At 42.2% G+C, this 72089-nt stretch overlaps 1 protein-coding gene across 1 annotated transcript; it reads right to left on the bottom strand.

Annotated features, from left to right (window-relative positions):
- Window positions 1-20679: 20679 nt before the first annotated feature.
- On the bottom strand, window positions 20680-70316 carry PPP1R14C (protein phosphatase 1 regulatory inhibitor subunit 14C). The gene is made up of 4 exons (XM_086461096.1): window positions 70032-70316; window positions 31847-31930; window positions 30458-30490; window positions 20680-20754 (listed from the first exon to the last, which is right to left on the bottom strand). Exons 1-4 carry the CDS (start codon window positions 70314-70316, stop codon window positions 20680-20682), a joined length of 477 nt encoding a protein of 158 aa, XP_086317222.1.
- Window positions 70317-72089: the final 1773 nt, after the last annotated feature.

Genomic DNA, 72089 nt, shown 5'->3' with positions numbered 1-72089 from the left:
ATGTATTTGCCATTGACTCTCCCAGCTCAGGCAGGCAGCTTAACTGTCCTTTTATCCCAGTGTCTTGCATGAACTGCCAATATCAGAGTCCCAGTGAAAACTGGCTAACATGAGTGGATGCAAGAAAAAAAAACATCTGGCCTTGCAAGATTTGTTACTTCTTCACAACCTTGACCAAGACAGTGATTCACATAGTGATCATTGCACTAGGACTAGCCTACAGCTGAATGCCAAAAGAGAAACTGCACAACACAACCACTGAATCACAAATAGGCCCTGACCAACCTGACTTGAGGTTAACTCTGCTTTTGGCAAGTGGTTAGAATAGATGACCTCCAAGTATTCCTTCCAATACAGCTATTCAACTCTATTCTTCCAGTAACTCCTTATTACATTCATGACCATTTCTAGCTGTCCCACATGAGACGTATGTCCATCACAAAAACTTAAAGATTCTCACTCTTTTCTAAACTTACCCTGAACTATAACCTCACCCCAAGGTCAGTTTTCACCTGTATCGACCTTACCACAGTTAACAGGCATCCTGACAGTCTTTGAGATGAGATAAGTAGGAAATGTCGAGCTCTCTACCACAGGGGTTATTGGAAGGCTCATGTTTTTCCTTTGCACAGTGCAAAATTGGCCTCTTTTGACAGAGGAACAAGTTCTTCTCCACATCAAAGGAAAATTGTCAGGACATACTGGGGGAAGAAACCCCTCCTTTATTAGTCCTCCCCATTCTCACTCTCAAATGAGGGAATGACAAAAAGCCTGCGTGCAGTCATCATCCAGCCCTCAAGCAAAAGCCTTGGAAACCAGCCTAGTGAAGGTCAGAGCAGAAAGCACTGTCTTACCAAAACTAGTATTTGCTGTAAAAGTACCATATTTGCTGCCTACATAACACTAGAATGAGGGCCATGCAGCTTGATTTGTCATGAAATGAGTGCTCAACACAGAGGTGCTTTTAAAAGAAGCAGGAAATTTAGAGCTAGTTAAGACATTTCCAAATAGCAATTTACAATATAACTATAAAAGTACTTAGTATAATTCTTTAACCAGTTTGTCAGTTTGCAAGAGAAACTCGTACACTCCACTGAGATGACAAGTGGTAACAGGCCTAGAGTCTGCCCCTTGAACAGCTCTCTAGGAGATAAGATCAGACCAACAGCCACTTGGCTCAGGAAGCCCTCTCCAAACAGTCACCATAAGCAAGTATCTAGGGAAAAATAGGAATAAGAAAACCTTGCATGAATTTTCTCCCTAAGACTGTCCCACCTTTTCCCTAGTTCCAGCTCAGACTTGTCCTGAATCAGGTATGTATGAAGGTTTATCTTTTTGAGCAACCAACAACTCATTCTTTCTACTGATCATTCAGTCTCAAACTTTTGGCACCCCCAACATCCTGTGGTAAAGACTTGGCTCTCCAGGTCAGCCACTTGCTGTTTAGAGAACCCTATGTTTTTGTTTGTTCAGAATCTAAGTTGAATATCTTCATTTGATACCTCTCAGTTCTCTTATTATGCATCATCCTTGTTACTCTTTTTTGAAACTTTTCCAGGTCTACCACAAACTGTCTGAGATGAGAGGATCAGAACTGTACAGAAAATTCAAGGAGGAGGTATATAAAAGTATACAGTGGCACAACATTCAGTTTCGGTCCTCACCATGTTATTAACACCTAACATTTGATATGTTGGTGTTTTTTCAACCATCACAGAGGACTGACCACTACCAGTGTTTTCAGGTATTTGATATAACCCCAGATCAACCTCCTGAATGATACTGTCCTGCTCCCTGAGCTCTTACCTGGGCTATTATTTTCTATGTGGAGTTATAATTGTTCGGTTCTTGTGTGCATCCCTCAACACTCACCTGTATTAATTTAATGTGTATTTTTTCTGCTCTGTCACCCAGTCTTACAAGGTTCTTCTACACATCTTCACAGCTGGTCCTGCTCCTTACTAATTTGAACAATTTAATACCATCAGCAGATTTTGGCAGCTCACAGTTCACCCCCTTTTCCAGGTCACACATAAATCTGCAGAACTGCACAGACCCCCAGGAGCTTCTCTGGTGATTTTTCTCTGCTGCAAGAACCACACATTTACTCCTGCCCTGGTTCCTGACTTTAAACCCACATAAGGGTTTTCTCTCCCATGGGATGGCCAAGAGTAATATTCTGGGAGGCAGCAAGTGAACATCCCCCACTATGCTAAACTTCAGGTCTTCAGCTTGTTCGGTTGGGCTCTGTGTCTCACACATTAAAAAAAAAAAAAATCACATATCTGAATTCCTGTAACTACATCAGTAACATTTCTGCCTTGCAGACGAGAAATAACACTGATACGCTGCCTGTTTGCCTACATCCATTCCTCACATACCAAGTGCCTGCTAAATTAAAAGGAGGTCTACAAATATACCAGTGCAGTTTTAGCAAGATGTTGTTCTTCTGGTTTGAGGGCAAATTAGAGCTTGGTGTGAAAGGCTGCTGCAGAGATCTTTCCTGCTTAAACCTGACTGCCTGACACTAACACTACACAAGTGATTGAAACTTGAGAAAAAAGAGAGACATCACTTCTGCCAGTTGTTTCCATTTACTATACAGTCTTTATATTGTGACCATATCTTTTTTCCTCAGGACTCTTCCCTTTACTGCACAGAATAGTTGGGTTTCACTTCGCAGTTATTCAATACTTTGGTTTTCCTTTTATTTTTCTGCATGAGGCATAATTTAATCCCTGCTTTGGAGAATTAGTCACTTCCTCCAGTGTTTTTCAAGGCTGTCATCCCTATCAGATCTCTGAGCATGTCAGAAACATTCAGATGTCAAATAGGGAAAAGTATGTGCAGACCCTGCCAGCGTTTAGACATGCAGCTGACTGCTGCTACTTGAAAGAGAAGCACAACTGAAAGCCAAATCTGGTTTGCTGCTTTTATCATCTGTGGCACCAGGGAAGACAGGACATTTTGCCCAAGCCTTTCCCACCTGCCTCCTGTCAGCAGAAGAAAAGTAAGAGAAAAACTTGGGTTGTCATTATGGGCTTAGAAGTAAAGGCTGCTTTGGTGGACAGTCCTCTACTCATGATCTAAAACCTGACCTCTTTTGCCTTTCAAAGCTAAAATACAGAGAGAGTAAAGCTTCTCAAATAAAGAGTCACTGGACCCTTTTCCAGCATAGTCACAGCAACATTCTCCACCACAGCATCACAGCACCTGGGAGATGCTGGTTGGGAGGCAGTCCATCCCCCACTCTCAGCAGCACTATCAAGCAAAACCCTATCAGGTCAGTTACAGCTTTGTCTAGCTCAGCCCCAAAAACCTCCAAATCCCCTCTGCATACCTTTCCCTATGCAGCATCACTCTCCTTTTTCCTCAGGTCCAACCCAAACACCCCATGGTCCAGTCTGTGGGCATTGCCCCTTGATATACTGCCTGGCACTCCTGGGGGGGGGGGGGGGATTTGGGTCCTTCATCTTTGCAACTATTTTTCAAGTACTTCAGCACCTCAGCCTTTTCTATGTCAACCATCACTAGGCTGCCTCCTCCATCTGTGAGCAGATCCATATTTACCCTGAATTTCTTTTAGCAGCTAGCATACCTGCAGGATTCCTCCTTCTAACCCTTAAAGTCTGCCTCAAGTCTTTTCTCCAGCTGGGCTTTTGTCTTCTTGGTTTTGTCCTTAGTAGTATAAAACCATCACTTTTGTGCCTGTCTGTCCCCACTTCCACCTCCTGCATGCTCCCAGTCTCATCCCAGTTGTCTCAAAACACTGGTTTACAGAAGACATTCAGCCTGAGGCAGACAGCTGGTATGGAAAATTACAGCCCAGTAATAGCTTCTTAGATTTATAAGTAACTGAAACAAGGATCTTATAATGAGCAGGGTCAGGAAGTGTTAATAATTAGTAACTCTAGCCTTCCTACCTAGAATTATTTACCGCTACCTATTACAACCAGCACTTACTATTCTCTGGCCAGAGCCATATAATCCTTTTAAACAACACTGAGGTGTATTTGTGTTACCCAAATAAATATAGCATTGATCAACCCTACTAAATGAGTGCAAGCTTGCTCTGTTTAATGTTATTGTTTTATCTTCTACTATTCCTGCAGCCCTAGTAATTTTTACTTTACTTCCATTATTTTAATCTTCTTTTCCCCCAGCCATACCTCATTCTATGCTCTCTAGCCCTTGCTGGGTTTTCTATTTGGATTTTTATTATACCTAATATCACTTGCCTGTACTCCATTCCACTTTTTCTCATTTGACCTCAAGCTGTTCCCTGCCTCTCAGGCTTCTGCTCCTTTTATTTCCCCTCCTCTGCCTCACACACATGCTGCCCCCCTGCATCTCTCTCACACAATCAGTTCCTATCTTCATCTTTCTCAGACACAGCTCTTCTGGCTTGACACAAGTTCTCATCAATACCCATTTTATTCCAGTGCAATTCAGTGTCACACATTATCTTCCCTTCTGCTGTGGGGAGAGACCAGTCTCAAGCACAGCATTTCCCTTGGGCACATTGACCCCCTCACCCTCTGTGCAAACCTCACCCCTTGTCCCCACAGCCAGCAGCTGTCCTGGTCAGCCCATGTTTAGCAGTCCAGCCCCATGTGCAGACATGTCCTCAGTCCACCCAGAGCCACCAGCCTTTTGGGGCTCTGGGAGAGCCCCTTGGCTTTGGTGGACAGACAAAAGATGCTCTAAGTAGAGCTGCTCCTGCATCCAGGCCTGAGCTGGGTTTGGAGTCTTTTTCTTCTTCTCAGCAAGGCCCCAAGATTACTGTTTTACCTGCTACAAGTCATCAGCCTTTCCTGGAGGACTGAGGACAGTAAGTCATACCCACTCTTCCTACCCAGACACTGTAAAGCAGCACAAACATCTGCCCCTTGCTGTTTCTGTGTGCTACCAGCAACAGTGGGAGGGACACTGTGCTGAGCTCCTGCAGAAGCAGCCAGGGAGAACAATAAATCCAGCAAACTGATGCAAAGCCCCCAACCCTGTACCTTCAACATGATCTTGGGCAAGTTGTTTAGTTGCTTCACAATCCCTAACACGAATAGTGCTTTCCTGAACCTACTTAGTCTCCCACTGGCCTGTGAAATACCCTGAAAATATATAGAGCATCATAAATATTGATAAGATAAACAAGACTTTGTAATAAGGAATCAAGAAAGCTGCCAGGGAATGTTTTCTATTTTCTTCGCCTCAGGGAAAGCGCGATCGCTATCCATTCGCTTTGGCAACATCCACCCACGCAGAAGGGAAAATAGAGGGAAGCTGGCAGAGCAAGAGCTCCAGCTCAGGTCTACAAGGACATACCACAGCGAGATTTGCCCACAGCAGATGCATCTTTAGAAAGGAAAGTGCCTGGTTCCCAGGGTGGCTGACCGAAAAGATAAATCCAGGAGCTGCCGAGCAGCTGAGTCTACAGGCTCGCTGTTCCAACAGCACCGTCCATTGAACTGATCAGTCAGCTCCACACAGAAATCCAGATGGTCTATCACTGGGCAGACCACTCGGTATGAGGCAAAAAGCCTTTGTGCACTTGTCTTCTGAAATGTTGCCTAATTTGTTTTTAACTGTTTAAAAATTAAGTGCATTCTCAACCCTTTAGATACTAAGAGAATGAAACAAACAAACAAGAGGAAGTACTAAATATTTAAAAAGGTCTTACGAGGCACCATCTAACAGCAGGTTCAGTTGTTGCTGTGTTGCACATTAATAATTTAAGCCCCCCCCCCCGGAACAAAAAATGAAGTCTAGAACAGTGCATGGGTATAACCTTCATATGGTTATATGTGCAGGTACACGGGAGACTACAGCAAGGGACTTCAGAGACTGCGGTGAGATGGCTCAACACTTAAGCACTTCCCCACTCACTCCTCCCTCCTCTCCCTCACACTTCCTGCCCCTGTGACTCCAAAAATGACCTGCCTCCTTCACCTTTCAGCTTTCTGCCTTCCCTTTTTGCTCCACACACCTGGGAAGGCTGCCTGTCACTCTGGGAACACAGCGGCAGACAGGCAGTCGTGCCACCTCCAGGTAAGTGATGCTTTAACACGGTGCCACAGGCTGACTAGCATTGCATGTGTGGGCACCTCCCTGTGCATTGAAGGGGTGAGAGACAGAGTTACTGCAGAGGACACTGACCTTGCCCACTCCTGCAGAAGACTGCCTTTCTTTTAGAGGAATTCCCATGAATGTTTCAGCTTTTATTGCTAGTAACTGTCTTGTTTGCTTGTTCAGCAGCTCTCCTTCCACAGGCATCCTCACAGTTGCCAATACGTACTGCCAGAGCCCTTGTGGGGGACCCACACTTCCCAGACAGCTCCACCAGCCATGCAGAGGCTTCATCAAGCCCCACAGCAGCAGAATGCCTCCTTGTGAGCTTCTGCTGGGGACTGGGGCAGGTGCACAGAAAAGAGCTTTGTACATATAATTATTTGACCTGTCAGCTTGCCTGTACATGCTCAGCTGTGTTTGCACATACAAGCTGACTAGAAAAGCATCAAGCCATCAGTTAAAAAAAACAAACAAAAAACAAACCAAACAAAACCCACAGAAGTGATTCTGTGTACCCACAACTAAGGTCACAGAGGCAGGTGGAAGGTGCTGAGACTCTACAAATACAACTCAGTATTTGAACCACACAACAAAAGCTTTGTCAAAATCAAGTTTTTGGCTACAAGATTTCTTTTTTTAACGTATAGGAACATAAGACTATAATGTCATTAGAAGACTGGAGGGAGAGGAGCAAACAAAAAGCCAGCAAATTAATACAGATTTAAGTGGAAACACCAACTTTACCTCAAGTAACCTGGCATGAGGAGGCACTGCTGGGTAACAACGCTACAAACAACACAGACAGAACTTTAAAAATAGTAACATGGGAATTATTAGCACACCAACTTACTATTCCCCTTCAGCTCCATAACCCAAGAGCACTCTGCTTCTGTTGAGCACAATGCAAGGCACATACCTCGGGCACTAGCCTTGTAAGTACAGCACTTCTCACATTGTTAAAAATAACTTTTGTCTCTATACACTGCACTTTGGGGTTGGTTTTGTTTTCTGCTTTAAAATATCAATACAGTTTTGAGGCAAGATGAGAAAATTTACTTCACCAAAGTGAAGCTACATTGTGTGAGTTACACATCCTGTTTACTGTGTTTGACCCAAAACAGTCAAGTGGCTTGTGTCACCATGATGCTTTCCTGCCTCAGCTGCGTTTATCCTGACAATACCCCTGTGACAAAACCAGCCCTGGACCATCACTGCAAAGGGCGGCTGATGCACAGAAGCCACTTTCTCAAGGCAACACAGGAGGCTGCTAGCAGAACAGCAAGTTTAAATCCCAGTTTGCAGAGCTGAGAAGATTCCTTATCAACTGCATTTTTGTTTCATTGCAGCCAAGTTCATTGGTATTTCAACTGCCTCCATTCCAGACAGGTGAAATCCCCAGAACACCATCCAGGTACATCACAGAAGTAATAGCTTAGGAGATCCCTGTAATTGCTTAGAGGGTGATGCTGTGCAGCCTCGTGGCTGCAAGTGCCAGCCCTCAGCTCAACTTGAGACCTGCGCACCTTCCTCGCACTGTTGAGTGGCACATACATGCTACAGCTGAACAGAGCCCTGGGGAGGATGAGGAGGAGGAGGTCTGGAGGCAGGTCAAGCTGCCCTCTGTTGTGGGCCAAAGAAGGGCTTCCAAAGGAGGGGGGGGTCAGTGTGTGGGCAAGGGAGGGCAAGGACAGCCACCAGAGCCTGGGGCCACAGGGACAGGCAGAGTGTAGTGCCCCAAGGGGGCAAGCACAGCAGAAGCAACATGGGGCTTGTTCTGTTCCAGGTCAGGAATATTTTATTCAGCCTTTCTACTGAGCCAGGTCAAGCCCTGGCCCAGCATAGGCTGTCCATATCTGAAAGGAAGTGTGTCAAGGCAGCATTACATAGCCAGAGCAGCCAGTTTAAAAAGAGAGCAACACATGAAACTAAAAACAGATTAAGGACCCAAGAAACCCCACACGTTCTACTTCCCTCCCAGAGCAGCTGTAGTGTTTTAACAGTGCATTTGAATCATCCAGCTCTTTTCAGGCTGCCCACTGGGCTGGAAAACTTGCAGTCAGGCACTCAGGTTTCTTTTCTCTCCCAGCTGGGTCAGAAAGAGCCCCCCAAGGTTTTCTGCCATCTCTCAGCTAGGCAAAACCAGTGGTACTACAAAACGAAGAGTTAATACCTTCATACACAAAACCCCCTAACAACACTCAGGGTCCAAAGTTTCTTATTTCATTCAAGTCCATTAAAGCCAGCTCACACAGCAACTCACCTATTGCACTTGTCAGCAAACACAGTTTGAAGCTGACCTTCACTCAGGCCATGGCATCCTGAGATCTGGTGACAGCTCAGGCTTCCTCCAAGCCTCACCCCAAGCTCAGAAATGCACCATTTGGCTTGAGGATTTCAAGCTCTGTTTGCTGACAGTGAACATTGCATACCCAAGCCCTTCTCTTTATTCTTAGCTAGTTACCAGTGACTGCCTTTGGCTTAGTTCATTGATTTATTCCCTTCCTTAGCCTGCTGCAGATGACCTTGCTCTGTTCCACATGCTGGGAAGGCCACACTCTGCAGCAAAGAATCTCATATGCCCTGAACTGAGGCATGCAAACACACCGAAATGCCTCCCCCCGCTTCCAATAGCGGAAAGTGCTGCATACATGTTAGGGACAAAGGAGGAAGCAGTGGTCAGTGTCAAACAAACATTTTACATAATGTTGCCTGCTGCATTTTTAAAAAGAGTTGTTAGGGTAATAGAAGGTGGTTTGGGAGGGGGTTTTTTAATGTAACCCATGATTTTTATAGGACAAAAAGAACTTGCTACTAAATCAGATGTTAACATTATCCTGTCAAGAAAAGGCAGTTTACATAATCATAAAGCCTAGCTTTTTCTTACTTTTTATTTACTGCTATAGCAGCAAGCAGTCACAGGCACTGCCTAAATAGGTGTACACTAGTCATTCGTCTTGCCAATATCCAGAAGATTTTCAAGAATGGCCAGTGAGCAGGAAGCCTCAAATTCACAGTGCTCCAGATAAGAAATATTGAGAAAAGAGTCATTTTTTAAATAAAGGTCTTTTTAAAGTGCCCCATGCTGGAACACCAGTAAATCACAGCCCTTCAAATCAGTAGTTAATTATGAATGTCTCAGCCATTTGCCTTAACAAGCCTGCACCAGAATAAGCAGTGTGTGTTATAAGAGAACATCCTCAGTAGGGGTTAGCTTTAAGGTATACTATGTAGACTATAGCAAATTTAGATTTGCCTATAGAGTATTCCTCTGTGTCATTAAAAAAATTGTTGTACCTCTAATGTTTGAGAAACAAAGATTATTTTTGCATTAATAATAATAATACCTTAATCTTATTTAAACCTTTGAAATATATCCAAAGTAAAACAGTCCCTCAGCAGGATTCCCACTTGTTACATCTACCATAGCTCCCCCTCAAGTGGTCTTACACTACACAGTTCACAATTACTTTAATTTTTTTCAAAGGTATTTTAAAAATACTACATTATTTATTACTCCTGCCAGTGAGCAACTGAGAGGTGACAGAGAAGAGAAAGAGATAGAGAAACTGAAGCAAGGCTCCCCAGCATTCATTTAGGTGCTTGCCTTAAACAGTAAAACTCAATCCTCAGAAATTAAAGAGGTCAGGGTGCTGCTTCTGCTCTGATGTGTTCAGCCTAGACAGGGCCTTTGCTGCCAGGAGGCAGGTCCAGCTGGGAGGGAAAGATGTTACAAAGCTACTAAATCAGCCAAGAGATTCCCTGCAGATCTGCTTCATTTTTCCAAGTCACTGCCAGCTTCCTGTAGTCTACTCGGGGGTGCTTTTGACATGTCATCTGCTAAAAGGACCTACTCCACTCTTTTAGGAAACTAGAAGTAAGTGAACAAGGAAGGAAAAATACTCATATACCATTAGATATGAGCAGCATCTTGTTCAGGAAACTGCTGTCGCGAGACGTTCTGTTGTCAAAGCTGTGAAGGGCACTGGGTCTTGAGATGACTTTTTCTTTCTTTCTTCAGAGAGGATCACTACAATCTGCTTTGACAATGTGACTTAATATTAGATGCAGGAGTTCACATTTGTTTTCCTACAGGCAACAGACTGCCTAGTATACAAAGCTTTCGGTACATCGACTGTTAAGAGCTCCGTGAAGAGGAGAGGAAGTGCTGCTCCTTGCTTTTTGACACTTCTGTTGACTAAGCACAGGTGATGTGCCCATCTGAGACGTGTACAAGGAGGGAGCACCACCCATGCCTGGGCTTTCAGCTGTGGGACTTGCTGCCACCATTTTAAGCAGCCTCTGCATGAGCATGTGAGGATCTGTATGTTCTACCTGTCCCAACAGGAACAAGTAGACAGGTTGTGCTCCCTGGAGCCCTTCTCTTTCCCTAAGCAGCGATGGATAGCACACTGTCACAATCCAAGTAGGAATAGTGCAAGAAGTCGGCATTAACAGCCAGTTTCTGTCACGGCAGCAGGTTAATGCAAAATGCTATCTTATACCCTCTTGCGGAAAACATTTCTAAGATCTGCAAAGCAGAAGACATTTAGACAACAAAACAGCAGACAATAAGAGATACTTAAGTTGGAACAGGATGGATGGTACAGAAACCTCAGGCTGCAACAAGCTGAGTGGGCACCAGAACAACAGACGAAGCAGAGAACTCAATGCTGTTAAAAATACTTTGTGGCATTTACTTCGACTATAAGAGTTCAATATACACTTTGAATATAAGAGTGCTAGAAGTAACACTCATTTGCTATCTATAAGTAAATAACTTCAAGTCTTCTGTGCACTCCTGTGGAAGTAAATCACAAGCACTTACCTCCGCTCAGCTGCGAGTTGCCCAACACATGATGAACAGGTGGGATCACCTGCCCTTCCACACAGCCCTGTTGTTTCTCCAGGAACCCTTCTGATTCCCTGTGTTACCCTAAGGGGTGCAAGGGGGTGTGGAAGGTGTATCAAACTGCAGAATAAGATACTGTTTGTTTTCAATAACACCCAGCAGCACTCACACACTTCTATAAGATAATCCATGTCCAAAGCTCCACACAGAAAGAAACTACTGGTTATCTGCCTTTCCCCTCAGCAGCATAGCAGTGCCAGCCTGTGTGGGTAATGGAACAACACACCTGATCTGTCATTTACAGGAAAAGGACCCAATGCATTCTATGATTCTATGAAAATGTCGTTTCAGTTTGCTGCCTATAACCTACAAACACGTGGCATAGAAAGCTGTGTATCCATCTCCCAAATGCCAATACACAGCTCTGAAACCTTCTGCCAAGTTTTGATCATCAACTGCCATTCGAGTTGTTTGCTCTCAGGGAGTGACCCTTTTAACAACGAGAACAACTCCAAGACTTCCATTATTTGCAGACAGTCCAGCATTTGACAGCCTTTTCCTGTCCTGAAAGGGCAAAATTTGGAAGTATAATTGGTTGGGGTGTTAGCTTGGCTTCACTGCAACACACTTTCAATCTAAGCAATTTTAAACACCAGCTTGCTTCTCTGTCCTCAACTATTTAAAAAAAAAAAAAAGAAGCTGATTGTCTCTAGCACCCACTCAAGAACCATTTTTCCCCCATGTACTGCAGCAAAACACAGAAGCTATATATGAAAGCCCCTTATCACTAACCCAACTTAAAGGAAGGTTGCTTTCTAGTTAGTGAAATAAGCAGCCTGCATTTTACTGGATAGAGGGTAAACTACAATAGCTCTAAACTCAACTGATGCCAGCATATTTAATTTTATCTGGCTTGTCTACCTCATGGAATTCTGTGCACAAGCATACCTGGTGTCCTACCAGCACAGGGGGAGCTCCACAGGCTACATGGGATGCACCAAGAAGGGCACCATAGCAGAACAGGAGCATGGTCAGCTTCAGCATCTACAAGCACTATTTTCCTGATTGCCCCTGCCTTTAATGGGTTTTTATCACAAGCCCAGCATCCTTCCTAGGATTTCTGTTCCTGAAATTGCTGGAGATGGGAAAGGAAGTTTCAGACCTCTATCAGAGTGAAAAACTTAGAAGTGGCCCCCAAGAAAGCATTTCAAGAAACAATCAAACAACCCAATATGCATTTTAAAAGATTCATGACTCACAAGTGCTTACATTACTTACCTCATGATTTTTGAGCATTTGAGCCTAAGCAAGGTTCAGACAGCGAGGAAACTTTGAAGGAAGCAGAAGATCAGCATATTCCTGTACCATACCTGCTGTTTGATCTGGGTTCCCAGCCCTGATGTGTATTTGGCAGCTGCTCCTCAATTTCTAGTTAACAAGTCAGTGATTGGCTACAAAAGCTCTGAATGGTCCCAGTCTTAGCCTTTTTTTTTTTTTTTGAAAAAGAAGGCAACCTCATACATGAGCCTGATCTGAAATATTTGAACAAACTGAATTTTAACCACTTTCTTTCAGGTGCTTCCTGCCTAGAAAAATAAACCCACTCTCCTAGAGAAGATTCTGCTCTTACGAAAAGGAGATGATGTGAAACTCAGGACTGGGGCTGGGCATCATAGCCTAACTTTCTTCAGCAAAGAAAACACAGGAATACTGTAGGTTAATCGGATTTATTTGATGTCTCTTGAATCCCTGCCTAGTTATCTTCGCTGGTGCTGCAGAGGTGACAGTTTTGACATACTTAAATTTCTGTTGCAAAAGGGATAACAGCACTAGAGAACAATTCTGAGGGAGGGGGAACAGTTGTTAGAGCAGACACAAACTGCAACCATAAATAAAAACTGTAAGAAATACAAGTACTAAATTAATTAGGATGCAGCTAACAAGATCAGAACTGAAAAAGTCATACTAATTTCAAGAATCACTCAGATTTTCAGACTGGAAAGGTAACCAGAAAGAGAAAACTTAAACAATTATCACTTCACTCAACCCTGGCATTAAAATATCTCATTTTTTTTGAAGAGTTGACACATTTTTAAACACATTGTCCTTGCGCCAAGGACAGAAAACCCAGCCTCAGAGTGATTAAGTGCCAAGCTGAATGTACAGCTTCATAGACAAAGAAATAATCAATACAATATGTTATGTGGCAGCTCTTGACCAAGGCACATCAGAGGACAAAAGAAAGGGCAAGCACTTGAGGTAGACTATTAAAATTCCAAGCATTTACCATTATAAAACATGTACTACCATAGCACATTGTTGATATGGAAACAGAAATACCTTTGAGACAAATATAAAGAAGGGAATCTTGCAAACAAGTTATAGCTTACATAGCCTTTTTCCAATACGTGATCATTTTGTGCTTGTTCTGAGTCTAAACCAGCATCAGAAAAATTCCCCAAAGAAATATGTTAAGGCATTTCTGATGACTGTGAAAGCTATATTAAAAGGACAGCTGGAGTTTAGGAGGCATGAATTACATGGGTCCAGATAAAAGAGCATTAAACATCTTCATTTTCTCTCAAAAACAGATGTTGTCAGTTGGTAATACTATATGTACCTATTTGAAAGACTTGCTTTTTAGGCATATATACCAGAGGAACAGAGTTATTTTTATGTTTGTGTTGGCAACAAACTCCTGTCCCTCCTCAACAAACAACATGCTTTTTTCTCCAATTTCAAGGATGAAAAGCTGCAGTATTCCTTAGTAGCAGTGACAGCAGAGAATACACGCATCACAGCCACTGCAAAGTGGTAAGGGGGATGGATGACATCCTACCAATGCTCTGCCTCACACAGTGGCTTAGCAGCAGCCTAAACATTGGATTCAAGATCGAGCAAGTTATCTGGCACATGATTAAACAAATATGCTTATATCTGCATTACTCCTGAAGAACCAGTACTCACCTGTCTGCGGGGCCACTGCATGGACCCAGTACAAAGCCCAGTGGAGCCTGATGGAAGGAAGTTAACCTCTGACAAGCACTGAGCTCAGGAGACAGATGGTTTTTTTTCCCCAAAGGACACAAAGAAGGTCTCCATTTGGTGAGTTTGTGTGTCTGCCATCAGTTATTCCTTGTTTTAGTTGCACTATACCCTTAGGTTTCTAAACAAGAGCATTTCTGTGGCCCTGAAAACACTACTGGAGTGTCTTCCAGACATTTGGGAAAAACACCTAAACCCCACATTTTTCTTCTCTTTTTTTCCTCCCAGAATGTAAAAGAAATGGTTTGATTAGCTCCAGGAGCTTTTTTTTTCCTGTCCTTATAGCATGTAGCTAAGTTGCATTCACACACTGATAAAGACTTACTTGGGAAAGTGAAGTAAAGAAATAAGCCAAAAAGTAAGCTCCAGCAGTACAAAGCCCTACTCTGAAGACACTAAAGTCTGCAGCAACCTTTCTAGTCTTTTAGATTAATTTGGTATTGGCAGCAGAGCCTCTGTAACAGAAATAGCACCAGATGACACATTCCCATTTGCATTGAGTAGTAAAAGGTCCTTAAGAGAAATAATCAAGCTGTTAAACTTGAAGGAATAGGGAAAATTAATGCAGACTGTAGACGAATGCACCATGACAGTACCGGAGGCAATGGATGCTAGAACTGATTTAGTAACTACTGCTTTGGTAGGCTTGAAATTAAGACTGAAGAGACACAACTGAAAACAAAGTTAATTGAGAATTACTAGTTGCAAGAACTAGGTACAAAACTGCCCAAGGGCCCTTTTTACCACACGTTGAGTTCAACTCCATTTTTGCCATGGTGTGGTTGTCAAACAATACATGTGATCCTTTACATTTCCACAGGCATTAGGCAGTGCACTGTCCTCCTCTGCCCAGTGTTGTCCAGGTACACTGGAAGCAACACACAAGCCACATCCCAAAGTCCCCTCTGTTGTGGTAACTCTTAGGACACACCTGAAGCCTACCTATCTAGCCTACCACAGTGGTAGTTCACTAAATCAGTTCTAGTTGTCTAGTTCTAATTTGTCAAGCACCGTCATGGCTCACTGTCTGCAGTCTTGACACGGCTCTGACTCTTTACTGGTTGCTGGACAAGTCTGAGGCATATGTCGAAGCCTCAGGTCAAGCAAAATGAAGGGAAACACCGACTCAGGATAAACAACTCCTGTCATAAACCCGCATGCTCCAATTCTTTGTATATCTGATAGTACTCCCAGCTCCAAGTCCCACAAGCCCCAGTATGACTATAGGCTACTTGAGGGGACACAGACCCATCCACAAAGCCAGGGCAAGAGTCAAGGCTCTGCTGACAGTGATGTAGGATCCTTCTTTAGGAGGCAGGAAAGCTTCTTGTGCTCTTGCCCTGCTCTGCCCCCTAGAAGGGGTGGTCAGGCAAGTCTTTGTCCTTGAAGTGGATCAGCTCCTACTTTCCTTGGTAGTTAGTTATGTGCTTCAAGTCCAACCCAGTATTATACAGTTAGACTGAAACCTCTGCTAAGGGCTATTCCAGGATATCTTTGATTTCAAACTTAGAAGAAAAAAGTTCAACTAAAATACCAATGCAGTGAGAGAAGGCATTTGAGTTTACTACTAAACAAAACCTGTTACTGCACCTCCAAAGGAAGTTTCAGTCTTAGATTTTTTTTTAATGTAAGTTTTCAAATAGCTCAGTTTCTTTAAAATTAAAGAGTTAATGTAAATTTTTGTTGGAAAACAGAATTCTAAATTCTGTAAGCTAATAGCTCAGAATTTGGTCTTACCAAAAAAATCCACAGCAAATAAAATCCCGTCAGCACTAGATAAGGTTATTATAAGTAACAACTTCAAAACACTTCAGAAACACTCTGTATTTACACTGATGGCAGAATCCTACAGCAGCAGGAATAAGTTTTGCAGCACTAGGTACTCTCTAGGCACTTTTTCCTCTTCAATTTCTCTCTAGCTTTCAATAGCAACTTTATGTTCACCTGTAGTATTTGCTTACTGCCAAAAAAGTAACATATAATTAAAAAGTAGTACAGTTGTATATATTATATGTAGCTGGTACTGGTAATCTGATTTGACTGCTATATAAGCATGTAGTGACATGGCCACAATACATAAATACATTAAACAGTTTTACTCATTTCCTCTGCTTTATAAAATTGTAAAAAAAAACTGAAGCAGATGTCTAGAGTTTTAAGACTTTTGATTACCTTGGCTGAAATTAATAACTCATTAGATGAGAACCTATCTAGAAAACCACACAATTTCAATTTGGGGATGGTAACCGTGATCTCACCTATTCCCTCAGTAGTGGGCTCAAAGGGTTCCTTACTCTCATCATCAAGACGCTCTATCTTCTTCCACACTTCAAGTTTCCTTCCTTTACCTTCCAGGCACTCCTCCTCCTTATGCTTTTCTCCAATACATTAAACCTGTACATCTCCCATGAAGCAAAGCAAGACTCTTCTTAGTTTTCTTAATAACTAAACATGTAACAAGTAATTTTCAGCATTCTTTTTCCCCTAGACTTCCATGCACCTGACTTCTTTTCTGACTCCCTCCCTAAATCTCAACATCCTTTAAAAACCCATTGCATGTAGATATTCAGTACCTGTTTAACATCCATGCATGATGCTGGCAATGACAAGCCTTATGTAGCAAGAAGCAATTAATCCTTTTGTTACAGCACTTCACCAAGAGTTTTAAGTTCAACTGTTTGTTCAGGAGACCTGCATCTTTTTCTAGTTTCTAAGCACCAGGTTCTCTGTTGATGTGGCCCACACGATTTTTTTTAACCCTGGAGATACATGTTTACATTAAGGCTGTCTTAAATCAACAAAACCATCACAAATAGATTGCCAAGTGATTCTGCTTCCACATAGGCTATTATACCTACAAGAGTAAAGTGCTAAAGACTCTTAACAAGACTCAGTGTCAAGGAGTTTGAAGCGCACAAAATCAGCAGATACTTTGCTCCTGCTTTTCTTGGTCATGTTCTCAAACAGGGAAAGTTTCCCTCCCACATTTTCCCCCAGATGTTCCCTGCACAAATGGCAACTTTAGGAGTAAAACCCACCATAGGAACAACGTAGGGAAGGGGCAAAACCACAGCTGGCAGAAGAATGGCTCACCTCTTTTCTCCTGTGCCACAAGAATATACTATCCTGTCACTGCAGCCTCACCAGGCACACTAAATATGATTACAAGCACTTTCTTCCTCTTTCTAAGCCAACTGGAAGAGCAACCATGGGAGACATCACACTGTCAGCTCCTGCTGAACAACATGCAAAGGCTAATTATGCCATGAAGCAGACCCCAGAAACACACACTCTTGCAGGCAATCTTTGTACACTGGAGAGGCACTTCAATACCAAAACAAAGATCTCAACTTCACTACGTATTTATAAGAACAAACTTCAGTTCCTTTTATTAGCCACTTAAAAAGACCAGAGGAAGTTCTCTTTGCAGTCAGACTTGGCTCTTCCCATGAAAGCCATCCAGCCAAAGCAGCGAAGAGCCTGGGCAGTAAGATTTAATTTTGAGTTGTTTCAGTAACAGTGAGCTATTGATATGCCGCTTGAATACTGCCTAGAGCCAAGAACACCCACACAGTATAAAGACATAAAGCACAATGAAGTCTTAATGAATGGGTTGATTCTCCCTTCACTTACACTAAAGCCAGCAGTATTTCCATTAAGTAAAAAGTAGCAAGAATGAGACCCTGTAAGTCTCCGGTAAAATCAGGCCAGCTGCAATCTATTTAGAGTTCAGTTTTGCTCACTGACACTTGAAGATAGCAAAACATGTAGAGCTGGAGGAGAGGAAGCCCATCCCCAAAATGACTGTCCCATCCCCATAAAACAAGAAAATAGTAAGGACTGTCCCAGTCTTCATTGGTTTTAAGTGTATCACCAAACCAATTAGTTTTAGCAGCAGTAGACTGCTATTTTCCACAGCTGCTTCAGAGCAAGACGAATAGGACAAGAGACACAAGTGTGTGATGCACACAGTTGGGCAGGCATTTTTCAGCCAAGCAGCACAAGGGAAAAAATATTTGTGGAGTTGCATTTTGCTGCAGGCGGTGAGAACTGGTGCAGTTGCCATTACTTAACATTTCTGATTTTGCTCACCATTATTATAAAGGATGAAAAAGCTATCTTTGAAATCGTAAGTGAAGTCACAAAATGCATCTGTGGATGTGGAAATTAGTGTTCAGACTTGTATTTGTTCCTAATATCACCTGCAAAATGTAAGCAGCTGTAACCACCTCAGAAGTCAAAAAGGTATATTGCATGCTCTCAGTTGTTTCAGCCCATGCATTAAATGCACATGTATAAACTTGAATCAAGGAATAGTACCCCATGAGCAGACAGCATTTTGGACACCATCTCAGACCTAAATATTGCTAACAAGTCTCACATCAAAAGGTTGGGGTTTGGTGGTCTGTTTCTGCCTGCCTGCCTGCCCCCGCCCCCCCTCCCCCCACCCTTTTGGGCATAATACACTTGGTGTTCCCAAAAGACTCTCAATGGTTTACAAACCAACACGCTTTCCAGAATAAGACCTGTGAAAGCACCTGCTCAGTCAAACATCAGAAGTTTGCTAGTAACTAAGACTTCTTCATTAACACCACTAATTTCTGTCTCCAGAGTTGAATGAAAAGTTTAACAAAAGACCCCTTACCTCAGGAGTTCAGTAAGCTTTTCCTTCAACACTCTCCTTCAAAGGATGATGCGAATAAAAACTGTCATTTAGATCTAGCTACATTAGATCCTCTGCATGGAGCACAGACCAAGGAGAGACAACCTCCTTGTGGTAACACAGGTCATTCACATGGGACTCTTTCAGAACCAAAGACATTCCACTGATAATGCTGACAATGATAGTGGGAGATGCCAACACAAAACAGATTATATCACAAGCTCCACCCGATTTCCTTGAAGGACAGATTTCACTTCACAATTTTAAAACATTTCTCTGGATGACTCCTTAGGAAACCAGAGCTGAATTGCTACTTCAGGAAGGTACAAGACTTAAATTTGAGATGCTGCAGGCAAACCAACAAAGTCTTTTCTTAGGGCTGCTGGAATTTCTTGATAATTCAGAGAGGTGCAGAAGGGAAGAAAGTTAAAGAGTGTCTCCTGCTGAAAGACCTCCTTCTGCCACACCTTCAGTAGACAACTGAGAGTCCCCCAGTGAAAGCCCTCCTCTACTCACCTCTGGTAGAAGGAAAAAAAAAGGAAGCAGCAGCATTTATCTGAAAGAATTTCCAGGCTTTTTTTTTTCCTTCCTCTTTTTAAAATCCTCCAGGGCACAAGGAAGGCAGGCCTCATCTACAGAAGACTTTTAGAAGTGAAGCTGTGCACCAGGTTACAGGAGTTTGACTGATACTGGGCACATAAAAGCCAATTAGGGTGTATACAGCTGGGTTCCCATGTACTTACCACCTCACAGGCTTCTCTTTGAGCAAGTCCATTCACCCACCTACTCAGCAACAGTAGTCTTGTAAAGTGTACATGTAACAAGTCACAAGTTGTTCCATTTATTTGAGTAAATATCTGGTAAATAAAATCATTGATAAACATTACAAAATTAAATACATTAAAAAAGCTTGCCAGTATACATAAAATTCACAAACATGTACTTCTTTTGAAAAATAAAATATGTTCAGAGCACCCTTGATATAAAATGCCTGACTAGTGTCACCTACCAGCATATGGTAGCTTATTGAACATTTCAGTTAGGACATTTTCCAGGAGGGAGCAGGGATCTCTCTTCCATTCTTGCTTTTACAAGTAAGAGAGCCCAAGTTAATAAGTCCCCCCACTTCCCAGGGCAGAGCCATAAACAAAGACTACAATGTTTTTTGCCCATATTAACAGGAAGGAATCTGCATTCAGTTAAGACCACATCACTAAATGCAAGACAATGCTTGTAATTCATTTTGGTAGCACTGCCTTTCCTCCACTGTGAAGCTTGTAAATGTTGATGGACATTTTCTAGATGTCACTCCAGGCCGTTATTCAGAATAGATTAGCACAGTTCCAAGACACCATGAGGTGGAGAAGAAATGATCTGGCAAAGCAAGGTCAACCAAATAACTTTTAAGTCTACAAATTAAGCCCTTAATTTCCAATTCTTATATGCTGCAATCTAAACAAGGAGATATGATGAAATTCTTCACTGGGCTCCTTTAAAGATATTTAGAAAAACGGCAGCACTCATTTTAGTAATCTAAATTGGTACCTTCTGGTAGCAAATTTGCAATAACCACCATTTAAATAATTTACTGTAACAAACTTTTCCTTCCATCCATGTGAAACAGTATTCACAACCCACTTTATAATTTATGTACAGACAAGCACAAGAAACTTGACATCCATGAGTTAAAATGTACAACCAACTTAAAAAGCGTTATCCAACTAGTTGCAAGGAGAAGTCTCCTAGCTCTGTAAATTTACAAGATCTTCTGTTTCACCATGGAGGCTTACTGCCCCTCATCACTAACTCTTGGATTCTTCACTTGCTTCAGTAATCCTCAAGTGAAAGTTGAGCAGCATCCAAATTGTTGATATTCTTGATAAAAAAATGACACTTAAAAAAGAACCCTTAAAACACACAAAAGAAATTCCTTGAGTCAAAACTGAATGAAATCAAAAAAGTTGTGGAGAAAGACAACTATTTCAATAAAGGTCTTGTATTCAAAGTCCCATTTCCCTTGCCATGTCTTTTACAGATTGCTACTACTTCAAATTATTTATATACTCTTCTTTTGTGGGGGACTGAGTTTCCTCATTCCTCTTATCCGAGTTAGCAGCTCTTTGATAAATTCCTAGGGAAAAAAGATTAGAAAATATAAGTAATTTTTATGATCCCATAATACCACGATTTTGAGTTTTAAAAAAACCAAAGCAAATTATACATTTTTATTTAAGCTTTTACTGCTAAGCTGGAATTTCTCTGGCCTGATCTCCAGGAACCTTATATGCATACTCTTATCACACAGCAGAGGTGTGAACAACTAGCTTCTCCTCTGCATGAGTGTTCAGGCTCAGTTGCTAGCCGTCTTTCAGGCTTTTACTACACAGGGCCTTCTACCAACTGTTGAATCAAGCAAAATTTATGGCTAGATACAATGCAAATAGTCAAAGCAGACTTTCACAGTTGAAGCCTGCACAGAAATCTGCACTCCTGCCAAAAGAGGTGTTTCTCTCACCACTCTCCATGCCAGCACTAGCATTTTGGTTGGCTGAATACTCTGCTGGAACAGAAAGCTGATCTGGCTAAAAACTCAGCTGTTTTTCCTCTTGCCCTGCTACCTTCCAGGCTGGCTCAGCTCTCTGACCAGGCTCACCACTCAACCCCACACCAACACTTGTGACAGTCTGAGGCAAGGCAGGAACAAGGAGCCAGAGCTAGTACCACCAGCTTATGCTGGGTAAAACTGGTTGCGAAGCTCAGTGAATGACACTATTCTGACTAAAGTTATACATATGTAAAATATACATATTTTTACATTTTTTATATATATATGTATGTATGTATTTTTTCATGGACTAGGTCTTTATTCACAGTGGTATTTCCCCCAGTTTCAGCAGATTTCCTCTTTTTAAATTGTGGGAGAACAGGAGCTTAGAGTTGCACTATTATCTGAAATCCTTTTGATATACAGTTTATTATAGTAACTGCAGATGCATTAAAAGCTAAATCAACCCCTTACTGTCACATTGGGAGAATAATGTTTACTTACAGTACTATGCATACACCTATAAAAATATTCTTATTAAATCATTTAGCTGTAAACGTGGGATGCAATTATGGATCTAGTCAGTCAGGTTGATGTGAAAGGACAAAAAAGCATGACTTTAGCCGAATGCTTAAGGCTAAAAATTCCAGTGGACAAGGTCACCAGCTAAATGACAACACAGTACCTTTCAAAAAAAGTTACACTGAAACGCATGTTATCCAGGTGCTACACTGTGCATAAGGACAGTCTCTGTAAATGCGTATTTTAACTTGAGAAAGATGTCAGGTTTTTCTAGTGCAACCACAATCCTGGCAGGTGTCACCCCAACAGAGCGATCTCCTTTCCTGACAGTTTATGCACATCTATACTGCACTGTACATACTGCTGCACCATGGTTATTGTTGCACCGACACTAGCTGTGGCTTCAACTAACAGTAGCAAAGGCAGAGCAGAACACACATCAGCGTGGGCTACAAACGCTGACCAAGAACCTTTTATATTCTGGCCTTCACTCCTGAACAAATAGATCAAGGCCAGTACAGGAATGCATCAATGCATATCAATATTGTGCTTGCCATCTGGCTAGACAGACAGCCTAAAGAGATGATGAGAAAAAAACGGTTTGTTAAGACTCCAAATCCTTCCCCTTCATTCTTTAGAACTTGTTTTCCACACAAGCACAAGCCACTGCAACACTATCCACCCTAAGCTTGTCAGGGTACAGTACTTATCCATTCAGAGGTCAGAAAAAGGAGGAAGACATTTACTCTAAAAATTCACAGCTTTCAGTGCACTATGCATTGGTTCCAAGTTATCCTTCATCATTGTGCAGGCCTGCTAGATAATGCAAAACTAATGTGGCATGGTGCTGTCTGAAACATACGAATACACTTTAGGGTTTTTCACTATCAAACTTAAATGAAGCCCTGCAGTGAAATCATTATAGAAATAAACTCTCTAAAGTGATCTTAAAAGATTTTTACTTGAAATTAATGTAATTAGTATTGCCTTTCAACAGTTCTTCCCATAAAAAGCTATACTCCTGTTCCAAAACATCAGATTAAGACAGCTTTGGGAAGACACAGGCTGAAGTTCAGTTCTTCCCTTAGGAAGACTTCATTAGTTGTCTGTTAAAGCCACAAATACTCTACACCACCTTCACTCACCATCAAGGCAGCAACTGGAAACTGTCCAACTGCTTCACAGAAGTTGAAAGTAAGAGCATTACAGGAAGGGGCATCTGCAGAGTGGACAGGGAAATCTACGGTACACTGTAGCCATTTGGGATACCCCCACTTGAGAGGCACGTCTGCCATTTCTCTGTCCATTTTCTCCTACAACTCAGAAGTATTTGGAGCAAGTTCCCCATGGATATGGAACGCAGCCAGGGGTCAGTTGCTTTCCAATATGACATTACAACAAGTGAGGGAACTTCTTCCCCTTAAACTCTGAAGCAGTACCACAAGCACCTTCTTCTACAAGATATTTGCTTGAAGTTTTCAAGCAAGTTTCACCCCACCTAGAAACTTAGCAATGCCAAAATAAACCCAACTCTATGGGCAACCCGCTAAGCAGATCAGAGATAATCAAGGCTATCTAGGAAGAAGAAAGGGTGCTGTATTCACTTGAAGTACATATAATAATCAAAAATGCTTTACACCTCAGGAACTATTTTTCTTGAAACAAGGGTCTGCAGTACCAAACAGTAAAACTCAAAAAGAGCATTTTGTATGTGGCAGACATTTTACATAATGCAGTAGGGCTGTTGTGCACATCCCATGGGTGTGCAAACCACAGCATTGGTTCAGTCCGTTTCTGACTGAAGTATTCTGCATCTGCATGGAGCCAGCTGTCATTTAACACAGTTGTGCTCTGGTCCCTGTGCCTTTCTTGTTTTACAGCTCTCCATCAAGGAAAGGCAGCATTCTAGAAAGATGCACATTTTTCCTCTTGGAGGCAGGAAAGGAGACTTCACAGCATCTCAATAAGCCTTCAGTTTATAACTAACTCAGCTTTGCAACAGTAATACCCATTTGTTTTCTTTAAACATCACCTAAAAATTGCTGGTTTAGTCTTTGTGGACATTTGAATTGAGGCTTAATAGAAGGCTCAATATCCACATCTATCTCAACCTCATGCACAAATATCGTTTTACACAAAGCATTTTATTGAAATCCCTTCTAGGAAATAAGCTGAAGTTCAGCATCATGCATTTGAAAGCTGATCATGCACCAATCTATGTTAAAAGTAGGCCTGCAACACAGGTTGGATTATCTACTTTTATAAGTATATACAATACTTTAATTCAGAGTCAGAAAACACTTAACAACAATTAGCTAAAGATTCAAGAACTTATGAATAAATCCTTGGATAGCTACAGCCAGAAATACACAGGCCACATCTACTTTTAATAGAAGAAAAAAATCTCATACCAGCACCTTGGGCCTTGGTAAACAGGGAAAAGAAAAGAAAAGCAAGAATAAGAATGTACACAAACTCAGTTTAAAAATCTTTTTACAGATTTTATGCAAGGAGACCACCTTTAAATACAGTTTTATTACAAGCATTGAGTGTCCTGTTAATTTATAATACAAAAATCATTGTTTCTAGAAGATGTCTTTCTAATTCTAAAGGCAAATTTAAGTGAGACAGACTAAAACTATAGATCATTTGAACTCATCTATATTCAGCCTTAGGCATTTGTCTTCTCCCTTTTCTAATGCTTTCCCTTGAACCAAAGGCATTCAGTTCAGCAAAAGCATTCATCTACTGCAGAATAAAAAAAAAATAAAGACAAACAAAGGTGAAATGATAATTCAGGAAAGGGGAGGAAATCACTTCACCTATCTGCTTTGGAGGTGTGATTCATTGTTTTAATGAGGTCATTTGACAGACAATGAATTCCACACTTATTCAAGTCTTCCAATTAATTCTGGAGACTAATTAGACTCTGTCCTTCCAGATTTCTCTTCCACAAACAGTACACATGTAGTAGGACTAGTTCTTATACAAAAATTTAGGGTTTCTAGACCTCCTGCTTCAGTAGAGCATGAAACGAATCCTAAAACAGCTTTCTTCCACAGCTTTACTTCCCTGCAGGCAAGTAAAAGAAAAAAATTTTAAAAAATAATCAAGATTTCCTCGACTGTTTGCCCAAAGCTATTTCCTGGAGAGCGCCCAATTGGTTGGATGTAAAAAGTGAGTTCAGGCTAGCGAGCAATCCCTACAGCTACTTGGGGAAGAAATTAAACAAGAGCTTAAAAACACCGTCTGAAGGGGGGATGGGGAGAGAAAGAAAACGAGGGAACCTTACTGTCAAACACCTTCCTTTCCACACAGGCTCAAACCTGAAGCCAACCGTACAGGAAGAAGGGAACTGATGAGGCATATGTGTTTGGGAGAACAGGGACTGAAGATGCCTTCTATTTAAGCAAGAAGTGGTGCAGCGTCTCTGTAGCCTCACTGAGCAATCCCATCCGTACAGCCTCTCCAGTGAGGCCGTAGCACCATCAGTGCCCAGAGGAGGACAATACACAGCAATTTAAGTTCTCGGTGAGCTCTGTACAAAGCACTGACTACACACCACAGAGCTTAGCTATGGTGAAGACATGCAGTCCAGCTATTCTCCAATTCAGCAGCATGTAAACAAGCACAGCTTATTCTTGACAAATCACTGTTTGCGCCTCTATTCTTATAATATTATTATGGGTATTTATAAGTTGTATTCATGAGTACTTGCAGAAATGAAAACATGCAAGCTTAATTCCCTCCAACGCTGTAGTACAATATAGGGCAGATCTCAGCAGGCATATAAGCAGTTTTAGTTCATTGGGTTCAGAGTGGTCAAATGGATGAATAAGAAATCATGTTTTTCTAGAAATGCCTCTGTCTGCATTGCTTTTAAATATGCATGTTCCTTAACTTTTCTCTCTACAATTTGTCCTATTTTATTTCATGTAATATGGACACAATACAGTTACTGTGGTTTAATAATTTACCACCCTCAGCTGAGCTGCAACAAATGTCTATGGGCTCCTAGGCTTGCCCAGTTGTAAGTCAGTACACTGCACTGAGGCTCTAGGACACATCTTTAGCTACTATTGCTTTGAATGGGTATCCTACATATTGCTGCCTTGCGATTATATTAAAAAACCAAATAACACGAACTTGAAATAATTCATAACATAGTAGGACATTTCAGAGGGGTTGAGCTTTCTATTCATGTCTGCATACTAAATACATACATTACCTGAAGACATATCCAAAATAGTTTTTAGTTTTAAAACACACAGTGCCTGGACAACTAAAAAGCTGCATCACAAGCCTGTCACATTTACTCCAAGAAGGAATTAAACTTGAGGAAACCTAGTTAAGCAAATGCATCTCTACCTTTCTCAAAATTAAGTGTTAAAAGCTGCTGAAATAGTCCAGCCACTGAAATAACTGAGTAGTCAGCAACTTAAACCTCTGTCCAAATTCTCCAGAGAACATGTACAACAATTTAACATAGTTTGTTTGGAACCATATTGAAAATTGTTATTAAAAGTTCCCAGCAAAACAACTTTCTTTTACAATGCATCTCCTTTTCTCCCATTTTGCACTGAGTGAAGAGTTATACTGACAAGATGGTCTGCATAGATTTAATCCTGCCTGAATGTGAGAGCTCCAGCCCATTCACCTGAAGCTTTGTATATTTCTATGAGAAAAGAAGCAAAGCAGCCCCAAATCTAATTTGTTCAGTTCTCTTTCAAACATTAGTTATCTCCAAACTTTGTGTAGCAAAATCACATCTTTCAAAGTCACAGAATCACAGAATGTTAGGGGTAGGAAGTCAGTACATTAAAACTGCCCACTCATTGGATTTCTCTCCCACAGTAATTTCAGAGTCTCATTGTCATTTCTGCCCTCATCACTTTGGCAGTCCCACCAGAAGCAGCTCTAATTCACATCAGCCACAAGTATTTCTGATTTTCTCCAAAGCCCAGTCTAAAGTGGTGGTCTTGCTGCTATCAATAGCAGATACAATAACACAGATTTAAGCCAGCCTCCTTCAAAGTAGGTCTTGACAAAACCTCATTGATTTCATGCCCATAACAGACTTCCTATTCTAAATAAGAGTGTATCAAGTAGCAAAACCCTGTCATCACAATTATAGATTATATTTAAATTTCTTTGTTACATTCACTGGTAACATGAGACTCAAAATTCCCTGTGACCTACGTTAAGGTTCTCCATCACATAGACAGAACCAAGACAGCAACTTAAACGTCTGAGTGGGACATTCCACGGGCAACACATGGCACTGAGTGAAGCACTGGCTGCTTTGGCACATGAATGATGCAGGAGGAGGATGCTGCTCCCTGCTCCTTTTCAACCACAAAAGTTCAGATCCAAGATTTGGTTATGGAACAGATTTTGCCAATAACATACCCTTCAAGTTTGTGCAGTCCTAAAAATGAATTGCTGCTCTCTCACATGAAGCCTTGTCTTATGTCAAGACTACATGACATGTACTGCTTTTGAACTAGGTATGATAGTCACAGAAGAGAGAAGAGGGAGCATAGAAAGTGTAAATTGTCTGAAGAATACTTCCAGCACTGTTTAATTCTGCACAAGGGGGAAGACCATCATCATGTGTCAAAGCACTGTCCATGTTCGAGATCCCAAAGACTATGCCTCAAGTCGGGTAGCTACTCAACTTCTCTTCAAGTGTAACTGAACTACATGGAGCGAGTAGATTCTGTCTTAAGTAAAAGAATGTAAAGTACAAATGCAAGTCACATATTGCAGTGATTAACACCAATAAAAACATATATTTTATAGCTTGCTAGTTACCAAATGTATCTCTTCACCACTGGTTTTTTTTGATGTTCGTAGAAACAGCCAAGTTGGCAAATTTTGCCTAGAAATTATTCTTAGTTTCTAGCACATTTTACAAAACTAACTTTTAACAACTGAATGACACATCAGTCACATAGCATATGAATCTTGATTAGCAAATCAGCATTTTAAGGATCATTAACATAAACTTAACTAGCACTCAAAAATCATACTGACTATGACACTTTCCAAATTAACCTTCAGTTGGCTTGAGTAAACTATATGACTCTTTACAACAAGGTTCCCACATGAACCCCATATTTCCATAGAAATTCCAACTGCTGTCTTAGAAACGCTTTTAAAATTTTAGAGCACAAATCAACAGCTTAGCTGTTTCTCTTAGAAGAAAGGTTTCATAGCAGTTCCTCATAAGTTACTGTTAGCTACTATCTTTGGCCAATTTATTAAAGAGGCTGAGAATTCCTTCCATCTTTCAAGTGACCTGGCTAACTCTGCTTCTTCTCATGAAAAGGCAATCCAGATTACATGCCAAAATCCCTCAGTCCTTCCTTAACCTTTAGTCTAAGTGGAAGACATTAAGCAAAACTGACTTAAAAAATACATTTGGGTTTTTGTTTTGGTTTGGGAGTTTTTGGTTGTTGGTTTTGTTTTGTTTTTAAGAGCTTCAAGTTATTAAGCTTTCTTCCTGTACTATTTTTCCTTATGTTCTGAGTAGTGGAGACACCATACTACATAAATTTTTCCCCAGTTAAGGATTACTGTCTTTTTCAAGTGTGACTCTTGATGCTAAAATCCCTAGTGCAATTGACTGACTATATTTGATTGGTCAGGCAAAATTCCATCAGCTCACATCCATTCTCCACAAATCTTCTAGAAATCCTTTCACAAACCAGTTACCTCAATAGTTTTGAATGGTCTGCAAATATTAAAGGATTGCAGATTTTCTAGATGAGGTGTGGATCCTCATATAGCAATTTTAAACCAGCTTAAAGGCTCTTAGTCCACATATGACAGGTTAAAAAAATAACTATTTTTAATTGACCTAAGTTAGCAGTCATGCAGTGTTACTGGGCTTATGCTACAGACGAAAAGCTGCCATTGCGAAAACAGTCCTGGGAAATTACTCCCATTTTGGCAACTACCCTCACAGAAAAGCGGATTAAGTACTCCTCTCAAATTGGCTATCTCAAAAGATTTTAAGAAAGATGGATATTCTCCTAAGGAGCTGCCTCCATCCCATCAGCAGAGAACTGAAAAGACAAGTCACAAGTTCAGCATTAAAACCTCACCTTGATCCAAGTGCCTTGAAGGCAGTCAAGCACATGTGTCCAGGATGTTGTTTCCCGCAATGCCATACCAACTTAATTTACCAGCACAGCAAAAATATTTCCTGCATTTGTATGACCAAGGTTTCTGGTGGAAAAATCACTAACGTCTGTCATGTACCCTTATCAGACCTCTGAAATTTCTCCTTGCATTAAGTGTCAAGCTTCAGAGCTAAAAAAAACAACTCATATTACATGTTCAATGAAGGAGGAAGAAGTGTAATTATTTGATTTTCTGCTAACATGGTAACATGGAGATAAGAGGTGGCTGCTAAGCTCTTGGCAACCTGTTCTTCCCACCCACTCATGATCCCCACTTTCTCTTGCTAGCCTGTGACAAGAACCATGTCAGGCTCCACAGGCCATATCAGTCTTCACATCTGTCTTAAGAACTAAGGTTCAACAGCACTTGCTGACAGAAAGCTTACAGGGGTCATCTGTAGCATCACATTACTACAGTGAGACATTTGAAGACCCAATTTTCTTGCCTGACATCTCCATAATGGGAGATGTGCATTATTTGCTATAAAGAAACCAAGGTACAACACAGACCAAGTTATACAAGCGTTACCATGCAAGTCTTTCTGGGTGAATTCCCTGCACTGTCAAAAAGTCAGTACTAGCAATTCCAGAGAGTTTTCTCAATCTACCACAAGAATCAATAAAAACAGAAACACCCTGAAAAAAGCATCTGATGGACAGGGAAGTGTCTATTTAACCACACCAGTGGTTCTTCCTGACAGCCTTAGTTACCATCCCCAGTAGTTTGAGAGGCTACAGTTGCAGATGTTACAGAAAAACAAAACTATACACAGCCTTGTCTCAAAAACCCAAACACCTGGCTTATAGTCACACACAGTTGAAGGGTCCCTGACTAGGGGAATCCTACAAGCCACCCGCTTTATTAAATACTGTACAGCAGCCACTGGTGGGAAAGCACTGACTATAAATTGAACTAAGGCGACCCACAACCTAGACTTTTTTTGTAACAAGTCTACGTTTTTGTTACAATATTTATTCTTCCTAGGAAGCACACATTACTATATGAGAAGTAGGCTATACTGACACTGGAGACATTAATGGATATTCAAGTTGAAAACTGAGTACTCAACTAAATTTTGTTAGTTCAGGTTATCCCACTATTATATTCAAGTCCATCCACAGAAACAATTAGCTGAGCTGCATATCTTCCTAACTGTTCTCAGAATAAACTATTCTGCTGTCAGAGATAATCAAACGGCTTCACATTAAAGAGCACACAGTCCATCTCTCTCAAGTAGAACTTTCATGCAAATATAGTAGGGTTTTAACCATCTGATGAGATTTGTGTTTAGTTCTCTTGTAACACGACAGATTTAAGCATCAGTAAGGTAAATAAGGACATTACAGAAGACAATATTGATACTTTAGCTGGAATGATCAGCAGTTCCTCCACAAGGCCCAATCCTGTTTCTACTGTAGTCAAGTGACAGGCACAAACATCCCCAGGATATAAAGCCCCAAGCCCATAAGCTCCTCATTAATACCTCTATATCTACTTTATAAGTAGAAAAAAAATTACTTTAGCTTGAACATAGCTACACTTTCCACATGTGAATAGTATTTAAGAAAAGTCTTTTTACCTCTGTTGGTTTGTAGCAATCTACAAGAGTTTCCTAGAAGCAAAATATGAAAGTGTCAGTGCCAATACAGAATAACAGTGAACACAAATATGTCTACAGTGCGAAACCTGGCAAGGGAGTGGGGAATGAATAGGAGCAAGAATCAGGAATCACTAGATGAAGACACTACTGAAAATTAAGTGTTATAGCAAGCCACCTTTGCTCCCTAGGTGGATCAGAATGATTTGCAACAGCAGAGAAATTATGGCTTCTTCCTCCAGGCTGGAAGTTACAACATCCCTCTCTCCAAGAAAAACTGAGGAGTATCCAAGAACATTTCTCCCACCAACATACATGTGAAAGGTAGCTTTCTGTGAGGGCCACAGTCTTTGTAATGCAGAAATACAGACGTGAGCTAGGTGGGCATTCCTAGCAGGGCAGCTGCAGCAGCTAGTTCAGGCAGAAGCAGCAAAGCTATTTGTGAATGCTGAGTAAACAGCCTGGGGCCATACCCTATATCTCTGTGGCTGGGCAGTGGGCACTGAGAAAAGGGTGCCAACAGGCACTGCAAATCAGATGTGGTGCATCTAAGCACCACATTAGTCACCTCCCAGAAGTGAGCTGAGGGCAAATTATTGCTTGGGACAGGTTTCCTTCCTTTAGTGCATCTGAAAAGAGCATAAAGAGATACCCTCATATTCGTTTTATATCTTGATTTAGATATATGTGTCAAGACAGTGATGTTTCTTTTCTTCTCCCCCTCGTTCTTCCATTCATTAACTTTTACCTCAAGCAGGATTCAGAGAATTAGAGCACCGGTTTGAATTGCATTATTTCAGCTGACAGCTTCTGAATGTCCCTACTAATTCCTGTTGCTGACCAGCCTATCCTTTCCCTCAAGCTTTTAGGCAAGTTACTCCACCATACCTCCATGAGTTCCAGTTTCTACCTAGTATAGACAGAGAAACTATTTCCAGTATCCTAAGGACAAGGGAGGATTTCTGGTCTGTATATGCACACACGTATATTTCTGCTGCTTCAGTGAATCACAGAAACTGTCTGGTCATCATAACTGACTCTCAGCTACTTACTTTTTCTATGCAACTGTTCTTTATTTTTCTGTTTTCTGTTCTTTATTTTATATACTTGTAAAAATTAGGAGTCTGATCTGTCTCAGCATATCTCCCTGTACTACTGGATTCTTTGAACTTTTATTTACTCCTGTTATCACCTACCTTCCAGAAATTTTTCTTCCTAAAGGATTTTGATTACCTTTGTAGATTATGCTAAACTCAGACTCAGGAACCTCTCAGTTCTAATTCTACTCTTACAGTGGATTCAAACACAAGATACAGACCCGGATGCATTAATTCAGCCACATTCCAATTTAAAATGAGAAAATAGTATTACCTGTAATTTGAGAGCTCTCTCCTCTTCATTGGCTGCATCAAGAAGGTCATCAATGTCAATTTCTACATCTGGCATCTCTTCTTCCTGAAAAGCAAAAAATCCCACGTAGTCCATAGATACATCCTTTAACTAACCTCAAAAGCAGCCCCATCTGCCTGGAGCCACACGAGACGGAAAATAGTAAGGGATGGTGGTTTGATTCCTTGCTCCCAGGCCTTCTGCTGGCCAAGCCCCAGCCACAAAGGCAACAGCTCTTAAGCAACCCTTCCCTTACAGCCAGTTGTGTTACTAACCTATGCCCAGCAGAACAAGTCATGCTATTCTCACATAACTGGGCAAGAGAATGATGAAAATGTCAGGGAAGAGGAAGTAGATAAAAGCTGCAGCAAGCCACAAAATTGCTTTAAAAACATTCTCAATTTGACTGCTTATTTTGTTACACTGTGGAAGATCTTCCCTGCTTAAAGTTGGTTTACATACATACATGCCATATCAGAAGAGCTTGGATTTCCAGTACCTGCAGTGAAGCACGAAGTCTAACACACAGTGTATCTTAGAGAAACTTTAAGCTTCCTCCAGCCATACACTTCTCCTTTTGCATCCCCAGCACATCAGACATGTTGTTCCCCAAGTCAGAGCAGCAGTCCACACATTTTGAAGGACCCCTGAGCTCTGGGATGCTAATGAGAATATCACTGTTTATTGCATTTACAATTATGCAAAAGAAATATTTTGCTGGCCATTTTGGGCATTTTCTTATCACAAAAGACATTTCAAAGTGGTAAAGCAGCACCTCCCTGCACATACAAAACACACTCTGGTCTCAACCTCTCCCCCACATCAAGTCCCACCCTCACAGTGGCCTCAGTGCCACATACACACAGCTCCTCTGTTGCTCCCGCTCCATCCAGACCAATGCATGGGCACTGTGAGCCTGTTCTCTCCCAAAAGTACACTGTCATTGATTGTCTCACTGGTGCTGCATCACCTTGGCACCTTCTGAATAAAAGCAGGGACCTGAAAGCCTCCAAAAGGGAGGGTGGATTTGAGAGTCAGGATGAAGCAGTAAGATCACTATCCCCAGCAGCAACTGTCATCTTGTACCCCCCGCCCCCTAACACTTAAGAACTTTTAAAGAAGCATTTTGACAAAAATGCAGTGGTTGCAGGGATTTGAAAAAGTTTCAACAATTGTGAAATAATTTAACAGCTCCAATAGCAACTGCCACATGTAACAGCAAATTACTCTTCTACTGGATAAAAGTCCAAACATCAGCAAGTATGGTAAATTAATTTTTGTTAGATTAACTTGAGCTAAGTACCAAACTGCCAAACAACTACCTGTATCAGAATCTCCAGCTAAAAGGCCAACTGACTGACATTTATTTGGGTATGAGGAGGAAGGACAGAAGTAGGATGATTAAGTTCCCCATTCCCCACCTCTGAAGAAAAGCATGCAGGAACACGATAACACAGCTGTTAGACCCAATAAATAAAAATACACAAAGCACATCCTTTGCCCAATTAGCAGGTTCACTCTTTTTCAGCATGCATTTTAGTCAGAAAGGAAGGGTGGGCATTTGCCAAGATGAATCAAAAATACTAGTCACTAACACAATCTGGCAATAAAGGAGTTCCTAACCTAATACTATAGAGTCATCAGCAATTTAAATAATGAGAGGAAGAAGAGAGAAAAAAAGTCTTCCACAGACAATATTCAGTAAAAGCCAGCAGAATTGGAAAGGATAAAGATTAAGCCGTAACAGCGGTACACTTACTTAGTAGCTTACTATCCCAACTCTACACTAATTCGCATATCACACTAAGAACAGAAATTCCCCAAATAGACAGTAAACCTCCTGAACATTTTATCTAAGCAGCTCATTATAAATACTGTTAAGACAGGGTGCCTGGAGTTACCGCTAATACTGTAAACTTACCAAAATACACATACATGGACCTGCACAAATGCCAAGCGTGCACCTGTCTGCACTCAGAAGTGCTGTTCAGCACACTGAATATTTGGCAGTTACACATTTTGAACTCTTGCCTGTCAGAGTGGTATTCTGGCAAACTGAAATGATGTTGAAAAGTGACAGTGAGGGGGAATTCCCTAGAAGGTATACAATGCTTTTTGTGATCATGCTTCACTGAAGCTGAGCATTCCTGAAAAGTTAGTTTTACTCAGATTGGTACCAGTCACATGGGAGAAATCCTTGCATCTATCCCGCTTCACACTCTTCTTTTTCAAATCAACTTTCTCCTACATCTTCAAGGCTCACACTGCCATCAGTCCAGAGGGCAGCTGCACCACTGTAATGCACTGAAGCTTTGGCATAAGAGGTAACACAGCTCATCTACATCAAGGAAAGCCATAACAAAAAATAAACTAGGAATACCTCAGAAACAAGGGACTACGGTTGTGTCTGACATACTGGCATTCAATTAAGTTACATTTTCTGTAAAAGATCATGTTTATTTTCATCACTTCACAGCACATTTGAACTCTGATACACAACACAAATGGAGGGAGGAAGCCCAAAAAGGTAACTCTTGCTCTTATTTTGGCTGAATGAACAGACATAATCAAAGCATTTTTTCCACATCTGAACCACTGTGCCTGCATGATCTCAAGAGTTTTATGTTAGGCATGAAAAACATGTGCTTAGGTCAGGAGCCTAACTACTCCACAACAGCTGTAATGACAGAGGCAAGGAAGAAATAGTCATGTCTTCTGTTTGACTGATTTTATTGGTGAGATAAGTGTGGTTGATCCTACTACAATTAAGCAGCTAGTTCAAGATTAGGCTGGCACAAGCCTGAAAGGGCTGCATGTAGCTGAAGGGTGGTATTTCAAGGGTCTTGTTAGTGCCATGAGGCTGTGTAAGAAAACCAAAGCACTGACACGTTCTGCTCCAGTAAGAGGGAGACAAGGTGTTGCCAATAGCAGATGGAGGAAAAAAAGAAACCACAAGAAGCATGCTGACAGGGAACAGCTCCCAGAAGAGCTAAAATACAAGAGGTGTGGGGGTTGCAGGTGCAACTACCCATCAGTTGAAACAGTTGAGGGAGTGGAGGATGGACACTCTGCTTTTTAAGCACCCTCTCCAGTCCACATAAACAATGTAGGCAGGACATGAGCCAATTTCTTGCCTAAGTATTCAAAAGTCCACAAATATCAGCCAAGTCAGCTTCCATGCTATTTAATGCAACTTAAATTCAACCTTGTATTGGAAGACAGCCCCCTGGTTATTTAGGTTGCATGAATTCTTTGCAGGCTACTGGCAAAAGACCTTGGGGCACAGACATGCATTAAATAGTAGATAGATGTAGGGCTTTAGGACACTATAACCTCTCTATCTATCTAGCCTCTGGCAGAGGTTATCACAGCTCCAACAGTGAATGGAACAGAAAGAGGTGAGTATCCCTTAGCAAGACCAGGGAAAAGGTCTGACAGCCTCTGAAACCAACTCCCACAGCAGCTTAAGCCAAAGGGCTGGATTTTGCAGAGACAGATGTAGAACACTTGCACACTCTAGTCTGCTGACCCTGAGGACAGCACCTCCAGCACTGCAAAAGCATGTCTGACAGTTACAAGTATTTACTAATTAAACATTTATCTGAGGCTTTAAAATTTAAAGGGCAATAGTTGCCCTATGGATAGCTTCCCACTACAAACCCGACTCTCAAAATTAGCCTGCTATCCCACATCCTCATTGCCCATTCACTGTGCATCACCTCATTCGCAGTGCTGGCAAATAATGAAAGAGGTTTTGTTTGGGTTTTACTTTAGCTTTTAAGTCTAGGAAAGAAAGAAGTTAAGTGCAGCAAGAAAAGCTAAAGCCATCATTTGTATAGTGAGTTCAGAAGCAACTCTAAGGGACAGCATGAGAAATATGTAGGAAAACAAGAGAAAGACCACCATATAATTTAGATGTATGAAAGTTTCAGACCATATGAACCAGGGATTTCTCTCTAAATCCTGGAAGATGGCCAGTGTAACTGATCAAAAACCAAACTAGAAAATATGATCAGTTCTTCTACTAGAAATACCTATTTAAGATAAGAAAAGATTTTTTTTAAAAAAAGATACATCTGCTGGACATCTAATACAGTTAGCTCTAAACAAGTTCTTCTGCAGATATGGCACTGCCCCAATGCAAGACAATGGTTTAAGTATCTGGATTACACAAAAGTGACATAAGTTACCTGGACTAGAAGTTGTTGGTTGCATATGTAACCTGGTGGAATTATGAATGGCTTGCATTTAGTACAGGTAACAAAAGTGCTACCAAACTGTCATTCATATGGAACAAAGGAAAAATGCATGCGTTCCTTGTTTCAAAGCATTTGGTTGTTTTGGAGGGACTTACAGGTCACAGCAAAAGTATATAAAAATGAGAATAAAAAGAATTGTTTAAGCAACCAAAAATCATGACTCCAGAATCAAAGAAAGCTCTTTTTGACTTAAAGCTAATCCTAGTCAAGTGAATAATCAAAATACAACAGCTAAAATAAAGCTGTTTCCAACATAAAAAGGCTGCTAGTGTCTATTGATTGGTATGAGGAACAGAATATTAGGAAAGGATATTAAAGACAGCAAGAAGAGACTCAGAAGTGCCAGGGTTGAGGACACCTGCAGTAGGAACAAGAATCCTCAGTGGTGCAACCCAATTACTAAATGACCATATGTTTTCTCCAATCCCAAAATATTAACCACAGTAATGCCATGGCAGCCATGGTGATGTAATGTTAGTCACACACACAAAAAATTCTCTCTCATTTCTGTTGGTCCAGGTGAAGTGGTTCATGCAACAGTGAATATTAGTTTGTCATGGGTTAGGGCTGGGCCAGCCACTAATGAATGACAGATGTTCTCTCTTGACCCCTCTCCCTCCCCAGAAGTGGAAAAGAGAGAGGCTTACTGATTGGAAAAGAAAACTAAAACAGCTTTAATGAAACAATAATAAGAAGAAGAATAAAATATACACAGAATCAATATCAAACCTACACCCCCGATAAAAAGTCACCACTGACACTGCAGGACTGGCACTGGGGCAGTCCGAGGATGGACTCTGCAGCAGACAGGATGCAGGAGCTGGATTCAGGAATTCACAGATCAGGATCACAGACAGAAGAATGGATGGAGTCCTCCTCACATGTCGACCATCAAAGAAGAGAGACTGACCCTCATGATCCCTCAGCTTTATACTAGATATGACGTGTATGGGACTGAATACTTAGCTGGTCAGTTTTGTGTCACCTGTCCAGCTTGCTCCTCCTGCAGGTGTGACTTTTCACTTCGCTCTAACCCTTTTTTCTCCACTTCCAGCACTTCAACACAGGATACAGAATTTAGCAGTGACCTTGGTTGCTTACAGGAGCAAGTGTAAGCAAGAGCCTTTCTGCATGCCATTTCTTGGTATTAACTATAAACATCAAGCATTACCACTGCTAGAAGCAGTCACTGTCTGTAAAAACATGTTGCTGTTTTTCAGAAAGTGCAGTTACCCAGAAGAGACTTAATTGAAAAGTAAAATCACTGAACAGAATTCCTTCTGGTTTAGATGAAACCAGAACAGTTTGCACAGTTTATAATCAGTAAACACATTCAGGATGCTGCTCCCAGTATGATACAATCCTTATCATGCAGTTACATACCGTTTTCTCCCACATCAGACACTTCTCATTAGCAACCAGTTAGTTGAATGTGAAATCTCAAAGGCAACACAAGAGCGTGAGGCCTCACACCCCCGAGCACATGCCATCCAGTCTTTGCTCCAACTAAGTGTTAGAAAAGCCTGTGTTGCACCCAGGCTGTTCTAACCAGAGCAGCAGCCTCTTCCACCAACACCAAGTCTACCTTTTTCAATCATCTTCTTCATTGAAGGCAGAGTCACTAAAGGCAGTTACCAGATTTGTTCACTCCTTTCAAGTCAATGATCCTACTGTTTCTGAATAACCATAATTTACCTATGGCATTGTGACTATTTACAGAAACCTTCTTTGTCCTAGGCCCGTCTTCAAGCCTGGCCTCACATGGATCCAGTTAAACACCCAGAAAGGTGAGGGACACCAAGTGTCCACCTGTCAACAAAATGGCTTATGCAAGAAGTTACCCAGTATCTCAGAGGAACACCAAGTGCATCTATATCTACATAACATGGTATGAATAGCTAGATAAAAGTCAAGGACACAGTGTTTTATTTATATGGTCTAGATCAGATCCACCCTCACCACTGGAGCTAGCAGGGGACTGAGCCCATAGCCCTGCACACACACCACTAGAGGGAGGTAATACTTTAGAAACACACCAAGGGCCCTTAAATTGCTGCTAGAACATGGAAAAGAGACCTCGATTCAGTTCTCGGATCTGGAGAACAGCAGTCTAGCTTTTGTCCTCAAGTATCCATTTCCACCTGTTCTTATAAATTTAGTCCTCAGCTTTTACTCTCACAGCTTGGTTCCTGCAAAATCCTGCTCATACTTCTTGGAGTACTGCTTCTACCACCTTCCTATACACCCTTTTCTCCTCAGATGAGGGCCAGATGAAGGACCACTGCAAGCAGAGAAAGGAGCTTCTCTCAGCTCCCAGGCACTGTGACCATGGCTCCCTGCCAAGATGAACTGCAAGAGCCCAGCCCCTCCTATATCCCTATAGAGGAAGCTTGTTCACACAAGACAATCTTTGAGCTTATTGCCAAGCCAACATGTTTGGGCACATGACAAGCACAAGAGGAAGGGAGATGCTTGATTAAAATGAGAATACTTTCAAGAACTGGCCAGAGGCATCTACAACACAAAGCAAGTCTGCTTCCTCCTAAATTTCCAAGATTAGGCATACTAGAGTTTCAACTAAGCTGTTGAAAGTCCTCATGCAGTGCAGAAAAAACTTTTCCTCCTGATTTTAGCCTCAGCATCAGAAATAACTGAACTCTTACTTAGAAATCTTTCCAAGATATTCCATCTGAGGCAGGCACCTACTGTGAATTTCTTCAGCTCAGATTATTTCAATTTGGACAAGTTTCACATTTGAGAAGTATGTTTTTCCATTTGTTAAATCAAGGGTAATGCCAAGAACAATGCTTAAGGGGCTCTGCATGAAGGAATGCACACCTTGCTGTGAAGCAGACAAGAAGCTTACCTAGGAATCATCAGTGCCTCGCGATAAAGAGGACGTAACAAAGCTGTAGGGAAATTTCAGAGGACAACTCAATATATACAGGCTATGCAACTAAAGGTTTTTGGAACTGGAGCAATAGGAAAATCTGAACCACTCTCCTCCTGTGTTCTACTGCACCACAGACAGATGCTACAAGTCACATCTAAACCATCTTAGTGCCACAGTTATGCCAACACAAGGCTTTGAATAAAACATAGTACCACTTATCATACCACAAAAGAGCAAGTAATTGAAAAACGTTGACATTTACTTGAAACTAGCACTTTATAACCTTAGCAGCTTGTAATGGACAAAGCATCAAAACTTCCCCAAGCTCTTTCAGTGTAGATTCTGGCCTACCTATACCCAAGACTGACTGCAATTGGATTTTCAAATGGAAGTCAGAGGATCTCCTTAATCAGTAGAGGCTAACCAGCCATTAAAATTCAATGTATACTCCTGCATCAATACAACCACTACTGTCAGAGATGCCTCTGTGTTTACACAGACCATACAAGAATGCCATGGTGACCTCAGCCAAATGCTCTAAAAAAACTGTCTCTGCAGAAGAAACCTTGGTCCCCTCTTTCCACAGTTCTCTGTTCTGCTTGCTAGCAGGGCCACAAAGCTGCTATTTAAAGAATAAAGTGTAAGGAGAGCTCAACTGGAGTTTTATTGCACTTCAAACTCTGCCAACTCAGTTGAGGCTGGGCTTGCCTAGCAGACACACTGCCTACTCTTGGTCACCAACACACCCATCAAATTTTCTTGGCTGGAAGGCTTTCTGTGCTCTTTCAGAAGGCCATGCCTTTTTACTTAGACACCCTTAGAGCCAGCACGGGCCAGCTGCCACATTTCACTGGCTGCATTCTCCCATCAACAGCAGGGAGGTAACTCCCCATGTACGGACGCAGCCTGCAACTCCATAAACAGCACCAGAGGCTTGTGCAGGCGCCTCAGCCAATAAAGATAAATAACAGATCCTTTTACTTTTCTTCTCTCCACTTCTGCTCAAGAAGTTTTTCCCTCTCAGCTTTTTTTTTTTTTTAAACTATGAGACCTAAGGAAGTAATTTGCAAAGAATCAACAGGAGTAACTTTTCCACTAATTAGCTGCTAAATGGGCTTTTGTAAAAGTAAATTAATTTCTTGGTATCCTGTGTTTTAACAAGTTTTCAAAAGAGCCTGTTATGTAGGTGACTGAAAATACTTATCCTGGGCCCTGGACTTGCTATTTTTAGTTTGGTATTTATCTGTTGCTTGAATGGGTGACTGAAACACTAGTCAGGGGTCACACACTTGCAGTGCCAACTCTGGTCTGTCCATACACAGTAGTTCTTGTATGAGCAGCTGTTTAGGAAGCACGTGCTCAGATCTCCTGCCATAAAGCATCCAATAGTGAGAAACCAAAACAGGCTCTGACTTGGAACAGAACAGCTTCTAGGAATCCCACAATGGCCAAAAAACACAGTTTGCCAAGCCTTGCTTGATTTGTGGCCCCATCATTCATTTAAATACTTGCGTTGGTTCATGTGGGAAATGGAAGTTGAGAGTCAGATACAACTTGTTATTTACTTTTATTTCACCATATGGGTATTTAATAACTTCAGAAAAATTGCGTCAGCCCTTAAAAGATCACATGGTTTTAACTGACACTGATGCAGCTGCCCAATACAACAGAAACATGGCTGCCTCTCTTGAATAGGCCGAATACCTCTTTGTGCTTTCCTCTCCTGGCTAGGAAATCCTTGCCTAGTATACAAGGAAGCCATCACAATGCCAATGCAGACAGAGCTGCTAAGTTAGAAAAAGGCTTCTTTCCTCAATATTTCTCTACAGACAAAATAGCACAAGCCAGTAAGAAACAAACAATGAAAGCCCCATTTCTCTACCACTTGGACAATTTAATAAGTGTCTCATCTGGAAAGTTTGTATCAAAGGAAGATAAAACAAACAAGGAAGTGCTGGCAGGTGAAAGTTGAACATAAAGTTCAGGCTACATTCTCTGCCATTGGTATGGGCATATTAATTCCTTTCAAAATGGGCAGTATTCAGTTCTCTTTCTTGCACTGAAGTGTTGCCTTCCCAGCTGGTTTCTTAACTGGGATTTCCGCCTTGCAGCATCACCTCTCCTTCACACTTGCAAAAGCACCATTTCACTACCTGACATGCGTTTGCAGGTCCTGTATGTCACTCATCCGGTTTTAGTTAACATTTAATTGCCAGTACATTTTAGCCTACTCTTTCCAAAATCCTTTTGTAGCACACTTGAAAGGAACTCAGGCTTTATCCTTTGCTTTAGGATACCTTCATTAAAAAGCTCTAAGAAGTCTGGCAAAAATGTCTTCCCACTCATTTAGTTTCAAGTATTCACATTCACTCTTTTCTGAGAGTCTCTGAAAAACAGGTTGTAAGGAAGCACTATATTTCCACATTAAGAGCACTTTCTTGCAATCAGAGCACTGAATGCAAGAGAAGCATTCATTGTTAAGAAGTCCAAAGTATCACTAAATAAAAGCTTCTTTCTGGCAAACCCTTCTGAGTCTCAACTCCTCCCTCATTCTTCTACCCATTTCACTGTGAAGACCGCTACATCCCTAAGGGCACGTTTACCTATCCCAAGAGAAGTGAATCTTTGCTCACTGCCAAAGAATTACATTCTACACAGCCAACCAACCTTATATGTTGTGTTGCCATCTTGAAAATGCAAACTGAGCAAGTATCATTTGACAGAGTCTGCAGATTATTTGCAACAACTGTTTTAAGGACAAATACCAGCCTAACTGCCTTTCAAGGTAGTCTGCAGCATTAGGACCTCCTATTTCAGCTCCCAGGACCCTTAAGCAGTGCACTTTTTCAACTGAATTCTCACTTCGCTGTGGTCAGCCTAAAACTTGTTCTCCTTCTCCTGCTCCAACGTCAAGATCTATCTTTAAGCAGATGTCATAAATGTTAAACTATTTTCCTCCATTTTCCACAGAGACACAAACATGCAAAGTCAGGACTTGTCAGCGATCTCTAATCACCTGCATTGCTGGAAATGGTCACAGGCTGAAGAAAAATGTGCTTCTCTTCCCAGTGGCATCCCAGAAGAAGAGTTATGGATAACAGATATATTTATTTCCTTTTTTTAAAAAAAAATAAAGTCTTTGTGGTTCCATAAACATAACCCAAAGAGTCATTTAAGGCATACTGTAGGAGAAAAGTATAACATAAGGCAAGATATTTGTTGTTTCAGCTTGGTATAAAAGTAAAAAAGAATGAAGTCATTCTGAAGCATCTAATTTACTCACAGCTTTGCTTTGTAAATGCTAAAGAGCCCATCATCCTCCAGGACATGCTATCTTACCAGCAGAAAACACGTGGCAGACCTTTTCACATATTATAATGAAAACTTGTGGTAGGTACATGATCATGACAGTGTTAGTAAGCCCAAAACACAATGGGGCCAAAGCACTGAGATGTTCCTCTGCTCCTCAAGATACACAAAAAGGCAATGTTTTCCAGCATAACCGTAAAAATTCCAGATGCTCTTGCAACAGCTGCTAGGCCTCACAAATCACTGTAGCTAAAAGATGATGCTGGCAAACAGAGCAAGTCCAGGACTGATGAGGACTCTCAAATGAGATGAGCTTCCAGACTTGCAATATCAAGAACAGGGAAATTGCAACTGGGCTGAACTGAAAGAAGCCCAACAGGCTTCTGAAGGATGAACACTAATCCCACCCCCCTCCTTCTTACCAGCACAACTCCCACGTACATGCTAAAAAACCCCAACTGCTTAAACTGTTTCCTATGACTGAAATACAGCTCTGGGAAAGGACTTTAAAAGCTCTGTCAAGCCTAGCCCTTCATTACTGGGTTGGAGCCCTGGCAGAAGGACTATAATCCTCACCTTTTCAAAGTTAAGAGTAGTCTGTCATTCCTTGTTAAGTATGTTAATTAACACAGTAGGCAAAAAAAAAAAGAAGGGGGGATGATTTAAACGGGAGTGTAACTTTTCTCAAGTATCCTTTAAAGGCCAGAAGGAGCCACTATTAATTATCAGGAATATCAAAGCTTACCAGAAAGGAGAGAACTCACATGCATATTCAAGAACTCATTTCTTAAATAGTTTCTTGGTTCTGTAGGACAGCACTCACCAGGACTACCTGGGATCTAAAGCACTTTGGTGTAAATCAGCGATCCCCTGCAACTCCTGGAAGTCCAGAACACAATCAAAACAATGCTCCTGGTTAGCATCGAGCTTCCAGAGGCCAAAACAAGGAGGTGTTAACAGAGGCTTTGCAGCCAACTAGACAGAGCTTTTCAGACAGAACCCAAATGAGTACAGCAGTCTTTCAGTTTTCTCCTGAAGTTATTTACCTGCTATCCAAAACATTTCCAGCAGCTTAGGTATATTAAAAATACAGCAAAACAGTAGCTCCATTCAGATTGATGTTATACTGAATTGCGACACTTTCACATTACACCATCCAACAGCACACAATATACACAGTGTACTCACATATATACACACTAACCCTTCAGAAGCACATTATAGACCACAAATATGCACCTACATACACATATGTATGAACAGTTAGCTGTTGCTATAGAAGGTTACCAGAAGAAAAAGAATCTGTAACACAGATTTCTGCAATGGAAGTATAAGTAGCAAGGCCTCAAAGAGGCACAGCTTGCTGTAGCACAGCAGAGCATATTAACAAGCCATCTGTTCATTATAACAAGCTCAACAGGATTCAGCTTCTAGCTGCAGAGATGCTACCTACAGCATGTCCCTTGATCAAGCAGACAGTTGTTGGATATTGCCAAAGTCTTGCCACATCCCTTTCAGAAAGCATGTTATATGCCTCTGCCACCAGTACAGTCTGGATTTTAAAACTGCTTTCCCAGGAGGCTGTGCCTATTAGCAGAATTAGTCATACCAACAGGCAGCCCAGAGTCAGGTTCCTCCAGCTGGAGATATGCAGACATAACCAATGCTATTTGCTTAAAGCTCTTGACTTCTGCTCTCATCTTGGAGAAAGACACATTATTTCCAGGAACACAAACACTGAAGAACATGAAATGTGTTCTCAAAAAGAGATACTGGCTCTTGAAAAGAGATCAGAACATTTCTCTCTACTCCTTTGCAAGCAATGTGACTAGTCTTTCAGTCTCTCCCCCTGCTCCCCTTGCTGTGTTTCTCCCTTCAAACAGAGAAATTAGGAAACAGCTGTTCCTTTTGCCAGCTTTGTGAGAGGTAAAGAGCAGCAGTCAGAAGTAGCAGCAGGGGGACAAGACTGTAATATACTCTGGGTCCCATCTGTTGTGAATGGGTAACAGAAGACAGAGGGCAAGGAGGCAAATAGAGACTCCAACATACAGTTGAACAGCTTTCTCATCACCTATCTTACATTCTTTGGCTCAATATCCAGCAACTGCAGCAAAGGAAAGGACAAAACTCTTCAAGTTAAGTGTACATCAATCAATTCAGTATCTTTATAGTGTTCACAAGCAAGTCGTTTAATTAATACACTGTGCAGCCAGTATTTTGGCTTAGTTGTTACTCTGCCATGTGGCAAACTAGACAAAGCAGATGGTCAATAAGCTCTGTTAAACTGTCAGGGCCAGCTCTTATGAAGAGACACAAAACAACTGCCTGCTAGTTCCAAAATTTTTAAGCTAAGTCTCAGCAACCTCTGTTCAGTTCCTCCTCCTAGAAAAGCTGGCATCAAAAGAATCAAGGTTCAACTAATAACTTTCCCAGGGCTCCAATCCTGAAGTTTAGAGCATGCCAGGCCCCATGCTAAAAGACACTGAGTTCATTAAAAGGCACAAAAATGTGAGAATAGCCAGTATCATCTGCAGTACACTAAGAAAACCACTGATTTATGAGATCAGCGGTTTTGCAGCTTAAGAAAAAAACAAACAAGAGTGTAGCACAAGTCAGGAGAGCTAGGATTGAAGCCAAATATTAACTCCTCGGCCTCTGAATTCCAAACAGGGGCAATCAGTACAACGTAAGTCCTACTTAAAAAAATGAATCAGCTAACAAGTCAAATTTCAAAATACTTTCTGCTCTTCACCAAAAAAGTTGTCTCACAAACTCTGAAACAATCTCAAGACACTTTACCTCACATGTACCTCCAGATAGTACTTTGATCACCACAACAAAGACAGACACTCTGAACAAATAACCAAGCACAGCTGAAGTCTGGTTCAGCAAACAGCACAAGCATTGCCACATTAGAGGAGAAGGTTTCTGGCAGGGTGCATAGCTACACCTTGTTTTGTTCTGCTAAAATCCACCACCTTCTGCTATAGCAGCCTCTCTGCCTACTCACCAAAAGACATTCACATAGGGATCTTGTTTCGAGGAGCCTCCAGAGACAAGTGTTCACATTTTCACAAAGACATGCCTCTGCCTCCTCTACTATGTCCCATGACAGCAGCCTTTCCTTCAATGCCTTCAGGTGGTACAGCTTAACTTCTGTGTTTCACCCAAGAAAAAGCACACCATCCTGTTTTAGATCAGAGCACTGTGACAGCCACAATCCCAGCTGCAGCAAACTCTGCCAGCATGACACATATGCACCCCTGGTGCTCCACAGAGCTCTTCTGAAATGAAGCATCAAATACAGAGACTGGTATTTCTATAGTACCCAAGCAAGGTATGGTTACGGTTACCCAAAGATGGGAAGTTCTACTTTTCCCAAAAAGAAAAAAAAAAAAAACAGATGAACCTCGGCACCATGAGACTAAGAACTAGAAGAAGTTCTCTAAGAACTTCTATTAGTCTCCAACACAAGAGACCAGTATCTTAAACAGAGCCAGCCAAATAATGAATGTGTTTGCTTAGCACAAGGTAAAAGTGAAGTTTTACCATCTTTTAAGGCAGCCTTTGACCACTCAAAGGCTCAAACATCTACATCCATATGCTTCAGTCCCACCTACATAGGGTATCATATTGACTATTACAATGCCAGCATGTTTTGCTCCCAGGGTGCTAAGGAATCCAGGAACTACACGTACTGCTCCCTGGACACACAATGGCTAAGCACAAGATGTGCCTTCTGCTTTAGCACTATAGCTAGCTAAAGTAGTTAAAGTTTGCTTAGGATTTAAAAGTTTTGAGCCCAGTGCTCCATAAACCCCCATGAGGAGAGGCCAGAAGCTTAAATGTGTCTTACAGCCTCACAACGCATGGAATAGGTGTCACAAAAACACTGTAGTTAGGAGTTGGTTTGATGATGCCATTTCTTACTGCACTTTAACATTTATATTTACAGTAACTGAAAGTCTCCCTTAACAGACAAACTGGAAACTTCACTAGAGAGCCTTGAGAGGGTGTCCAGTGTGTTAATGCCCGCATCTCCGCAAGCTCATTCATAAAAGCCAAGTTCTTGAAGCATCCTTTCAGCAAGCCACCTTTGTGTTCACAAGCAAAATATTACCAGTTAAACCTTCTGCCACCCATAAACCTCCTCAGGGTCCAAAATGGCCCTCATCTTTAGCATGCTACTTTGAGGCCAGCCACCTCAGATGAGAGCTTTAGACTACCAACAGCTCTTGGATGAATCCTGCACCAGCTCACTTTGGTGCACTACAGTCACCATCACTAGACACCTCTGCATCACAGTTGTCAGGCAGTACTCTCTCTCATTTGTGTTTGCAACTAGGTGCTTATCACAGTAGAGTTCTAACCTTAGTTGCTTGGTCTTGCAAAAGCTCCTGCAACAGCTGCCAAAGTGATTTTAATCATAAGTTCAGTGGCATCATTCAGAAGCTGCTGGCAAGTGAAATTAAAGAGTCAAGAGACAGATCAACTTTGCCTAAATTATCTCATGATTTGTGTAATATGGGTTCAAAATTTCTGTATCTTCAACTCAGCCAATACAGTATATTTACAGCAAGGTGCCAGACCAGCTTGAGCAAGCATTAGGTGAGGCTGTAACAGCATGGGTTTGCTCCTCCTTCTGAACAACACTGGCTAGTTTCTACCCTCTGGCAGGCTTTCAAGGAACTTGTGATCTTTTTTCCTTCCACTATCTTGCATCTTGGAAGCACTTCTCCTTTCTTCATCCTCTCTGCTTTTGAACAAACAAGATGATCACATGACAACCAAAATTCATGCACATGAACCACCTATGTAAATAGTAATACCTAACTGAAGAGCAGCCACCTTCCAGAATGAGACCTTCATCTGACCAAAATCATGTGCATTGGGCAACATTTTAAAGCAAAGCTATGAAATGGAGTTGTTGGGGGTTTTTTAACCAAGGCCTAGGACTCACAAGTTGGAACTTCTCTCACCTGGCTTTCTATGTTTACCATCCATCTACAGTAAACAGGAAACTATAAAGGCAGCATCAAGCAATTATAGCATAGAGGTCTGTCTCATACAGGCAGATGAATCTTACTAATGGTGTGTCTCATATACCCGCATGGAAGACCTGAATCCTCCTGTTATGGGAGTAGCTGAAGTTCACTGCTGCTATTTTTGATCCTGAAGGCAACATAAAGCATTACCCAAGTCCAGGAGAGCTGCAGCCAATGCCTTTCTTCAGATCTTGATAAAGTTAACAAGTGTACTTTGGTAAAGGTTGAGTCAGGACATGAGACTAAGGACAGACCGCCTTAAAGTCTGGCTGATTGTGTTACTCTTAGTGCTTTGCCAAAAGAGATGTTACAAGTCACAATTAGTGTAATTTAGTTTTTCCATCTCTTACACTGTATTTAAGACTAAACTTTTTACTATCAAATCAAATGAAACACATCAAAAGTTCTAAAGATGGGCACTACCAGCTGGCTACTTTGATCACTCAACAAATGTTAATTTCATTTCAAAAAAAAAACCAACCCCAAACCCTAGCTTGCCTCAAGTTACACATTTAACTTGGACAGATTTTAATTAATTTACTCAGAGTAGAGTAGTCTTTTCTGTAGAAAATTATTTTCTACTTCCAGATACCAAGAAAAGGAAGTAATACAATCTGAGCATCCTTTCTGCTCCCATTCTTAAGCATAATTTAGCTTTTTCTCTTTAGTCAAAGGGCTGACTCTTTTGCAATCTTCCCAAGTTACTCCACCTTTGAAATCAAAGATAGGATTGGAAATGCAGAAGAAAAATTTCAAGTAGTTAAACATCACAACTTAAAATAAAATTGTCTAAAGGACAGCAGCGTTCTCACTGACACACTGTACTTAGCATATACATTCAAACTCAGAGTCTTTGCATGGCAGTGAAGTACGTATAGTAAGCGTAACATCATTATCCCATAGGGCATAGATAAGGATCTAACTCCAAAGAATCCAAAACAAAGTCCTTCAGTGGAGGAGATCACCCTTCTCAGATGACCCAGGCCTGCAAAATACCTTCATATAAACCAAATACCTATAGCAGCCTGTTTCCATTGTAGGGGCAAAACAATAGTCATAAGTAGTCACACACTTTCTGCAAACAGAAATCCCATTGAGTCTGACCTCACAGTCACAGTACAGAACTGATGCCATCAAAAGGAGTCCAGAAGCACTCCCACACATCCTTAAAGTACCAGTTGTGCACTAGTCTATGTTTAATACAGAGCAGCCAGTTCAAAGGAACTTCGAGTTCAAAATATAATACTGTGTTAAACAATCAAGTTATTTTTAACTGGCTACTTTTCTTACAAACATCCAAAGTCTAAGGTTTGAGGCTCTTGTAGAGATCAGCCTGGACACAAACATGTTCATGAGGAAGACTCCTATAATCTTTGCTCCTCCAGATTCTCACAGGCCTGTTTTTATTTCCACCTACAGATTTTCTCAAATGGGAGATATTCCAGGAACACCAGAGACGATAATCAAGTCTTCAGACATGAAGCTATGTGAACATGCACGCAGAAGCAGGTGGAAGGAAGGGAATAAGATCAAAGTCAGTCACTCCCTTTCCCTCCCCAGGGAAAAAACAGATAAGAGAAGAAGCTCCAAGCTGCTCCTATTTCTGTTGTTTCCCCACTTCAAAATATTTCAGTCATCAAAATAGTTTTCAGCACAAACTATATCCAACACATATCAAAACAGTTGACTTCCACAAGACTTCCTGTAGATGGAACAAGAGTGTTCATCTGGCTCCTAAGGTAACATACAGGACCACTGGGGTCTGGAGGGGTTGTTCTCTTTTGTTTGTTATTTTACACTGTGGCACACAAAAGAGGAATGACTCCCTCTGCCAATGAAATGGCACATCAAAAACATAGATTCAGGGGATGACTAGTAGCTTGAAAATAAGTTTCACATGAAAACACCTTGTTACTAAACAGGTAATTTTTCTTAAGACAACATCTACTTTAAAGTGAACATCGTCTCCCATAAACTAAAAAAATAAAATAAAAAGATGGCATTATGATCTGCTATAATTAGCAAATTAATGTCTGGTCTGTCAGAGATCAACATTGGAGCTACTCAAAAGAGTGCTATATCACATCTGTGGTTGGATTCCCCATGTCTGTTCTTACACAGTGCAGAAACAATAACACGGGTTAGGGAGCACCAGAGCTAAGGAAGCATGAGTTTCCTGTGATACATATCTTGATTCTCAGATGCCAAATAAGCTCTTCTCTTATTAAGAATACAGGAAGCTATAACAGCTTACCTGTGTGGATTCACTATCATCTAATAAAGGATGAAGATCTTCCCTTCAGTGAAGATACTCAGGGGTCTCTAAGTTTTGTGAAAATAGTCAGCTAAATTCTACAGTTACCATCATGCCATCATATCATTAGCCCTCTGCCAACTGCAAGTTAGAAGAGTTAGCATGGCAGAAGACAGATAGCCACACAGATTTTCTGCCAAACACTTTTATCTTGCCATATTAGCTTAATAATATGCATTTTCACAAATACACTTGGTGCCTTTAAAAAATACAACCAACCTTGTTCTAGTGGACAGTCCAAACTGGTATTGGCCAGAGAAGCAGCTTTCAGGACTCGAATGGTTTCGGCAAGCTATTCTGAGCATGGAAGAAGTGTTTATGCCCATAAAAATAACCTGCTCCTGCTCAGCTTTTAAGTACCTTGTAGCATCAGCTCAGAAGACTTTCTGCAGTGGAATAGGACCCTTTTAAAATTTGTAATTGTAAATCAGTGCTCGGGCAGCCCCAAAACCTCTTTTTTTCCCCCCAAATTAAAAGCCTTAGCTTTAGAGGACCCCCCCATGCAGCATCATGATCACATGCAATTGTTCTTTGTCCAACCTACATTACCAGATTTCTTTAAAACTCTCTTTTTAGGCATTCTAAAACATATTAGCATACCACACATAGCCACAAGCTGCAAGGGATGCACATTTCTTTAATATTTTTCTCTTATCAATGAACAAGGAAACAAAACAAGGAAAAAGTCAGCATAATCAAAGTGACAGGTGGATTCTGAAAATCACTTCAGGCTACAGCTAATAATAGAATATCCACTTTCAAATTAAAAGTTTGGATGAGTAGTCTAACACCCTCAAACGCTAAAGAAACACTAGTGCTTTTCCAAGAGCTGGTCAGCAAGAATGAGCATGCCAAAATACAGGAGCAGCATGAGAATTTTCTCATGTAGGAATTGGCCTGAATTCAACCTCCCGGATAAACTTTTTCCTCCAACTAAGGGGAGCTGGGCTGCACACATATACAACCTCCTAAGGCAAGCTTTGCTCCAGCAAACTAAGTCAGAGCATTATCAACCTAGTTCAGAAGAGGCACCAGCTGGCACAGGGTCATACCAGTCAGCACAAGGTAGTGTCAGCACAAGGTAGTATCATCAGCTCCTTCGCACCAGCCTTCACTTTGGTAATAGCCTTTTTAGTCATTCAAATGGCCGGTGAAAGCAGAGTTTAGAGTTCACCTCACCACTTCCAGGATGTCTCCAGAACGAGCATGTGGTTAGACACTACTAATTCCTCCACAAACAGCAATGACTCTTTCCACCCCTGCACTGTCAGAGCAACAGCTTAAGAAATGTCTGACTCGCTCCTGTGACATAGGGCTTAGACATTTAAGGAGTCCCTATCTGCTGGCTCAAAGACAACAAAGGATTGGGGGAGGGAGAACTGTTTTCTGAAAATAAAAGAGGAGAAAAACATTGAGATGTTTCTAAAGTAGCTACACCTGGACACTGTTTGAGGATCCCACTTTCTCGTTATTGCCCAAAACTACCAAATAGCTACTTTCAATCCTCTTCAAATTCTTCCAAACCCAGATGGTTTAGAAGAGAGAAGATGGAGCAATCCCCTCAAACCCATCCTCACAGCTTGTAGAAGTTATGTGAAAACGACATTGTACCCATATTCCTCCCACAGGCAGGCAGCTTCAATAAAGCACAAAGGGTCCAGTTCTGCACACATGGTGCCAAGCACAGGAGTCAGGACCCTGATAAAGCCTACATTCCTAATAAGCAGTACTACCTTTCATAACAAGAGTTCACAGAATAAAATCTACTGAATATGGACAGGTGCAGCAGCCATTGCCTGGTCATTTCAGCACAGCAGAATACAGTCATCCAGGGAGCATTTTATGACAAGGAAAGAGAGTCTAATGTGAGCTTTAACTGGCCTAACACTGGAACAGTGTTAAAAGAAGGTGGCAGAATCCATTGCCACTCACTAAAATGGAACATAAGCAATATTCCTCCTTTGTTTTAATCCCCATTACCTACAGCTGCAAGCAGGAGATGAGTTGTGCCAAGAGTACTCTTACATGTATACCACTTTAAAAATGCTGAAGATCTTTCATATAATGCCTTTGCCATCTACCCCTGAATACAGACAAGACAAGTCATAAGACACTTTGTAACACAAAAATATTCAAAACCAAAATACACAAACTTGCAACATCATTTTCCAATCCAAACAGATTAAACAATTATGTATTTAATTAGAAAAATTCAGACATCAGTTTCACCTTGTTTTTACACAAACCAGAACTCGTTTCCTGCTGTGGTTTCAGATGTAGCTCTGGATGACTACTTAGGCAAAGACAGTAAGGGAAGTAGGTTAATTTTTAAGTTCCTACATGGTGCTGTTCTTAGCAAACAAAAAGTACACACAGAGAAAAAGAACTACTTTTTATAACTGAAGAAGTCCAGGATGTATGCATTCAAAATAGGGAATATTCATGTAAAATCCCCAAATACTTCAGATAGAGCCAAAAGGAGAAATAACAGCTGGTTGAGCTTCCAATCTACAAAGACGACTCCAAATATACAGAGGAACAAGTGAGGGTAAATTAAAGTTGCAGTTAAAAATTACTCATCCCTTCGTAAGCACAGCTTGGTGGATTACGTTATACACACATTCAACCTGGCAATCTGGCTCAGGTGATAAGAGTTGTTTTGAGCACTGGGCCAAAGCTTGGCATCAAAGCATCTTCACACTGCCCTAGCAGCCAAGGCAATGATATGGGTCTTGTTTGACTTTTTTCTTCATAAGAAACTAGTCTGGCCTTCTTTTAATACTTTGTTTTATAGCAAGTCAGTTCTGGCCTTTACTCATGCATTGCTCCTAATGAGCTCCTACTCAAACAAGTACTCCACCATTCACTTGACACTCCACTCCCAGCCACCCTGGCCTATTTAGAGCTACAGGCAAAAACCCCACTGCTGCTTATTTGTGGGCTGGTACTCTTCTACCTTTTGATGATTATAGCGCTTTAATTACAGCCCTAAAGCAATTTCAGTCATTTGATGCTTTCCCACAATATCTTTCTCCCTTCCCCCCCAAAACATGCCCCAAGGACAGACAAGTTCCCACAATTCACTGGGAAATAAAGAGCAGCTCAGTTTACTGCAGCAAAAATTACTACAGGAGTAAGACACAGGCAGTCCTAGCAACAGGCATATGGGACTGAAATACCTAGGTGCACAGTGATCCATGCTGCTTACAAGCGCACCAGGCCTAGGAGCCCAGGTTAGTCCACCTGCTCTACATCTAGCTGTGCTTTACTTGCAAGGCTGCCTTCCACAGAGAAGAAGAAACATGCCAACTGAACACCGAACTCATTTGTACACTTGTAGTGACTGATAACCCAGGGCTTGCAAAAGTTTGATTCACAAGGAAGTGTTCTCAAAAAGAGCGAAGAGCTCCACATTTATAGAAAAGGAATTACAGCTCATGAATGAAGGTAGTCCTGCAATTAAACTAGATGAATGAGTCCAACAACCTTACAGTAGGATTTTACCATGAAGTATGTGTGTGACGTTGAGCAAGTCATAAAGTGATCATTTCCATCTCTGACGTAGAAGAAACACTTACCTAGCCCTTAGTTCTGAAGCATTAACCTTTGAGCACTTGAGACCAACTCTACTTCAGAATTAAAGCAATGTAAATATTTATCTGGGAAACAAGAATAAGAAAAAAATCTGTGAGTAAGGGTCAAATTAAAACAAACATCAGTTTTAAAAAAATCTGTCTTCCAGTTGCTTGACTGTCTTTAATCACACAGCCCCAATGTTACATTAACAGGCTTCTTTTTAATCGCGTATAATTTTTTATTGAGATGTCTGTTTAACACTGGCAGTTAAATGGATCATTACGACTGGAAATGTTCACCTCTTTGGGGATGAATAGAATGGAGCATGGCAAGTTTCTGTTTTCAAAGCTGCCACTAGCCTGCTGATAAGTTTTCTTTACAGCACCATTAACACAGCAGCAGCCAAGACTGGCTTACATTGCTACACAGAAACTATTATTCAACAATTTTAATACTTTTTCCATTACCTACATGAATCTTCACAGGTCAGGCAGTACTCAAAGTTATGAAGATGCAACTGGAAAAGTCATCAGCTCCTGTACCTCGTTTTATCATATATTATCTGCCACTGTACTTCCATGACAAAGTGATAGGAGGGGGTTGCATGGCCAACTTCTGGAGGAATACTGGATCAGAAGTAACACTCACGTTCTTACCATCTTTCCTCCCTTTTATCACCTGTGGCCAGTCTCCAAGAGGACTGCAGACCATCCACACAGCATTCATGGGCTCTGGGCTTAGCCTGCCCACTCCTCTCCCTCCCCTACTCTCCCTTGTACAGCTATTTCATCCTCAGCACAGAGAGTCTGTGGCAAGCAGAATCTTCCAGCTGATCAAATTGTTGTGATATGAGGAAGAAACACTGTGCAAGAAATTGACATTTAAATGGATGTCATGGCTGAACAAAAGCAGTTCAAGGAAATGAGTTTTTCCATAAAAATTAAATTAATGGTGTGACACATGCCTCCTCAACAGGGTCCACACAGCTGCTCTGGTTTAACACAGCTAGGTCTGCACCAGTATCTTCAAACACTCAGTCTCCAAGGTGCATGCTTGCATACCTCACACCCCTGTGTTACAGCCTGTTTTCCAGACCTGGAGCTCTCCCCGCAAGGCCAAGCTTCCCACATTTACCCCCAACAACCTTGAACACCCAGGACTAAAGGCTTTTATAAGAACACATCCTAAAGTGAGCTCTGCTCACAGGTGAGCTAATCTCAGGAGCCAAACTCACTTGAGTGCCAAGTGGCCCCTTGGGGCTCCCCGACAGACAAGGACACTATGTCACCCCCCCCAGGGCCATCAGCCCCTGCCCCAGCAATGCCAGTCTCCAGCTCCCCACTGCCTTGCCTGGCCACTGGCTCCACTGAGCTGGGACCAGCCACCAGCCCAGATCCTGAGCTCAACCAAGAAACACCTCCCACACAGCACTGGGCAGCCAGCCGCAGGGCTGCCGCTGACCTTTCTCAAGGGCACTCCAGTTTTCCTTCCTTTACTGCCAACCAGCCTCACCAGCAGTACCACTGCTCTGCAGCCACATTTTGACCACAGTCAGCTTCAGCATCTCTGCTGCTCTACACTGAGCATTACAAGGCTTGAGAGGAGGGTTTGTAAATTAGGAGAGGAGAGATCAGGCTCCTTTTCCCCCAGCTTCCACTCCATGTCTCATTTCCTGCAGCATCTCAAACACTAACTTAGAGCAATGGCAAACAGGCATGCCTTTGCATATATTAATCCTCATCCTGTAACACATCCTCTGCTTGCTATTATTCTTCTTACCCTACAGCAACCAAAGACCCCTCATCTACAGCAGCAGAGCTGAAAGCCAGCTGCTCTGTGCACAGCTCCTCTGCAAGCCAGTCTTTGCTAGCTCACAGATGGCTTCCCTTCTTTTTGACTTGTCTGTGTATTTGTCTTTTGGGACGAGAAATTCCAGGCTAGGTTTTAATACAACTTTCTTCACATTGATGTGCTAACTGACCACTTGAAAGGAAAAAAAAATAAAAATCAGAGGTCTGGATGACTGCTAAAAGAAACAATCACAAAGAATGGAGTCAACATGAAAAACAAGCCAGTGTGGGAGGACAGAGTCAGACATACTCTAACTTCACTGCTTTTATGCTTAACACTGCAGCTGTGAAAATCAGAAGGGAAGAAACCTGCTTTTTTCAAGGCATAGCCAGATAGTTGGCTGCAGTGTTTCAGAAGCACATCCCTAGTGCTCCTGTTCAGCACTGTGGAAATAATTGCATGTATAGTTCAGGTTTTACCTTTTTGTAAAGACTTTTTTTAAATGTCAAAAGGATGAGAAAATAGTGGTAGTCTGGAATAACAGCAGATGCCATAACGTGATAAAGTGAACAGGTCACTTTGAGACTGATGTTGAAAGACCATCATTTTCTAACACTAACAGTACTATAGCTGGAGTACTAAAATTATATAAGTATTAAGCTGGGCTCAACAAATGGAAAATTGCTTCTATAAAAAATTTGCCTTGTAACATGCCTCTAAGAGGCACAGAGTGCAGGACATTGGCTCAAAACTGTCTATTTCATTTTTGCTATAGCCTGTACCTCAGACATTTGGATCTGGTGATTCCTGTTGCACAAGTAACTCCTCATGCCTGTAAACAATTTATCTTACTGAACACCTGTCAGCCCAGAAAAATCTGAGGAAAAGCCATTTACAAAGGCCATTTCATCCATTGGTGATAGGCTTGGAATGCAGTGGCAACTGCACAAGTGTACCTGAAGACACTTTGCCCAGGTCTGATGCACAAGTTACAAAAACCAAACATATTCTTTAGAAGCATTTGGGTACATCATGTGCCTTCAGAGTACAGACATCCTCACTTAATTGTAGAAATGCCAGCAGTTGTTGATAGTGATCATATCACTTCTCCCTCCAATTCACTTCCAGTGGACTCCCCAATACTGGCATTGCTTTAAACATTATCCAAAAGTTTTCCTAAAATACAAAATTCCAGCACCCACTTGTCCAAAAAGCAACCTCTAGAGCAAGAGAAGGAAATTTGTAACAACCTACTGTTGATATTGTCCCTACAACCCCTGGCTTCTGAAGTTATCTCTTCCACTACTGTGAATATTTCTGCAAGTCTTTAATGAAGAGAAAGACAGAACGGGACAAGATGGACCAGCAACTTGGGGGCACAGGAAGAAAGCAGGCCACCGAATAATTACTTATATCTGTCAAACTGGCATCTTCTACAGCCCATAATCCTGCTGCTAGAAGTAAGCCAGCAGAGTTTAGGCAAGGAGGCATATACCCATATACCTGGATTAGAAGTACACACTAGAGAAAGAAATAACATGGAAAAACATAGACAAGGGAGGCAGCCTACCATACACTTTCTATATGCATTCTACCATCTCTACCTTACTTCTGCCTCTCCAGGTCCACCCCTTTCCATTTTCTCCTTTGATTCTCCAATCTCCTCCTACCTGGCTCTGATAATCCAATACTTCCCATTTGTGCAGAGGCAGTGGATATCCTCTGGGCAGAAGCAAGCTCTAGAGAAGAGAGGAGTATTTGTTTTCCACTAGTCAAAGACATGGTGTTTAGGACAGCACAGAACTTGCTGGCACAGAACTTTATCTCCATTTGCTGGCTGTGAAGAAGTAGGTGGAGGAAGGGGGGGAATATCCCCATCTCCTCAAAGCCCTAACAGCAGCAGCAGCCTTTGCACTTTCTAGGACAAAGGGCTCCCAAAAAGAGTTCCCAACCATCATGTCCTCTCAAGCACATAAATTTCAGAGCAGTTCTCAAGGTAGGAAATGTGTCCTTGTGGTATGCATCCTAAGAGGGTAAATTACCCTAGAGCCACAGGCAGTAAAAGCAGGGATGTAGCCAGCAGGGATGTAGCCAGGGATGTGGAGGTGCAGGCAAGACACAAAGTAGAGCAGCAAGTTCTCTCGGATTCATGCCATTGCTACTGCATTATGGAAAACAAGCACTACAAGAAATACAAGACCAAATGCCATGAGGTTCTGAATTTTGAGTACTCTACACTTCACAGTGCCCATAACTTTGACAATTACAGTCCATCCCCTGTTACGATGTCTGCAGCTCTCTATCACCTTTACCACAATACAGAATGAAAATCAATTGGCAAGAGGATGTGATTACAGGGAAACGATTTTAGGACACCAAAATACTTGTTTCCCAAGAAGAACCGCCAATAATAATACAGCACATTAGGCATCCCATTCAGCCATAAGTTAACTTAAAAAACAACAAAACACGCACCTCTACTCATTATGCAGACAAAGTAAAGAATCTTGCACTCTGCAACTGCAGTGTCATTAGTAAGCATAGAGGAGGAACTGACATCCAGTCACAGTAAGCTTTAGACTTCATTTAGCCTTCTTTAGTACTAACACTGGTATTTTACGGTTTTCATAACTGAACTGCCAAAACAACTTCAGCTTATCCAAAAATATCCATAACATGCTGGTTAAGGAGTTGTCTAATTTGTGCATCTACAGAAGTCTAAAAGAATCACTAGAGTGTGAAATTGCTAAATGAAAAAGAGGCATTGACCACAAACTACACTGAGCAGATGAAGAAAGAGGCATTCAGTGCCTCCTAACCATACTCATGACATGGATCCAATCTCAGCAAGACATTTGTTAAAAATCAAGTGCCTTGTGTTCTTGATATAAAAACAGGACATGCTAAGTCTATGCTTACTTGTCACTTCTGTTAAACAAAACACTCCAAAGCAGATAGGAAGTACATGTCATGTTTTTTTGTCATCATCCATTTCCACACAGGGCAGAAATAGTTTGGTATTAGCAAATACATGTTGTATGCTAAATCACTGTTACATAGTTATCCTTGAGAGGCACAGAAAGCCATCAGGAGCTTTCTAAATGGTCATACTTTGAGGATTACGCCAGTGGAATACTTTCCACATCGCAGTGTCACAGGACATCCCTACCTCTGCCTGATTCACAGTAGCGGGTCACTCTCCACCTCTAAATAACAGAAGCCCAGTTGACTGTTTTCCTGATATTTTGTACATAATTCTACATACAGGAGGAATGCAATAGCTTGATAACGAGTAAGCCCATACTGTATTGTTGTACCACATGGAGGGCAATGGTGAGCCAGAGAAGCTGAAGAGAGGACATCTAAGAAAAAAGTGCTTTTGAGAGCAAGCTGCACTACATGGAAGCAAAGTCTGAAACTGCTCTGAGCTCCACAGCTAGGCAGCAAATGAGGAATAAGGACATTTTCTACAGTTACAGGTTACCACACCTCATCCTTGCATTTCCATGCTAATGCAGATTTAGTTGGAAAGCACATACCATGCTTGGAACTGATGATCTAGCCTCTGGAATGATCCATTTCCCTTTCAGAAAGGAATAAAACTCATACAGCACTAGCTTAAGATTCCTAAGTGCTGACCTAGCATTTCAGAGGAGCCCTAAAATCCATCAGCTGTTTTCTCCTTCACTCAGACCATGGTGGTGCCACACTCTCCTAGCATGTCCCTGATGACTAGGATCACTCCACACTAGGTCAAAGTTGTCAGATTGACTGCTTTCTTTTAAGAGTGGAGGTGAAAAAGACTCAAGGAATACACTTTAAGAAAACATTTCAACAAAGCAGGATCAGCACCAGGTCCCCTGCACTCTGGGAATTTAGGTTAAACAGCAGTGCAATTAAGCAGGTTTGCCTCTTGGGGCACTTCAATGATTAATTACTCCATCAGATTGCTTGAAAGAACAAGGAAAGAGTACATGAGATAATGAAGCTTCTAAATGGCTCTCCTCACCACAGTTTCAGCAGCCCTGTAAAAATAATCTGCTAGTCTCCAGTATTGATTTTCTCTATGCCGAGCAGCTGTGCATAAATTGACTTCTGCAATAAAAGTCATACAGTATGGGTACATCAAGTATCTGACACACTCATGGTCTTCAACGCATTTTTGTCTTACCAGCCAATTAAAGTGTTATTAGTTGGAATAAGAGTTTTCAAATGTCAATATTTCTTTAGTCAGAAGTATTAGGTCCTGTCAGATTCGACATGTGAGACAAGAAGTCCACCTTCAGGGCAGGAGAGAATGTTTTATTCAGTGATACCAAAACAAATGCTCTCGTATCCTGCAGAATCTAGGAGCAACATAATCTTCTTGTCGAAGAAATTTTGTATGTAAGAGATCTGGACAGGTCCTCAGAGTTTGTTGCAAGCCATTTCTTCAAGTGGTGACTGCGCATAGCAGTGTGTTTTACAACAGCAACGACTGCTAGACCTCTCCCTCCCCCAAGACGCTAATTTTCAGCAGCAGGCAGGCCAGTGACTGGCAGTCACTGCATTTTAGCTCTGGTCCACTGGTGTCAAGAAATATCAGCAGGAGTTCTAACAAGGTTTAAAGTAGACAATCCTCTTCCCCAGAGTTCTGAGACACCACTGCAAGTCCTCAGACTGCAAAAGATAGGGATCTTTAAAATGACTTCCAAACAGCTCCAGACCTAGGAAGTGGAACAATCTGCTGTGATCATCCCACCAAGGATGACAGACCCTGGGAGAAGGGAGCTAAAGACTGCACGTGAACCATGTGCGATTCCAGTGCTGCTTCTCACTGTCAAATTCCCAAAAATGTATTTTGGCACACAGTCCTGCCTCCTTCCACTTGCTACATCCAGTGCCCTGAAAACTAGTAACCCAGAGTAAGACCTAACAATTCTAATATCAACTGTAGTCATTGCATATTTTAAGGTGAAATCTTACCTAAACTTAAAAAAAAATGAACAGGAACGTGTTCAGAGACCTACTGAAAAGAGGACAAAGTGGAGAGGTTGTTTAGGTGTTTGATTTTACAGTAGTAGTCCTGGAAGCTTATGTTGCAGGCAGCCTGAGACAAGACAGCCTCCATCCAGATTATAAAGTAAAGGACTGCTTCCTCATATAAACGCATTCTTTGGCTATCAGAATTACTTTGAGATGCTGAAGCAAGTCTGCGTAAGAGTTTGGTCTTGACAAACAAATAGCAGCTGGGTATCTATGAGCAAGTCAATTAAATCTTTACCTAAGCAGACTAGTAAACTAGTACTACAGTGACAGCTGAAGTAAGAGCTGAGATGCTCTTGGCTGCCAGTAAGCTAGCTCCCACCAGCACTCCTCCCCACATTAGTTTCTACACTCAGATGATTCAGTTTTCAATAGTAAGAGAAGGAATTCAACCATAAACCAAATTTAGGGAGTTTCGTTAACTTTCTAAGAAAGAAGGCTAAGCAGATTTGCCTCAGTGCACCTGAAACAGGAACATGGAATTTGACAGTAAGCCTAAAATGGCATGGTTAATACCAGCATAACAAAAACAGAGAGACTGAAGAATTTACTCAAGAACATCTGGACTTTTCTGACAAAAGATGCAGTATGTGCTTCAGGTATGATCTTTTGAAATGTAAAGGAAACCAATTGTAAGAGCTCAAGGCATTGTGTTTAAAGTAGATGTGTTAAAATGTTATGTATCAGTCACCTAAAGTAGAACAAATCATTTGTACCATACTAGAGTTAATTTAGGCATCTACTTCAAAGAAGTTATCATTCAATATAATGCTAAAATAAGTTAGCATCTTGAGCAGCTAACATCATACATTTTCCAATTACTGCTAAATTCCATGAAATATTAGCAAGCACATGTCCCACAGTCTACAGACATCTACTCAAAAGACAGATTTTGTTACAACATAGTAAGTTACCTAAAGCAGAATCACCATCTTGATACTTCTGCCCCTCTACTGTGGTAATCATTTGAGCCCAATGATGCGCAGAGTAAGGACAGACAGTAAAGTGCATTCACAATCTATTTAAACTTCACCCCAGAGTGAAAGTCCAGGCAAGCCCATCCCAAGCACACATTGGTCTTTTGTCTATATCTTTCGATATTTTATGAAGGGGGTGGGAAATAGCCTAGTGCCTAAAAAAGTCTAAAAGGTATATTTAAATCTATGAAATAATGTGGAAAGAAACACCATATAACCAAGTTACTCCATTAAAAGATTTATATCAAATGCAAAGAGCTTATCTGCAAATGAGAAAGCAGACCCTGTGACCTAGGAGATCCTTCCCAAGTCTGTGTTCTGGAAAGTAATCCTATTAAGACAGTCTAAGAGGATTTTCATTAAGCATTGATTTGTGCCATGATTTGCATTTATGAAGTCCAACACACAGGGCTGAAGTGTGTGATCTCCTTGCTGTCAGTACACTCAGAACGGTGAACTCTTCTCAGTCACAACTGGAAGTGTCACCTGTAGACTAGCACCACCGCACAAGCTAGCCATTTACTTACTTACCATTAGGCCACTTTAATGCTGTCTTTTGTACTAGCTTTGCTCCACATGCTGAACAGTATTACACTGATATAAGCTACTAGCATTCTAATAAATAAAGACCTATAGTACATGTTATGATTTTTCTCTAGTTTAGATCCACTAGATCTGTGCTACTGATAAATATCACATGGATTGAAAAGATACAAGACACCTTCCGGGTTTGTGATCTGTGTGTTCCCCAAAAATAAATTTAAGATACCATGTTGAACTGGTTCCTAGAATAAATATCATGCTCCCTAGGGGAAAAAAAAAAAAGTGTAACAGTCCTGCTATTCAAATGTGATCCTCAGAATTAAATACTTATCACTTCAAAGAAGATTTGATTTGTTACAGTGTGTACCTCTGCCCAAATGATTCCTTGTTCCAAGAAGATCTTTAACAGGCTAAATTTATTCTGCCTTTGAAATATAGCCATACTGCTGCAGTATGGACTGCATACAATTAAGATTTTTATCCTCCCCCCTTCTCCAACATTAATAGTTCTAGAAATCTTAACTCCATGTGTCACACAGGGGGACAGCAAAAGAAACTGCCAAGGTTTTACAACAGGCAGCCAAAAGTTGTGGTGACACAGATGGATAGCCATGTCTAACCCACTCAATTTGTGCTGTCAAATAGAAGTTTCTGGAGTTAGATGTAGGAAAGGGAAATTAAAAGGGAAGAGAAAAATGAGAACTTGGCTTTCTCATACTGCAGGCAAGACACTAGGCTGCTGGAAGAATGGATTGATATTGCTGCTGCTTGTCACCTGTGGTGACAAGCAACAAGGTGACCACAGAATCATAGAACAGTTTCAGTTGGAAGAGACCTTCAAGATTGAGTCCAACCTTTGTCCTAGGCTCTACCAACACCACGAAACCATGTCCCTAAGCACAGTATCTACCCGTCTCTTAAACACCTCCAGGGATGGTGACTCCACCACCTTCCTGGGCACGCTGTTCCAGTACCCGACAACCCTTTCAGTAAAGGAATTTTTCCTAATATCCAGCCTGAACCTCCCCTGGTGCAGCTTAAGGCCATTTCCCCTTGTTCTGTCACTTGTTACTAGGGAGAAGAGACCGACCCCCACCTCACTACAGCCTCCTTTCGGGTAGTTGTAGAGAGCCACAGGGTCTCATAATTCAGACTGAATTAGGTTAGAGACAGGCTAACATTTTTTTCCCCCATCAGCATCTCCTGTACTCAGAGAACCGCTTTCACACACATTATGCACAGAAATAAGGACTACAAAATTGTTCAGGGATTTTTTTTGTTAGATCTGGGACCAAGCACAGTGCCTTTTAAGCAGCTGGACATAAGATAATCTAAAGGGAGAACAAGAATGCAAACAGGAGATCAGCCAGCCTTTGCAAGGCGTGAATCAATACAGAATTAGTTTAGTTTCATGACGATCCTAAACTATCGCACTACTTGTAAAATGAAGTCTTACTTCAAGTAGAACATCTTTTTATTTAGATACAACACCTATTTAGAAACTTTCCCTATGCCTTTTAAGAAGGGGCAGATGCGCCATGAAATATTTGTTTTCCTTATTTAAACAGGGGTTTTTTTTGTGGGGGTTTTTTGTGTTTTTTTTTTTTTTCTTCCTCCAGGCATTTGCTTCCATAGCACAGTTTAGATCAGCTAATGCAAAGCTATAATAATCACGGGAGAGATCCCACTCTGTCAGAATACAGGGGTACAAGGGACCAACAGTGCACAAGTCAGTCCAGAGTCTTCAATGAAGCGCAACATAACCAGCTCTCAGCTATCTGTGGATAGATCATCCGTGTTGTAGTTTAATTGTGCTACAAGTACAAACACATACAAGCTAGACTCAAGTCCAAAAGCAACATAGATGAGTTAGTGTGATGAACTTCAGCGGGAGAAAGGGGTAGATTAATGATACACCCCCCTTCAGCTGTATGTTCACTGCACGATTTGCAGCATAGTTTGCAATTATTTCTTTTAATCCACCATCCTTCCATTGTATCCGTGTTCTCTCTTCCACCCACTCCCCACCCTTGTTAGGCTCGATAACCAAGCACTGACTACGTAAAGCAATTTGCCCAAAGGCAAAAGAGCCTCTGTAGCCACAACGGTTGGAAGCTACTGTTTATAAGAAGTACAATTATAAAAATAAGTGATGTAAGCAATCAATTATTTCTTTGCCTTGTTATAAAACAACCACACCTACCACTTCAGCAAAGAGACCAGTTGAATCTTGAATTGAGAGGAAAAGGACAAAAGATTCTATGGACAAAGCTGATGGAAGATGAAGATTTATGTCATGAAGCTTCTAGATCAGAAGTCAAGAATATTGCTGCTACTTAAGATAAAACAATGAACCATGACCACTGCAGAAATGACATCCAGACTATATAAAGCTCAAGTTCTATAAAAATAATTTTCTTGAACTCTTCTGAGATTTAGTGCAAATTTTGCATATAAAAAGCAGGAAAGTAGCAGAATGGTGGTACATTTCCTACTTAGATTAGAGTCTTTGGAACCCAAGATCAGAGTTTAAGCAGCTCATTTAGAGACAAAAGGCTCTGGCCTCACCACCATCAGGTGCTTGGCACCCTCACAAGTACTTAAGCCCACCCCTCTGAAAGCAGCAGCATGCATTTTGCAAGTGTTTTACAGCAACATGCATTTTATAGGCCATTTTGGGTTTCCCATTTTCTACTCTTGGGATTCAAATGCCTTTCTGCAGTTGCTATATGATAAAACTTTACTACACCAATGCTACCTGTGTCCTTTGGAGGTCTCTGATCACAGCAACCCTTCAACTGACACAGGTATGTTGAGCAGCATCTCTGCCCTCAAGAGAAGGCTCCAAAGTTCATGCCATACCACATGGAGATCTAACACCTGTAACAGTTGTCCAAAAGAAATTTTGGAAATATATTTCTAAGCAATCTGACCTCCACGTACTTCACTTCAATGCATCTAGATCTGTAAAACTCGATTTCCTGAAGAAAGAAACCCTTTAATATGCTTCCTATTGACTTGCATGCTTTTAAGAAGTGACACTCTCCAATTCTCAGACCCCTCTCAGTCTCTTTCCACTTTTCATCCATTTAGAAATGAATTCACACACAATTACCATTTGTTAGATCTTAGTCCAAGTTAGAGGAAGTTTATTCAAAGAGTCAGACAGTCAGGAAAAGTTTTTTTCTGTAGTGTTTTATTCAGTGCATTTCCTTACCAAACACCTTTTGAGACATGAATAATGAATTTCAAACATTACCTCACCATGGCCTGAGGAATAAGCAGTACCTGATCATACCACCAGGTCCACATCACTACATGGCAGCCTTAGCAGCATGCTGACCAGGCTGTTTTGGAAAGAACAGGATGTTTGGGGTGTGGGGGGAAGTGTTCGGCCCTGAAGTCCTTGCACGATTTTATTCGGCATTCCTCCAAACCCAGAGCAAAACAGATCACTGGTAATCATGGCAACTGCCTCAGACACACAGGATCTGTAGGGTGTGCAGAGCCACTGACCTGTGAGCAAGTGGGCTGAAGAAGGTGGTCCATACTGCGCAGAAGGTCAGTGCCCCATATAAATACAGTCCCAAATAGTGGGGAGAGAAACAGCTGCGACAGACCATCAAATCACAAGACATGCCCGTTTGGATGCAAATACACAGAGGAGCCGATACCCTTCATAGCCATCTAGTTATTCAGCACATGCAGCACTGCTCTTGGTAGACCACCCAATACCCATCATCTGCAAGTAGATTCAGTATTGAAAAAATATTTTGAAATTATAGTCACAGCAGCTAATTTATTCAAAGCTCAAAGTTAAGCGACTAGAACACCCTTCGCAAACCTGATGGAAGACAGACAGCTCACCTTCCCTGCAACCCTCAGTCCACCTTTTACACCTTGCCACTAGCTTTACCACTGCAGCAAAAACATTTATGCAGCAGGAGAGGAAAAGGAAGGCTAGGAAGTTTTTACTTGTGTGATCTCTCTCCAGCCTAGATAAGGGCCTTCCTTTTGTCTTCTGTCTAGCACCAACCGTTCAAATTGAAGTGTGCACAGACAGACAGACTCTCTGATGCTATATTAGGGACAAGCTGTCACTGTTGGCATATCCCAGCAGCTTCAGGAAGACAGCCAAAGAGGGTGTTCTCCAGCACTGCAGCCACAGAGCACCCAGGGGAAGGGAGCTCAATCCATGCAGGACCAAGTTAAATTGCTCCCTTCCCTCCCATACCCCACCAATATGTTAAAAGAAAAAAAAAAACAAACCACATTGGCGCTGCCAATATGAAATACTTTATTCATTTCAGAGGTTCATGCCACTCTTGTCATTGCAGTACTCACAGCAGGAGGTGGAAAAGAATCTTATATATGACAATTCTTAGTCTGGCACAGCTTTGTATTCTTAAATGAAATGCTTGAGGTGATTTTACGGGCAGATCTTCCAGCTATATTTTATTGTACACTGAATTTTTAAATAGAATTCCAGGGTATTTTGCCCTGGAATGTAAAAGGGGTAAACCTGGACATAATTCCCTGTTACTTCCAGGCCAACATCATAACCTTTGCCAAGCAGATTTCCATACATAAGCAGACATACTCTAATAAAACAGCTGATTATCCAACTAAGCTCAGCAATATCTCATATTAGAAGGTAAGCCTTATATTCAACTTCTAGAATGCAAAAATCTAAGGGCTCATTTGATTGGTACTTGCAAGTCTTTACATTAAGAAATATCCAACAACAAACCAGCACAAGCAAAATCTTTCCTCATTGTTTACTAACACTGTGCAAACTCTGTGTGCCCTCAATGCGCTCGTTCATCAGCATTCTGCCATTTATAGCAAATGCTGTAATTGTGGGTAGACAGTACCCCTGAGCACAGTAATTCACCTGTAAAGCTGAACAGTTTCTGGGGACTCAAAGTTGTGTGTGTATATGTATATAAAGTCATACAAGTTTGGCAAGTGCACACAACATAGATCACACATCTGGAAAACTAGACTGTCATCACTTTCATGCTGAACTACAAGTTGCAAACCATTAGGGAAGAAAGAGTGATGATGTAAGTTTTGTGCAGCATTATTTACCAACTCAAAAACCAATAACAGACTTGGCCAAAAACACGAAGCATCTGTGGAGAAACTATTTTTAGAAACAAGATATCTAGTAAAGGTCAATGCTGAAGTCAGTTCAAGTCCTGCAATTAAGGCACTGCATTTCCAATATACTAATCTGTGACCACAAACCTCTGTTTCAGCATTCATAGAAACCAGTACAAACAGATTATAAAACTTCATTTTTTTTTTAATAAAGCAGCTCCAGGAGCAAACAGCCAGACTGACACTCACCTGAAGCATGAGACCCGAGTACATTAGCCTGACAGGTGCCAAACAAACCCTGCCTAAGAATCTCTAGTTCTACTAAAGTTTTCCACCTTGGTAACTCTTTACCATTCAGGCTGGGTTTTACCCCTAAAGTCTGCATCAAGCAGAAGTAACCTTTCTAAAGCTGATCTTTTTATCACAGATCTGTGGTCAACATTAAAAATAGTTTCAAAGAACTCAGCCTAAACCACTCCCTCCCAACTCCATCATCCTGCTTGGCATCTAATGTTTAAAACTAACACCATACCACTGAAGACAAGATCCACTAGAAAAAGAACACGAAGAAACCTGTCTCCTTATTTCTCAACCTCCTCTCCTAAACTTTGTGACCCAGCCAAAACAGGCTTATAACAGACTTAACTTGCAAGTACTTGAGAGACTATGAATACATGCTTAGCTTTGAATAAAGGGAGTCTTTCTTCAAGTATCCACTTACTGATTAATCTCAGCATAATTTAACAGAAAACATTTAAAGGGAAAACAGTGAGCAAGCACTACATTTATACAGCCCCACAAAGAGACACCCAGGTCCTCCTGCAGACTTCCAGTGCACTACACTGCATGCAACTTATTTCTACTTATTTCTGCTCCTCCCAGAAACGGAGTGTATTGCTCCTTAGAAACAGAGCTCCAAATCAGAACAGCGATGAAACACTGACACTGGTTAGCTCTTCCAGGATTAGCAATTCAATGGCTATTTCTGACATTCTGGAAGATTTCAGACTGGTTTAGAATTTAAGTGTCATCGCATCAGGAAGTTATGGTAGATCTTCCACAGAAGTTAAAGTGAGTAGTTCTCACCCCCACCCTCCAACCTGCCTTCACACAGGGTTATTAACTGCCTGCATAGGCGATTAAGTTTCAGCCTGAGAGCTACATCTGTAAGTCTAAAAGTAATTCAAGCAAAGCATCTTGTATTAAATTGCTATTGTCTTTAATCACTACACTCATCATGCATCTTCAACTTTATTTTAATAGCATACTAATTGCTTGACCTTTTCACTACTGTTATCCGTGCTGACACTGGATAGAGTTCAAGCATAAGAAGGGCAGACGACGAACATTTTGCCCTCAATCTTCAAAGCTAAAAATATTTTCATCTGTTGTGTCAAAACATTCTTTCCCCTAAGTCACCTTAGAAACCAAATCATCAAAAAACGTTCTTTTTATGCAGCTATGTATGGTCCCCATCTTAATTGAGAGTCCTCCCATTTCAGTTTCATGTGGCAACCACAATAAGGAAAAGAATGAAAGATTTTTTTTTTTCCTCCAGCAAGCCAGTTAATTGAATACTGTGTAGAGCAGCAATAATGCCTCTGGACCTTCATTTGGTCTCATGAATTACATCCTCTTACATGCAGAGCAACTACACCTGTATGTCAAAAGCACACAGCCCAAACAGGCCTGGTGTTTTTTAATAAGGAGAGTCAAACCAGAGGCAACAGATCCAGCAGGCCAGCTACTGACTACATTATCAGCTCATGCAGACACAAAATCATCAGTTCATGCAAACACTTGTAAGTACTTGTGACCTCAGAGAAATCCTTGCAACCTACAGGCTGTGGCCTAACAAATCAAGAGGCTGAAGAGGAAAGTCACACCAACAGGCAGAGTAACAACTGCTTATTTTTAACCAGTCTCCATTTGTATCTTTCCTTCCCTTAGTTCAAAGGATGTGAATAGTTAAGGAGGTTTAACTTGTCACATGCACATTTTTTATGAGGGCAAGTCCTTCTGACAAGTTTGCTGATGATAAACTGATTTTGAGATGAAAGAAATTTTCCTTAAACATTCGTATTATGTACATGCTAGATATTCAGGCCTGGTAATTTAGGCCCCCACATCCACTAGAGATATCCTCAGTAACTGTCAAGCTCTTGCCTTCCCAGGTCTGGAATGCCCAGGAGCCCTGAGGCGAGATGTTGGCTCCAGAGCCGCTAGCTGCAAAATTCACACTGGGCTTCAACAAATCTCATTTCAGAAGCCTATAATAAAAGTGAATTAGATTACTGATGGGAAACGTATGTGCAAACCTCAGTTCAAACTTAACATTTTGATCCTTTATAACACAAATACTCAAGGCAGCAAGGAGATAGGATCTTCTGAGGACTAGAAGGTCTACATTTCTAATGAAGCTTTGACAAAATATTTCCTTTGCTTACAAAATTGTTATCTCTGTATGCAAGACAACTATTCTTCTGAATAGTCTTGAAAAATCCTCCTATTCATCCAGAAGAAAATTCAGTCTGGCAACACTCTTTTTGCCTAGACTAACAGAGAAAAAGCAGATTTGATACCTACAAATTAGCCCCAACCCCCCCGTGTTTTCGATTCTCATCCTAATGCTTCTCTAACCACCCATTGACATTTCCTAGCCGGACCTCCTCCGCTCCTGGAGGTCGGGGCAATAAAAAAACACGGTCTAGCGGGGACCGTGCCCGCACCAGAGTCCTTCCTCCACAACAGCCGCCTCCGCACAGCCCCCGCGCAGCTCCTTCCTCCTCCTCCTCCACCCCACCCCACCCCCCCGCCGCACACTGCTCTACCCTCCGCCGCACGGCCGGCTCGCGTCTAACGGGGACCGAGACCCCCCCCCGCCCGGGGAGGACACCCCCGCGCCCCAGCCCGGCCCGTCCTGCCCTGGGGGCCGCAGGGACTCCCGGCCACGCACAGCCGTGGGGCGCACAGCCGCGGGAGCCCGGCGCCGCCCGGCACCCCCGGACCGGCCGCAACCGCCGGGGCCCCCCGGGAGGAGAGGGACCGCTCCCTGGGCGGCCCTGTGGTACCCGCCGCTCGTCCCCAAAGGGCGTCACCTCGGAGGGGAGATGGGGGACACCGCGGAGGCGCGGGGAGGCGACAGGGAGGGGGCGGCGGGCCGGGAATGTCATTTGGAGGTGGCAGTGACAGCTCTCCCCCGCCCGCAGCCGAAACGCGACTCGGGGCGCGGGGAAGATGCCGGGGGTGGCGGAGGCAGCGACGGGCGATGAGGGGGACGGGACTGCGGCGGCCGCGCCGGGAACCCCGCCACCCCAGCCCCGGCCCCGCACCTCGCAGCCGTAGAGCTGCCCCAGCTGCTCCACGATCCACTCCTCCAGCACCAGCCGCTTCCGCAGCTCCTTCCGATCGTATTTCACCGTCACTTTCCCCTGCTGGTGCCGCCGCTGCTGCTGGACCTGCACCACCGCCGCCGCCGCCGACACCGAGTCCTCCCGGGAGGCGCCGCCGGAGGAGCCGCCGCTCCCGCCGCCGCCGCGGGGGCTCTGGAAGAAAACGCGGTTCCCGCTGCCGCCGCCCGCTGCCGCCGCCTCGCTGCCTCCGGTCGCCACCGACATGCTCCGCTCCGCCGCGGCTCCCGCCGAGCCGAAAGGCGCACGCCCGCCGCTACCGCCGGGCCGCAGCAGCCGCCGGTTACGCGTGTGCCTCGCTCCCCCGCACCTGCCGTTTAAAGCCTCTCATGGCACAGCGGCGCAGCCGGCCCCGCCGCCGGGAGGGCTGGGCCCAAACCGGCGCGGGGCGGGGACAGCCGAAGGGCGGCCCCGCACGGCGCGGCACTGCGCGGCCCGCCCGCCGCCGCCCCGGCCCGCCCCGCCCCGCCCCTCCGCCTCCCGGCCCCGCAGCGGCGCGAAGCGGAGCGTGGAGCAGCCCGAGGGGGCCGCGGGACCGGCGGCGGAGCCTCGGGGCCGCCCCGGAGCTGGCGCGGCCTCTGCCCGCGGCAGGGCGCTCCCCAGAGGCCCCCCGGGGACTTGGGCTGCTGGGCGCTGTGTCGCTTTGTGGGGTTTTTAAGGAAAGGCGGTGTTGCCCTTGCCCTGTCACGCACACGACGTTTATAAATACTGTGTATCTGCAGCATTAAAACGCTGAATGCGATCGTTGTCTTCTCGTCGGCGGTGGGGGAGGAGAGGGGATGAGTGATTTCAGGGCCGTGAACCCCAATTGGAAGGAAGTATTTCGAGCTATCAGCAGTCAGTGTAACAATTAGCCATCTGGAGATGGCCGTCTTTCTAAGAGGCACCCGTTAGCATTGGTGTTTTCAGCAGTTTGGTGTCTCAGGAGGCATGGAGCGCAATCGCCGGTGGTCCGTCACATGCACCAAAATGTGCCTACGCCTGCAAGCAGCCAACGTAATGCAGGGCCTGGTTAGGCGCCTGGACCGTCCCCGTTAGCAAAGAGTTTTGCTTGTGACAAGGGGCTGGAGCCAACCTCCTCCTGCACGTGCAGACCTGGGGCTGGAAGTGCCTGGTGTCCCAAAGCTCTGGTACGGCTGTGGGGACTGTGCCTTGCACACTACTGACCTTGGGGAGGTTGTCTGAAATCAGCAAGGGGCAGAGAGGAAGGGGGCGCAGATTGTTGGCCGTAGTTACCTGGGCATATCTGCTTCAGTCAAACCCATGCTGCTGTTTGGCATGCTCCTGTGGTAGCAGTGGCATTTCAGCCTCTTCTGCTCTCTGCATTTGACACACCACTGAACAAGAGGCTGGCATGAGGCCTTTGAGCCTCATCAAGCTGTTTAGGTAAAATTCAGCTTGTGCCACTAAAGAGATCATAATCTAATATGATAAAGAGATAAAATCTTATTATTGGTCTTAAATGCTATGATAGCTTTTAGATTTTCGTCTAAAAAAGCACCAGTTCTTCAAGGCAAAGCATGTAAAGTTAAGCTCCTTATCTCTGTGTAGGGCCCACATGATTTTCAGAGATACCGAGCAACTGCAACTAGGCATCAGCGCAGATCACACTTGAAGCTTGGGCTGCAGGCAGAGCTTGAGAGAAAGTCACATCCCACAAGTCTGAGTTTACGCAAGGAGCCCGTCCTATCCACTGGGCAGCCTTCTCTGCCATTACCCAGGCAAATCTCGACTTCCAGCTGCAGCTGGGTAGCGCTGCCTGCCTGGCTTCTGTAAATCTGGGCTTGAGTAAATACAGTAGGAAAATACCATCATCAACAACTTGTTCTTAGAGAAACCAAAAAGATGCAGAGGCATTTTTGGAAGAGGGGAGTGGCTGTCTTTGAAGCTTTTGTGTTTGGAGAGGCCTATAATTTGGGTCTTCAGCTCTGCATATCGTGTTGGAAATCTGGTGCTGACGTTCTCAACCACAAAACTTGA

The sequence above is a fragment of the Leptosomus discolor genome, chromosome 2 (assembly GCF_034619465.1).
Source record: "Leptosomus discolor isolate bLepDis1 chromosome 2, bLepDis1.hap2, whole genome shotgun sequence".
Lineage (NCBI taxonomy): Eukaryota > Metazoa > Chordata > Aves > Leptosomiformes > Leptosomidae > Leptosomus > Leptosomus discolor.
The sequence above is the reverse complement of the archived record's forward strand: the minus strand, read 5'-3'. Positions and strand labels throughout refer to the sequence as shown.

Bases quoted from the DNA above. Each gene is read 5' to 3' on its own strand.
- PPP1R14C (XM_086461096.1), bottom strand. From the start codon at position 70,316: ATGTCGGTGGCGACCGGAGGCAGCGAGGCGGCGGCAGCGGGCGGCGGC. The intron at 31,931-70,031 runs GTGCGGGGCCGG...TTTGCTTTTCAG, and splicing joins GGCAGCTCTACGGCTGCGAG to GAAGAAGAGATGCCAGATGT. The intron at 30,491-31,846 runs GTAATACTATTT...TTTTGCTTCTAG, and splicing joins AGAGAGCTCTCAAATTACAG to GAAACTCTTGTAGATTGCTA.